Here is a 72,089-nt window from a genome sequence, read left to right on the forward strand (position 1 = left end):
GTTTGCCTGCACTTCTGAAAAGTAGATGCCGAACAGGAGTGGGCCCAGGACTGAGCCCTGTGGCATACCTCTTGTGACAGGCTTGGAGTCTGACATGGCGCCAGCAACTCTAACCCTGTGGGTTCTGTCACTTAGCCAGTTTGCAACCCATCTTGTGACGTATGGGTTTACGTTTAAGCTGGTGAGTTTTTCAATGATACCCGAGTGGGGTATTGTGTCGAAAGCCTTTGCCAGGTCAAGGTAGGCTGTGTGGACTGCCTTGCCCTCGTCATTAGCCTTGGTGACTGTTTCGAAAAAGTCAACCAAGTTTAAAAGGCATGATCTGCCCTTGACAAAGCCAAACTGGGTTGGATCCAACGTCTGCAAGTCCCCTATGTCTTTATTTATGAGTTCCATTATGATCCTCTCCATAGTTTTGCAGACCAGGCTTGTCAAGCTGATGGGACGGTAGTTTCCGGGGTCGGTGGAGGCACCTCCTTTGTGAAGTGAGACCACCGTTGCCATACGCCACTCCTTGGGTACGTATCCTGAGGTGAGACTAAGATTAAACAGTTGCCCTAACTGCGGGTTTAATTCCTCATTGAGTTCGTGGAGCACACAACCAGGGACACCATCTGGTCCCATGGATGCTGTGTTTTTCGCCTTGGAGAGAGCAGTTCTCACCTGAGCATTTGAGATGTTTGTGGGACTACAGTCCTCTGGTATAGATATCTCTCCTTTTGGGGGGGGGGGAATTTGCACTGAACCTGTCAGCCAGTATGTTGGCAATGTCTGTAGGTTCCGTGATTTTCACATCATTTTGCACTAATTCTGAGCATATCTGGGAGTTTCGTCCCAGGTTTCTAACATAGCTAAAAAAGGCCTTATGATTGTCTTTTGAGTCCTTAGTGATTTTTCTCTCAAAATTTGCCTTGGATGCTTTTATGAGAGATCTCAGTTTTTTACTTATAATGATCAAGGGTGTCTTCCCTTTTACGGATTTTGCTCTATCTTGTAGTAGCTTTTTCCTTTTGTTGTAAAGCTTGTTTATGGCTGGGGTCCACCAGACTGGACGTTTGCCTTTGGTACAAAGAGTCTTTGTTTTGTTTGGGATTGCCTGATCCATGCAGTCCTGGAGGTGCTGGTAGAAGGCATTTGTAAGTGATTCAGCGGTTTGAGTAATGGTTTCCGCTGGCTCGGGGGCCTTGAAAGAGACCACACCAGTCTTTAGGAGTGTGAAGTCGGCTTTTGAGAAGTTCTTCACTGTGGTCTTTTTTTATCTGGGGTGGGGGCGGGATGTGGACTTCCAGTGAGATTAGTTTATGATCTGATCTCACCAATGATGGATATACCTCTGGTGTTGAACACTGTGACCCCATGTTTGTGATGATGAGATCCAGTATGTTTTCTCCTCTTGTGGGGATGGTGACCAGTTGTTCCATGGCATTTGAGTTTATGAACTCTAGGAACCTTTGGGCTAGAGTGTTGGGGCTTGAGTAGTGATCCCAGTCTACATTTGGATAGTTGAAATCACCCAGTATGATGGTGTTTGGAGATATATTTATCCCCTCCAGTGTTTTCAGGAAAGCTGTGTGAGGTTCCTGAGTTTGAGAGGGTGGCCTGTAACAGGCTACAAACTGCAGAGCAGTCTTGCCTTGTCCCATCTAACTTCCTCCCTTCCACCAGAACTTGCTTCAGTATTTCAAGCATACATTTCTAACTCACATTATAAATAGGTTTTTGAATATTAAATAAAACTGCTATTACTACCTGACTTCTTCCTTCTTCCTGTGCCCAACCCATAAAATGCAAAAGCACTCTCCAATGGTCACTAAACAACCTTCCTTTGGTAAAACGACCTGTTCATCTCTACAATTCTCAGTAATGCCCTCTTCAACTAAGAAGTAAAAATTCTGTTAAATAACCTGTTAACAGAAATAGAAAGTGATACTGGTATGTAATTTACAGGATCTTCCATGTCCCCAACCTCTTAGCTGAAACCATTGCCATAACTTTCTACATGGATTTTGACAACTGTCCATTTTGTTATCTCATAAAAGAGCTTAGCCAGGCATTCTCGAACTGTAGCCCCACTGTCTTATAAAAATCTAGATGATAGATGCCCACACCTTCAGCCTTTGCCCCCTGCAGGTGTCTGAGTGCTTGTACCATCTCACCTATGACTATCACGTTATTATACCATTTCCTATTCTCCACTCCTAAGACTGGTTGTTGTTTGTATTTGATAATTCTTCTCTACTCCACCTAGCAATGTGTAGACATTTGTTAGTATAGAATGAAATGATTTTTTAATGTGTTGCATTTTATGTTATTTGTTTTGGTCTTTCATGCATAATACCGGAACCATATCTAGGTCATTTGGTCCCATTAGTAGATACCCTTACTGGTGCCCAACAACCCAAAGTTGAGGACAAAAAAAAATGAGTGCTTACCAGATTTGCATTACTCTTGAAAACCTAACTATTGCAATATTTGCTCCCTGCTTGTATGGCTGATATATGTTTTAAATGGTTTACTATCAAAACAGCAACATTAACAACGTAAACTGTTTGCGTTACTGACTCACAATACTGACATGTTGCATAATAATTAAGTGAAAATAATGAAACCAAATGTCTGACGCTATTGAATTCGGTAATTTTGATATCATTGTTACTTATACCTGCTGCCACATACACCTGCCTGCTGTCCAACAGTAGGAATACCTGACAGACACATTTTTGCAGGGGGGCAAGCCCCCCTGTACCTTCCACACCCCCCGCAACTTATATGTTCCAACTCTGAGATTGCACTACAGCAAGGAAGAGGGTAAATTTCTCGATGTGCACTGTACTGCGATCTTTAATCTTAACAGTGACCACATATGAGCAAATCCACAGTGGAATTTGCTGCATAGTACACTCATAGAATTGTAGTTCAGCAATACAGGAGTCAACCGACACACGTTCGGCATTCCTGTCCTGAATTCGCTGAACCTCAATTTTACGTTTTGATGGTAAGTCATTTTAAACACATGTATAACTATATTACTGATCTTACTTGCACTAGTTATTCCTGACGTTGCCATCTTTATGCCAAAGGTACTGATTTTGTGTATGTCAATACAGTTAGGCTGCTTTTCTCCTCTGTAGTACTTCAGCATTTCACTTGTTCAGTGGATCATAGGTGTAAGATTACTGCTACATAGGTATGCACTGACCTGACTATGATTTTGTTATGCATCTGTGCCCATGTCATTATCCTTTACTCTGCTGGGTATCCCTGGCATTGCTTTTTACCTATTCACCAGTGATGATTGTTCTTTGGCTTACCATTAACTGAAAATTTAACTTTGAAAACAGTGAGACAAAAAAAGCTATAAAAATGGAAAAAAAATCTTTTTGTGCTGCAGGAACTCTACCCCATCACAAAAAACACAAGGAACCATGGAGGTTGCACCTTTGCTGGGGGGGGGGGCAGGTTGAACCCCCCCTAATATGAGGATGAGCACAACAGCCCCTGCCATTACATATGCCATCTCCGTACTGACATCACAGTAAACAAAAGGGGAGGGGGACAAAAGCACATTGCTCACTCACACAATACAAAGCACTGTGGTAAATGCACTGTAACATAAAATCTTCTCAAAAAACACGCAAGCAAAAGGATGGAGATGAGTCACTGGACAGCCCTTACATAAAAGTAGGTGTGACAACTCTCAGTCAGTTGTGTACCACTGCACTTGGACTTTTACTTATTGCAGATGCACCATTCCTGCAGTGATTACACATCCATTGTCTGTTACTTTTGTTATTGTTAGGCATGTTCTACGTCATACATTGCCAACCAGTATCACATGTATCAATATTTGCCAGACTGTGCATGACCACTCTACATACATTTGTTTTCCACAGACCTGCACATTTAGTTGTTCAGTTTAGTTATATGCATAGCTAATCCCCATTGAGCTGTGTCATGCAGGTTATCACAACATGATCATGTTACTGCTTTCTTTTTTTTTTTCAAAACAGGTTTATTGTTTTAACATATAAGAGAAATATAACAATTTTATACAAGTAATTAAAAATAGGTATTATTATAATATTCAACAAAACAACTAAAGTATTTACAAAGACATCCACTACAATCAGATCAATTAATTAAACTAAAATACCGTGCTATTGAAATTAGAATTTTTTTAACAAATTTTGTAAATTATCCCATACAATATAATATGATGTTTTTCTAGTTGTTCTCATTCTAATTGTGCTTATTTCCATATGGCACATTATATTCATAACATTTTTAAATTCATTGAACGAAGGAGGTGTATCTGAAATCCAATTTCTAGTTATTATTTTCCTGGCCACTGCTAGGATAGACCATAACAAGGGCAGCTTAATCTTTTTAACACATTGAGGTACAGGTGTGTTGAATAATATAAGAGACTTAGAAATAATGAAATTATCTGTAAAAAGAGCCTGCAAAATTCATTAATTGACTTCCAGTATTCTTTCAACTTCATACAGTCATAAAACATATGAGCCCAGTCAGCATTAATTTCTACATTACATCTCTTACATAGATTATCTTTATTATTTATTTTATTCATCATCAAAGGTGTATAAAAAGATCTATGTAAAAATTTCCATGTATAAAGTCTCCAGACAATGGAAGATGTAGTTCTATAAGCAGATTCCAATATATATTGTTTATCTTGTTGTAATAGAGGTGAAATAATTCCAGTATGAATCTACACTGATGTTACTGCTTTCTGAAATCTCCTGTTTATATAGAAGAAAAATCTGATAAAGCAGAATACATTCACAATTTATTTTATATGTATTATTTTGGATATGTCCTCTTGTGAATCATATAGTCACAGTCACACTTTAGGTTTGCAAAGACAGTCTGTATGGTGGTGCATATTGTGTGTTTTGTTTTTCTTTATAAATATTTTTCTTTATAAATACAATATAGACAGAGGACTCATAATATCATAGTCTGTTGTATTACATCCTGTATTTACTTGTATTATCTGTTGCATGCAAATTTGCATTGATTTTCAGTGATTCTCTTGACTGTACTGTTTCATTTTTGTAAGTATATATATATATATATATATATATATATATATATATATATATATATATATATATATATATATTTATATATACATGGGTCTACTTTGAAACATCTAAAACCCATAACATCTAATTTCATAACATTGAGACCAGAACATCTAAAACCTATAACATCTAACACTACAAATCACACCAAACTACCAAACTTTTTGCTGCGTTTCTGCTGGGGGACAAACCCCCTGCCCCCCCACACTTAAATATACCAACTCCAAGATCACGAAACATAGTAAAAATTGTGTTTGGTAGTTTGGTGTCATTTGTCATTGTTAGATGTTATGAAATTCGATGTTATGGGTTTTAGATCTTTTGGGTTTTAGATGTTCTGGTCTCAATGTTATGAAATTAGATGTTATGGGTTTTAGGTGTTTGAAAGGGGACCTATATATATATATATATATATATATATATATATATATATATATGGCCTCCATTGAAAAAGGGCTCACCTCGGCCCAATGGATTTTCCCAGTTAACAAACTTCAAATAAATAAATAAATCATAGGATCATAGGAAGTTACTAGGCTATTGGCCCTGAGGCCCTTACAAGCCTAGCCAAGAATTTATCCCAAGTTCCAACAAGTCAGTACTTGATGCCACTCTACAGCAGGGATGCAGGTGGAATCCCAGGGATGTATTTTCTGTTCCCCATCCAGTTATCCAGGTTGCGCTTAAAAAGGTTTAATGAGGTACTCTGCTTGACGTGTACAGGGACAAAACCAAACTGTGTGGGATTGAGTGTTTGGAGGCTGCCAATGTCCTTGTTAATGAGGTCCATGATAATCCGCTCCTTGGCCTTGCAGATCAGGCTAGTTAGGGTGATGGGTCTGTAATTTCCTGGATAGGTGGATGCTCCACCTTTGTGCAGATGGATGACAGTGGCTGTCCTCCAATCGACTGGGATGAAGCCAGTACTCAGGCTTTGGTTGATTAGGGTGCCTAATGGTGCTGCAAGTTCCTGCCTGAGTTCATGTAGGATGTAGCCTGGGAGGCTGTATTTTTTGCCTTTGAGAGGGCAGTGATGACTTGCTCCCTAGAGATAAGGGGAGGGGGCAGGTGACTTACCCATATTGTTAACATTGCCATTGCCTCATATTTATCAGCATTTAGCAGAAGCACAGTTAGAGTGAGGGTGATCAATAGGAATCAAAGGGCTTGATTGGTAGCCGCTGACGAGTGGTAGTGGTAAAATACTGGCATTCACTTTCTGGTTGCTGGTATCACATTTCCAGTCAGGGCAAGAGATGGCTTTAGTGCTCCATGTGTGGTATAAAGAATGAATGTAGCAAACCACTTGTTACATTTGTAGCAATAACTTTGCTACAATTATTCAGAAAGTAGAACATTATTTTGCTGCTGAGATACTCACCTTATAGGGGAGAAGTGAGACGCAAATCAGAGAGCTGCACCTGGTGCCTCAACAGAATAGCTATGGTTCTGGCATTCTGCACTTGTGCCTATAAAATATGGGATAAACTTCATCAGTTCACACTATGGCATACAAATTGCTAATAAAAGCTTATTTGATAAAGTGGTGCAAACTGTAAAATATTGTAATAATCTTCAATTAAATAAAGAAATGAAATAAATAAAGATAAAGAACATTATCTTAACTGAATTATCTGTGCATTAAATCAGTTATCTTGAAAACTAATGTATGTTCTTATATTTTAAGTTTATTATTTTAGTATTACTGAGAGTTCTGTTGCAGTGTCATAATGTTAGCAGGCTTTTTGTTTTGCACCCTCTCCTTCTGTGACAGTTATGCACACTGTTTCCTATTATTCAGAATTTCATAGTTAATATATTCATTACATAAGGCGTATTATAGCAAGATCTAACTGATATTCTTCGCAGCAGAATCAGTCAACAGTAATCTGTCAACAACACTACTAGTCATTGCTTGTTGAAACATATCTGTTGGCTGGCCCATACATGCAGGAAATCAGTTTCTCATTAAAGGAAATGATTCATTAGCAGTAAGCTGGCTCAGAAAAATACTTGCTTTCAGCTGGTACCTCTGGATGGCAAAACAGACATTTCAGACAGCTTTTTCATCTTTAAATTGGGCAAATAATTTTAAGTGAGAATGAATTAAATATTTTACTGATACTGTTTGTCATATAAGCTGTCAGCCTCTACTAATTAGCAACTGTATAAATAACATATCTAAAAATATATGACCTTCCCATGGCACTGCAAGAAACAGCCCCAATAGTACAGTAATTAAAAGTATGATGTTTTTAGAAAGGTTATGCCCTGAACCCAGAATCTGAATGCACACTGTTGGTTAAGTGCTAAACATATTATTAACATTAATGTATTAAGCAACTTTATACTTTTTTTAACCAAGTATATCAAGAGGGAGAAAAGACATATAAGAGGCCTCAGAATTTGTGTGCCCTATTCACGAACATTCTGAGAAGTGCTTGGTAACTGTAAGCAGTAACCAACGTGTTCGTAGGTTCTGCATGTTTCACAAACAGAGCCAGTGTAACTGAATTATCATTGTGACATATCCCCATCTAGTATGTAACAGGACTACAGAAATGAAGTTACATGTGATGTGTATCAAGTAACATGAGTCATAAAATGTGTCAGTGATGTACAGGGGCACGTTGTATAATTGTATGAATATTTACTGACATTGTTTCATGAAAGATGAATGGAGACAGGAAGAAAAATGGAGTCAACACTATTTATTATGACAAACATTAGAACTGCAAATACAGCCACAGAAACAGAGCAGCAGCAGACCCCCATCCTGACACATAAACGTTAAGCAGAATTTGGTGCCACTCTATGAGATGCCTCATAGACTCATAGACGTATGCAGAATACTCACAAGCTGTTGCATGCTGCACACTGTCACCCTTATGTAGCTCAACCTACAAACAGAAAGTCTGGACAATGGTACTTGAAAGTATGTACATCTGGCCATAAACTGGGACATTTAATTAGCATACAATTTGCATGCCAAAAAGAATTATTCCTTCCGCTTTCAGGAGGATTTTAGGACATCTTATCACTTCTGAACACAAGTTTAAAAACTCTAAATAACAAAATGAACAGCAAGAACAGTGACAATTCATCCATCACAGCAAATGATTCACTCTTAGTATATAAAATGTGCTCTCCAGAGTGTATCAAACACTTGTAGCTTGAAAGAAGCAAAATCAAAAACAACTAATAAAAGCAACCAAATCCTCTTACAGTACTAAAAAGAGTATCCTGGATGTTTTCGTCCATAGTAAAGGAAATTTCTATTTAACATGGCCCAAACTGTAGACACTGTAACTTCTCTCAGTCTTAAAGCCCACTGACTAGTTTGTACACCCCCCAACAGCAGCTTTCTGCCATATATCTAGCAAAGCCAACTTTCTCATTCCAGTAGTTCTCTCTCTTAAAAGTGGGTGGGTAGGCAAGTGTTTTGTGGGCTATTACTACTAAACTCTAACAGCAAAAGCCTGATCTCTTATAGAAACAGTGGGATCAGACTTGCTTACATTGAGAATTGCTAAGAGGCTGGTAGTGTATTATGAGTTATTCTGATTTTCTTCTTGCCTTTTTTGTGACCTTGCTTGTCCCTGACATATTCCAACTGGTTGGTTGTTGAAATCTTGCTGCAAATGCTCATCTCAGTGTTTGCTGCTTAATGGTGTTTGTTTGTCTTTCTTCTGATATTAATAAAAAAAAAAAAAGTTGAAATCCCAAATGCTTAAATCATATGAAACAAACCGCAAATGCTCAAATCTCATAAGACTGAAGTGGCAAAAAGAAACAGAACATTTCTTTTTCTTTTTGCCTGGACCTGGAATGTGCAGGATCGCAACACAGAGTGAATTAGGGTAATGATCCTTTCCCCACTGTGGGCTTGCCACCCATCAAAAGCAGGTGCTAGGCATGTTTTAATCGTTCAAGATTTGAGCATTTGAGACGTCAATATTTCAAGTAAAACCATATATGTATGGGTTACATTCAACCCATCAACAAGTCTGCTTGCCAAACTAAACAAAAGCCTGTACAGCTGATTAAAAATCTGCTGATCAGATGTACTGGATTTTTCAGTGCAAGATTATGGTACAGTGATGATCCTGGAATTTACCCTTTCATTATATTGTGATGACGAAGTTGGTATATAAAATTAGTATGGAGTGTGGGGTTGTAGGTTTTAGATGTGCTTCAAATCTTTGGCATTTGAATTATTATGTATTTCAGTCTTTGTCATTTTAATTGTTGTGGTGTATGGCTTAGCATTTAAGCATTTGATAGCTTGAACATCAGCTCTCATGTATATATATATATATATATATATATATATATATATATATGTATATATATATATATATATATATATATATATATATATATATATATATATATATATATATATATATATATATGGATCTAGGACGTTTGCTCGAGTGAACAAACGACCGAATCCATAATAACCGAACACACTTTAACAAAGCACTTTTATTGAAAAAGCACTTTAATTAAAGTGTGTTACAAAAAAAAAAAAAAAAACACTACATTTACATTTTAGCAGAGGGCTTCACCTCCCATGTGGGAGGCTGTGCCCCCCACACCCCCTACTTTAATATTCTCCCCCCGAGACCGCACTACAGTGGAGAAAAGGGAAATTTCCCTTACTCGCACCGTAGTATAGCCTCGGCAACAGACATACTTAGCGAAAGTGCTTCTTTGGTGAAAAGCACTTTCGTGTATGTATGCCCGGCTATTTGGGTTTTGGTCTTTTGCTCACTCGAGCAAACATCCTAGATCTATATATATATATATATATATATATATATATATATATATATATATATATATATATGTGTGTGTGTGTGTGTGTGTGTGTGTGTGTGTGTGTGGTAATACTTAATTTTCTTGAAAGTCTTTAAAGTCAGTATCTGTTTTGTTGACAAACCAGATGGTCGACAGATGTGTCAGACTGACAATTCTTGTGGTTGTGGAATATGCTTTTTCATCAGTATAGTGCAATCTCACAGTTAGTGTGCATAATTAGTGGAGCAGAGGTGTAGGAGACTTGCCTCCCCCAAGAAAAAGTTACTTACAAGTATTGATACACCCAGATGTCAACTTTTTTTTAATTGTATTTAGGTGTTTTAAAGTTTTTAAGTGCACCTATATATTTATATCATATAGATTTTTTTTTTTATCTTTTTATTGACTGGGTTAGTCCCACTAGGTTAGTAAACACTTTTCAGGGGAGACCCAAGGTGATATTCATCCTATTATGAGATATTTGGCCAGGGCATTGAGGAAGTTCTCCTACTGTATTTGTTAGGTGCAGTGGGATCTTTTACATCTGTCTGAGCTACCACCAAGTAAGACTGATGGGGTTTTGGTTTAACGTCTCTTCTGAAGGATGGAGATATATCTATTTAACTAGATAGATAGATAGATAGATACATAGATAGATAGATAGATGGATATTGGTGGCAGATTTGCAGAAGGGGGGGCAGTGTCTGGTGGGAGTTGGCAATTAGAACACTGGGAGTGGAGGGACTATGGAAAGATCACCTTAAGATGCAGCCCTCTGATTCTAGCTTTAATCTCCTTATTCAGACTACCCGTGCTGGTGGTGCTGCGGTAGCGATGTCACCTCACAGTAAGACGCTGTCCGGTTCGATTCTCAGCTAGAGCGTCTTCTGCGTGGAGACATGCGTGAATGGGCATACCTTTGTTGAAGGTTGTGCATCTGGGCTGGTAACTCGGCACGTAAAAATCAACTACCAATTATTAGCGGACCGGAGTTCTGCTGTGGCGACCCCTAACCGGGAAAAGCCGAAAGACACAACAACACAACATTCAGACTTCCCTGCTCCACAACCAACCCTCCTACATATGAAGCTGTCACCCTGTACCACTATTTCCCTTCTATCTCAGTTTTCAGCAATGTAAATTCAGATGCACATCATTGTGGTGGGGCTGTAGCAGCACATTTACAGACAGTATTAGTTGTTTTAATGCATTGTGGATGAGATATTTCATTATCATCTCAAGTCACAGTCCCTTTCTATGGTGTAGCTCATATATGCATTAAGATTTAAGATGGCCTAGCAAATAAACATAAGTAAGTTTTGTAATTAAATACCGATTACAGTGAAAACCGTGAAGTTTAATTAATTAAAAAACAACAGAGCAAGTAAATCCCGAAAAGCCAGTACTCAGTTCAGTTATATGAAATATGATGTCTGTCACATATATAATCGTATCTATTCTTCAATATCTGAGTGGGGCTACAGTTTACTTCTATTGCCTTTGTTTTCATTGTATTCAACTTGCAAGTTGAGAACATAACAAACTGATCCAAAAACTTAAATAAACGACCTGAATTTATCAGATAAATTGTCGGCAAACAAAGAAATATTTATTTTTTAATACCACACCATACCATACCATACCATACCATGCCATACCACACCTTACCACCCCATACCATACCATACCATACCATACTATACCATAACATACCACACCATACCATAATACCACCACCAACATAATCCCACTTTTCCCTGTTTTCCACATGAGGTTGGAGCATTGTGTCAATTGTCACCATATCTCTCAGTGCAATGCCGCTCTTCTATCTCCTTCAACCATCATACTTGACTGTCACTGGTCTTCTGTCACACAGTCCTTCCATCTGTATGGTAGATGCCATTGTCTTCTCTTGCTTTCTTCTTGACAGTCACAAACCTTCTTTAACAGAATGTCTACTGCTTTCCTGCATATTTGCCTGAATCACCATAATCTGTTAACTTTGGTCTTTTCTGCAAAAGGAGCTACTTTGGTTTCTGTGCTGATGTCCCCATTTCATTGTCTGCCCTGCAGTATGCACTTGTTTCAGGCACTTTGTATCCATTACCTCTGGCTTTCTCATCTGTTCTGTCTTCTCTTCCCAGGTTTCTGTACTATAACTAGTATTGGTCACATCACTGTTATGCACATCTTACTCCTCAGCTTCTTTGGCATGTTTCTGTTGCACACTATTCCTGATGACTTGTACCATTTGGCCAAAGCCTCCCCGATTCTAGTTTTAATATCCTGATTTAGACTTTCCTTCTTCTCAACCACATCTCTTGGATACTTGAAGCTGTTAGTCTGCTACACTAATATAACTCTTCTCTGAATTTTCAGTTTCCTCTGATTTCCCCAATTCACCACCATTACAACTATCTTATCTGTACCCAGTTCCATCCAGTGTGCCTTCAGTTTTTCATTCCATTCCCCTATCAGTTGGTGAAGGTCTTGCTCAGAGTCAACCCTTTAGCACTAGATCACCTTAACTGTCATTAAATGCACTTCCATCCCCTTTTTTAAATCAGCCAGAATTCTTTGCAGTCTCTATTGCCACTGCCTAATGATTATGGATAATAATGTGAATTATACAAGTATCAGTCTCACAATGATCTCTGCACAAAACTCATATTTTTGTTTAGTAATTTCTCACTTTCTTGTTCTACCTTCAATACCCCCTACTGCACTGACAAATCACCATTATGGAGGTTTTATGTAACCCTACCAACTGATTTGTCTTCTTTCTCAAACCTTCTTGACCTCTCCTCATGGGTATATTCCTGTAGCCTTCAACTCTAGTCTCAGATTCTTCTTAAAGAGATACTATTCAGCCATCTATATCTTCTATCATCTATGCCATTCGGCTTGCTGTCTAGTTATTTTTTGCACCTATCAATAAGCACATATTTCCTTAAGCAATTAAGTAGAAAAATGCCAATATATTTCCAAACAAGTGGGCACTACTGTATGTGATATAGTCTCCAAAGGTGCATGCTCTGAGTCCACAGATGGATGAGTCTTTATCACTTTAATTTAGTAAAAATGCTCAGTAATAGTGTACACTTAGTCAGTTGTAATCTTGTTCTATTCCTGTCTGAATAAAAAACTGTACTACTGTGGTCTTGGACTGGATGTCAAAAACAGAAGTCAGACCCACCATCTTTACATAAGTACCCTCATATCATGCTATACACACTACATGACATGCCCAAAGTCCATGTCAAATCTAGGATACATTCATAGCAACAGTCCAGTCTCTCATACACACTGCTGTGCTTTCAAGAAAAGCAATTATTTTCTTCATTATTTTTCTGAATTTCAGTTTGGATCAAGGGAGTGGGTAAATTAGCACTTTGATTATATATACTGTATTATAAATTGCAGTGATATAGCCATTCATTCCTGCATAACACCCCTGTACATCCACTGCAATATATTCTAATGCCATAGAGCACTGATTAGAAATTGATAACAGCAATCCCCCTGTATCTTGCACCATGAAAAGTAAAAGCTGCTCCTGAGGATCAATAGCTCCTTAACACTGCAACATGTTCTTGTTCCCTGAAATAGGTGCATAGGTTGTTACTAGGCTTTTTACCTGAAGGTCTTTATGAGCCTAGCTGTGTGTACCCAGTATAAAACCAGAGAAAACCAATATAAGGATCATGTCTAAACTTGAGATCCTAGTTAACAAAAACTGCCCATATCTAGGAGGGTAATAGATGAAATCCCCAGAAAGAATTTCCCATCCAGTCATCCAGGCTATCCTTAAACGGGGTCATAGAGGGGCTATGTTTGATGTGAATTGATAGCCTATTCCAGAGAAGTGTCAACCTCTGAGAGACAAATCTGTCTCTCCACCAAGTCCTATTTATGTCGCAATCCAGGTTAAAGTCCCTTTAATGGGTGACCCTTGTCCCATTTGACTTGCGGATGTGCAGCATTTCCATTAGGTTTGTGTTCAAGATTGGTATGAAGGCCAAACGCAAGGTTCCTCTATGTAGTCTGTATGCTACTGAGTACAGTGTCAGTGTCTTCAGTCTGTCAATTATGACATGCTGGTGACCCTGAATTTTCTTGGTTAGAAATCTTTGAAGTTGCTGCAGGTGCCTGGTAAGGCACATACCAAAGAGAACATTGTACTCAATTACTGGCCTGATGAAGGTCGAGAACAGGGGAGTTAAGACCTCTTTCACTCTTGAGGCAATGCCTTTGCTAATGAGGTGTGTAACGTAGAATGCCTTCCTTGCCACAGTAGACACATGGTGGACAAAGTTTAGGCTACAGACAAGTTGCATTCCCAAGTCTCTCACTACTGAGTTGTTACTTAGAGTAATATTATTTATATGACAGTCTGTAGGGATATTGTTTTTATTCAAGGGGATGATAATGCATTTTTTTAGCAATGAGTTTGATTCCATGGCTTTGGCACCAGTCATTGATTTGTGTAAGTTCCACTTGAAGTATATTGACATTGTTTGAGGATTCAATGATTGTTCCTAATTTGGAGTCATCAGCAGACTTAGCCATAACCCCTCTGTTTTGGCCTGAGCCTCTGATAAGTATATTCAAAACAAGAGGGGGCCCCAGCAGTGACCCCTGTGGAACCTCACTGCTGACAGGTCTGCTGGTTTAGGTAAAGTCCCCAAGTTTGGGTGTGATCTGTTGGTGAGCCAGTTAGCAACCCACCTAACAACAAGAGGGTTGATACTCAGCTGAGATAGTTTATCAATGATGCCTGATGTGGGATTGTGTTGAATTCCTTGTCTAAGGCAATGTAGGCTGTATGCACAGATTTGCCTTCATCTATTGCTCTGGTGACATTTTTGAAGATGTCCATCAAGTTTAACAGGCATGACCTGCTTTGACAAAACCAAGCTATGTCAGATCAAGGGTTTGAGGATTACTTATATCCTTATTTATAAGGTCCATGATGATTTGTTCCATGGCCTTACAGATAAGGCTGGTTAAGCTTATGGGTCTGTAGTTTTTATGTTCTGTTTCTGTACCTCCATTATGAAGGGGGATGACGGTTGCTATTTTCCATTCAGCAGGAACAAAACCAGTACTCAGACTTTGGTTGAAGAGGGTACCTAACTGAGTTGCTAACTCATGTTTTAGACCATTTAAAATGTAACCTGGGATGCCATCATATCCCATAGAGGCTGTGTTTTTGGCCTTAGAGAGAGCATTAATGACTTGCTCTTTGGAGATGCAAGGTGGGGGAGATGAAGAGGGGAATGCTTTGTGGAATGTTTGGAGGGATGGGGGTTGAAATTTTCACTAAACGTGTCAGCTAATAGGTTAGCTATTTGCACAGGATCACTGTGTGTAATGCCATCCACAGCTAGTTCAGCACACTTCTAGGTCCTAAATTTTAGGTTACGTATATACCTGAAGAATGCCTTATAATTATCCTTAGCTATAGTTGCTAAATATTTTTCAAAGTTGCCCTTAGAGAATTTTACAAGTTCTCTTATTTGTTTGTTCAAGCAGAGGCGGTTGTTCATCCAGTGTTGGGACCTCTCTGTTTTATTCTTAGAAAGCAACTTCCTCCTCTTGTTGTATAAATTATTAATGTTAGATGCCCACCAGTAAGACTTGTTTTTTCTTGAGGCTCTTGTTTTCATCCTATCAAGTACAACTTGTCAGTACATTTGTATAAGTATTTGTACAGGGCGCTTGTGTAGACCTCTCATCTGTCCAGATTTTCACAGAATGCCCAGATTTTCGCCGTATATATTTGGTCTGTCCTCATAACAATTGTGGTTTTCTGGGAAATCAATGAGGGTTAATGTCACAAAATAATGACATATATTTGAGATTCATACTCCATAACCTTTAGAAAATGCATATTTTCTAGCAATTTTATAAGTTTGTAAAAGAAATATTTAAAACAATGTCCCTGTTTGTGAGCCTTTGTCCTCCATTATTTTAGGCATTGTCCAGATTTATTGCACTAAGAGGTTGAGAGGTATGGTTGCAGACATATAACAAAAGGCTCATATGTCCTTAAGTAACCCAATAATGTATGCCATTTAATTCAGTTATCAGTCCATTTACTTTAAAATACAAACCTCATCTCCTGTTTGTACAAAAAAATCTTCATCAGCCTCCCAAGCCCGGCGTAAATTCAGATTTATTCACATAACTGCACAGGAGCTTAACAGAAGACATTGAGGAACTAGAGTCCAATGGCTCCCCTACAACATGCAATTGGATTTGGAAAGGAAGTAAATCTTATCTGCAGAGGGTGTTTTAGAAACAGAAACTTCTAGACAGAAGGTGACAATTAATTGGAAAATGTACCGCCAAAGGTGGTAAATAGCTGAGAGTGTACCTTGTGTGGCCATATGTTTTCCTCCAGAAGAGGAAACTTTCTAATGTTAGGTGTTAGATTGAATCACATTATACTTCTGCAACTCTGAATCTCTGCAGTGACTACAACTTCATGTAACTTTCAGTGGACAGAAGCATGCTGTGGCAATATTTGAAGCTTTCTTACTAGGTCTAAAAGAATCCCTTATCTCATGGTGTTAATGTTGGTTGGGATCAACAGATTGGTTGTAACAGAGGCTGAGTGAGACTACATTATGTACTTCAAAACAAAAATCCCTTTTAATTTAACTTTTTTTTTTAAATCCTTCCTCAAGTCTGAGAGATTTTTGTTATCATGGTCTCCTCATTAGGCATCTTTTCAGTCACAATGGGAAATACAGTTAGAGAAACCATTCAGGAATTTCAGATCACTAGACTGGCACCACTAATTTTGTCTCTAATTGTGACTTATATGTCACTGAATGTAAAGAAATAAAAATAAATAAAATAAATCGTATAAGCTTCTGCATAGTGAAATGTAAAATGTAGCAGTAAGCAAGGGATGCTCTCAATTGTATACTATATACTGCTTTGGCAGTACATTTTTAGACTTCCAATTTCAACCAAAATTGCAAAAGCTTTTTCTATGTATTTTTTTCTGACACCAGTTTGTGTGAGTTAACAAAAAGGGGAAGGCACATGTTCCTCTGCCAAGGCCTAAATCTGCCTCTATATACAGTGGTGGACTTATGCATTGGTGCATCCTTGAGACCAAGCCTAAATCTGCCAGTGTATATAGACAGACAGACAGACAGACAGACAGAGATAGATACACACTGTAAAGTTCTATGACTCCCACAGTAGGTAGCTGGTGCTAATAATATAATCCCAGCTTGCACACAGACACAACATGCGTGCAAATGCACTGTAACAGCTATGGTGTTTGCGAAGGTCAGCAGGTCGATGGTGCATCTACCATTGGCCAAATTACAAAAAATCATAATCTATAGGAGGCACTCAATATTTTGTGGCACACTGTTATTTAAGTTAAAGAATGGCATTTTCAGCAAAATATCAGACACTTGAAAGGTATGAGTCAATCATCATCAGCATGATCCAGCTGAGGAAGAAAAGGATGACAAACAGCCTCCAACACCATATCAATGAGCACAACAAGCAAGAAACACAAGGGCACAGCAGATGTGGGATGTCTTGTTCACCTAGGTCTTCAAACAGGGTGAGGCCATTCATCAAAGAATGAAACAAACATCTCTTACCTCCTAGGAAAGGATTTCTGATTAATATATGAATACGGTGTTGCAATTTGTAAATGAAAAAGTGGTTGCAATACTTGGATTGCCTATGTTATTTCCCAAGCTTAAAACACACAGAGCAATCATCACTAGAATATACAGTGTAACATATATCAGGATTTCACATTTTTTGCTTGGGCATGTCCATTACTGATTCTCCTTCCCTGGCCTCTGCTAGAGGTACTGAAGTATAGCTGACCTCAGACATGCATATCCGCTAGGTGTACCTACCCGTCTGTGCCTGTGATCTATTTATACCCCACCCCCTCAGATGCCTAAGACTGCAACGGATGTGGCAATACATCTAGACATGTTGATCTCCAATGTTCATATGGTGATGGTGTTGTTAGATAAGAGAGCGTTTCTCCCCGAGCCTCCGCTGAAAACAGGATCTTTGGAACCTAGTCGGACTTTCCCGGTCAACAAATGTTAAATAAATAAATAAATAAATAAATAAATAATGCTGATACACCAGATACCTGTTATTATCTTGATGTACTTCTCCTATGAGATGGTGAACATATGCTTCATTTCACAGAATTTACAGATGAATGCATGCATGTAGTTTTTATCAAAGGCTGTTCATACCTTCTCCACTCCTGCAGGACAGTTGTATATTTGCTGAGATCACCATGTGCATGCAATGACTGCATATGCCCACCTGGAATGTGCTAACTGTGTTTGCCTCCTGTATTTGTATACTGGAAAGCAACAGGGCAGCAAGCTATGCAAGGGCACCATCTTCTGCAGCAAACCAGTGACAACATATGTATTCCTTTGACAATGGTACAACTATGATGATACTACAGCAGATCTCAGCCCAGGCTGAGATAGTACTTTATTGTTATCTTTCTGAGTATCATTAATGGCAGAGACTGAAGCACCTCTGCTGTGAAGTATACTTTCTGGTAAGATGCCCTCACTCTGACATATGAATAAAGTGCCTCCACAGATGTGTATTAATTGCCCACAGGTGATGGCAACACATGCTTTGGATGTCCAGACTATGATATTCCATCTGCATGTGGTGTATCTACCTAGTCCGCAAGCATCATCAATACCACCAAAGGAAATGGGCATACATTTACCAGTGTTTACTCTCTGCTTCTAAGGGTCAGTGCATTTACTAGACTGGCATCATCTACCCTTTATTCTGGAAAATGCAATCCTGATGTTATTGCATGTCTACTCCATATTAACTGACTTGGATATTGTGACAGAAGTATCAGTTACAGAAATGTAGAACATTATAGGACTCAAATAGTGTACTAGCCCCACATCAAACAAACAAACAAACAAACAAACAAACAAACAAACAAACAAACACACAAACAATCAAGCAAAATCCCAATTATACATAAAAAATATTAAATATATCTGGCATACGTGGGATTATGCAATAATCCCACGTATGCCAAATATATTTAATAATAAAAGAGGCAATAAATTCTGCTTTGTGATATACTGACTTGCATTTCCTATTAAAATCTTGAAAGGTATGGTTTCTTGCTCTGATTTCATTGGATAAATCTATAATTCTCATAAATGTGAATGAGGGTGCATCCCAACTTGTGGGAAGCGAAACTAGGTCCAAAGGATGGTTTCTCTATTTATTTTGTGTCCTACTATTTGGTTAAATTATCTAAAATTGCTCATATTTTGTTAATGAGGACCTTGGGTCTATTACATAGAATAATACATCATGTGTGAAGAAACTGTTTATATGTTCCCTAATTGCAATACTGACCATTTTAAATTGCTTTTCTCAGCATATAACTATTGTCACAAACTCTGCAGCTAATAAGACAAGGAGAGGAGACATGGAAAATCTCTGCCTTGTCTCCCACTCTAGTCTTACCATTCTTAATATATGTTGTCCAAACTTAACCACATTGTGGCACCCATATATATTTTGTGAAGTATGTACAGCCATTTTTTTCTAGAATTCCAAACTTCTCTATCACTGCATACAAATAATCTAATATTATTTCTCAAAGACCTGCTCCACATCTAGAGTGGGGAATAACGAGGAACCCCCTTTTGCTTTTATATGCATAGTCACTAAAGTCACTGTCCTAGCAACATCCCACATCATTTTCTACTTTATTAATACACATTGGTCCTTGTGAATTAAAACTCTCATTACTTATTGTAGGTAATCTGCCCAAATTCATATAAACAGTTGGTCACTTTGACTAATGTTTGCAAACATGGGCATGACAATTTGCCAGTGAGGACTTGCTCTACTTCAATGTATGTCAGGAGCACATGCTAGTGGTGAGAGGGTAATATGTGCCCCTATTGGCCAATGTGTACACACCATAAAACCCAGTAATAAGCTACTGTCCGTTTGCCAGTTTAGTTTACCTGGGAAAGCTGTGTTGAGCGAAAGCGGCTACTGTCCATTTGCCAGTTTAGTTTACCTGGGAAAGCTGTGTTGAGCGAAAGCTGGACATAAAATTAATCAACCTGCCAAACAGGAAATAAGGATTGCTGCTCTCAATATAGGTTGACTAACATGACACCACTTCTAAGTAGATGTCATGATTGTAGTAAGGATCTGGGCATCCTCTGTGTCCAGGAGACAAGATGGAAAGGTAGTGCATCACAGCACCTTGTCTTGACATCCAGACTAGAAATGGTGTGGGAATTGTGGTGAGAGAGAGGCTTCACAAGACAGTGAAGGATGTCATTAGAATTAGTAACCGACTTACTGCAATCAGACTCTGATGTAAGGATAGGGTAGGATTCATAATCTTCGCCTATGCCCTATAGCAGGGTTGCAATAGCTAGGGAGAAAGAACAAGAGTTCAAGGAAATATTCAGGTCTTTAGCACCTCTGGAAATACAGAAAATTAGTGGTGCTGAAGAAGAATGGCCATGCCTCAGAAGAGTATATGTGAGGACTACAGAACAGATATACTGTCGAGCTAGGTATGAGAATAAGGTACATAAGGAAAGCTGGTGGTGGATCGCAGTAATCCAAGAAGACATCAAAAGAAAGAGTGCAGGAAAATGTGAGAGATAGAAAAGATGAACCAGGCTAAGAAATAATACTGCTTGGCTAACAAAGAGGCTAAGAGAGCACTTGCAACAGCAAAGAACAAGGCATCAGAGACACTCTACCAGCTTCTGGAAACTGACTGAGCAGATGGCGCAAAGAAATTGTACATTTGCAAAGCAAAGACTGAAAGATAAAGAAGGCAGTCATCAAACACTCTTCAAAAAGTTTTCCAGGAGCAACCTGGTCAACAGTCCAAATGAAATTAGATGGAAAGAGTACTTCAGCAGCTTGTGAATGAAGAAAACCATGCAGAAGATCTACTTCCCCAGATATAGCATATGATGAAAGAATAACACAACACCATTCTAGAAGAAGTAGGAACAGCACTAAGGAAAATGAAGTCAGGCAAAGCAGCAGGCTTAGATGATTTTGTGGCAGATAAGATCAAAATGTTGATTGAGTTGGGGAGAAATGGCTCCTGAGGGTACTCATAGCAGTATGAAGAGAAGGTGTAACCCAGATAACTGTAGAATAAGCATTCTAGTGCAAATGTACATAAATAAAGGAGAAATGTCTGTGGGCAGTATTGAGGTATGAAACTCTAGTCACACTGCATGAAAGTTCTGGAGATGGTGATTGATAAATGAATACAGAGAGTTGTAGGATGCAAGATGGGAGATTAGCAATTCAGATTCAGATCAAGATGCAACACAACCAAACAGTGTTTGCAATGGGACAGATAGTTGAGAAGAAGCTGTAGATGAAGAAAAAGTCCATTCCCAGACTTGGAGAAAACGTCCCTAGATAGCTAATTTGTGCAGTCTAGAGATGGCTGAAAGTCCCAAAACATTGTTAGAATTGGTGTAGGCTATATACAGGTACCCAAAGATATGAGTACTACAGTGTTTGGACTCACAGAAAGTTCCCAGTGGTAGTGGATATACATCATGGTTCAGCTCTGAGTTTCCTGATGCTTAAACTGGTGATGGACTACATTAGCAAACAGATCATAGCGGATAGATCAACAAAGCTGCTGTATGCATATAATGTGGCATTACAGGCAAACTGAACAAGAACCTTGTCAAATGACAGGAGAATAGAATGCAAAACTGAAGGCATGTGGGACAAACTGATTACAGATAAGACAGTTCTAATGACAGCAAATAGAGAAATCAGAAGAAGCTGAAAATTGCAATAGAAGGGAAATAGTGGAACAGTTTAACAGCTTTAAGTGTCTGGGAGGGGTGGTTGAGGAGAAGGGAAATTTGAATGAATAGGTCAAAGCTGGAATCAGAGGGACTGCAGACAACTGACACAGAGTGTCAGAGGTAATATTCATAGGTTCAGAGTTTCATAGAAAATACTAGGCTAGTTACCCTTGTGGCCTATTTTTAAGCCTAGCCAATTTATTTTTCAAAGGTGAGAATCAACCTCTGTACCTTATGTCTGTGAGATAAACACCTTAACCATTGTACCAAATCCCAACACTTATTTAATGTATAGGTTTGTAGCTAAGTACTAGGCTAACTGCCTTTGTGGATCATTTTATGCCTTGCCAGTTTCCCTTGGTAAGAATCAACCCTTGTACCTCTTGTCGCTGAGGTAAATACATTAACCATTATGTCAACCCCCCACCCAGAAGACAGAAGAATTCCAAAGAAGCTGAATAGTAAGGTGTGCAGAACCTTAGTACAACCAGTAATACTGTATGGTACAGAAACATGGCAGTGAATGAAGGCAATTTGTAGAAGCTAGAGGTGATGGACATGAAGTACCTGAGAAAGGTGGTAGGATGCACACTCTGGTGATAGATGAAGAAATGAACATATCAAAGAGAAGAAACCCAAGAAGCTCCAATTACTGAGAATGTCAAAGAGAAAAGATTATTGTGGTTTGGGATCATGTACAGGAAAGGAGAAAATAATCTAGTGAAGAAGATTTCAGCCAGAAGGGAATAAGGCAAGAGGAAATGAGTGCATCCAGCAAATAGATGGATGGATTTAGGTTCACAGGTTCATAGGTGTGTACTAGGCTAATGCCCTGGAGCCTTTATAAGCCTAGCCTATAGGATTATCCTGGCATTGTGCCACCCAACATTAGTTCCTAGTTCCTCTGTGGAATAGAGCCACTGGAGTGATCTACGGGGTGAATTTTCTATTTCCCATCCACATATCAAGATTTCTATTGAAGAGGGCCAGTGAGGTGCTCTGTTTGACATGAAGTCTGTTCCATACCATCAGCAGTCTCTGGGTTATGAACCTGTCCCTCCAGCATGTTCTGTTGATTTTGGTAATGAGGTTGAGGTCTCTGGAGCATGTGGTTTGGAGGGATTGGGATTTCTTTAGATGTAGCATTTGTAAAAGAGCTGGGTCAGACATGGCTTTGTAAGTGAAGCAGAGATTGTCTCTAAGTAGGCGATATGAGACAGAGAATAGTTGGATTTTTTTGATTCTGTCCATATAGGACATTTGTTTAAGGCCTAGGATTATCTTTGTGAGGTACCTTTGTGGCCTCTCCAGTTGTTGCAGGTGTCTGGTGAGGTACATGTTGAATGGGGCATTGTACTCGATGATTGGCCTAATGAGAGAAGCGTAGAGGGAGACAATGACCTCTTTCTTCCTGGATTCAAAACCCTTAGTAAAGAGATGTGCCACATAGATGGACTTTCTGACCACAGTGGCAATGTGGTGGTCCAAAGAGAGGTTGCAGTCAAGCTCTGTTCCCAGATCACTTATAACTCCTTCTGTGTTCAGTGGACTACCATCGATGTGGTAATTCATGAGAACTGAGTTTTTCCCAAATGGGCTGATGACACATTTTTTGGCATTGAGCTTAAGGCCATGGTTAGGACACAAGTTGTTGGTCTCAGTGAGGTCTTTCTGCAGGACGTCAACATCACTTTGGGAGTTAATAATAGCTCCCAACTTACAATCGTCTGCAAATTTTGTCAGCCAGAGTCCCTTCGTGTTGGCCTGGAATTCAGAGAAGTAGCTACCAAACAGGAAAAGACCCAAGACCAAACCCTGTGAGAATCCACTTGTGACTGTTCAGCAGTTTGACTTGGAGTCAGCTAATTTCATATTGTGGGTTCTATCTGTGAACCAGTTTGCAACCCACCTAGTGATATAGGGATTGTAGGGGTTGATGCCTAGATTAGTGAGTTTTTCTGTGATTCCTGACTGGAGAATGGTATCAAAGGCCTTGGTCAGATCAAGGTAGGCTGTATAAACCACCTTGCCTTCATCCACAGCTCTGGTGACTGACTCAAAGAAGTCAACCAGGTTGAGCAGGCATGATGTACCCTTCACAAAACCAAACTGTGTGTGATCCAGAGTTTGGAGATTCCCTTTATCCTTGTTTATTAGGTTCATGATGATGCGTTCCATAGCTTTGCATATCAGACTCGTCAGGCTAATGGGGCGATAGTTCCCAGGGTCTGTAGTCACTCCTCCTTTGTGGAGAGGGATGACTGTAGCAGTGCGCCATTTGGTAGGGACAAAGCCTGAAGTGAGGCTGTGACTGAATAGGGCATACAGATGTGGTACCAGTTCACTCTGTAGTTCATGTAGAATACTGCCAGGGATATTGCCAGGTCACATAGAAGCTGTTTTCTTGTCCTTGGACAGTTCTGTTTTAACATGTACAGCAGTAATACTGGGTGCCTGGCCTAGTATTGTGATTGGTCCTTTGGGGGGTGGGGTGAGAGGGGTAAAGTTGGCACTGAATCCATTGGCCAATATATTGGCAATAACTGTTGGCTTGGTATAGGAGGTACCATTGTGCAGTAATTCAGACCAAATCTGGGTATTGCCATGGAGATTCTTTACATAACTATAGAAGGCCTTGTGGTTGTCTTTACTATCTGTTGCAATTCTGTTATCATAGCTAGCTTTAGAGGATTTAATGAGGGATCTCAACTTTTTGTTGAGGGGGATAAGGGAGTTTTTACAGTCTTGGGACTTCACCTTATTCCGCATCAGTTTCTTCCTTCTGTTGTTGTAGAGTTTGTTTATGGCAGGGGACCACTAGATTGGCTTCCTTGTTTTGGCAGAGAGCATCTTGGTTCTATTGGATATGGTGAGATCCATGCATTTGTGTATGTGTTTGTACAGTGCATTGGCGTATCATCTGGCGGTCATGCAACTATTCTCCATTTGCATGGGTGCTGTGAAGTTAGCCACCTCTGTTTTTAGGAGCCCAAAGTTAGCTTTGGAGAAGTTTTTAATGGTGGTTACCTTTGTGGGGGGGGGGGTGTGTGGTTTTACAAGGTGATTCATTTGTGGTGGGATCTAACCAGAGAGGAGTTGACTATTGGTATAGAGCAACGGTCACCCATGTTAGCAATGACCAGGTCAAGGATATTGCTACCTCTAGTGGGGGTAAGAATGAGCTGGTCCAAGGCATTGGAATTAATGTATTCTAGGAAACATTGGGCAATTGTACTGGTACATGAGTAGTTTTTCCAGTTAGTGGAGTGGTAGTTGAAGTCACCCAGTATGAGAGTGCTAGGTTGGACCCTAATATTCTCCAGGATGCTTAGGAAGATGGAGTGTGAGTCTTGGGACAGGGTTGGGGACCCATAGTAGGCTACAACCTGAATTGCTATCTTACCCAATGTTAGCTACACCTGAAGTATCTCTGATGCATTATGTTGGGCTACCAGTCTGGAGGTGTGCACATCCTTTACGAATATGGAAATACCACCACCTTTGAAGCTTCGGACCAAGTTCTAGGGCCAAAAAGTGTGGAGTGAGTTATAGCCTGGTAGTGCAGGAGTGCTTTCTGCTGCTTTGAGCCAGGTCTCTGTTACAGCACAAATGTTGATGTTCTCCATTTTAAGGAGTGCTTCAAGTGAGTGCATTTTGAGATTTAGACTTTTAGCGCTGAGCAGCATGACCCTCAGATTGCATTTGTTTGTGGCTGTTACGATGGTTATTTGGTCTTTGAAACACAGCCTAAAAAAGCCACATATAGGGGTGGCAAGAGCCTTGGCCAGTATCCAGAAGTCCAGGGTTGACAGATACAGGCCATCTCTGACAAAATATTGAGATCTGTCAAGCATGTCATCCCAGTTAGACAGATACTGGATCTTCACTTGCTTTTGCTGTTGGTGGTTCCTTTGTTGGTTTAGAGGTTTGGTGTATATATTTTTTCAGATACTGGATCCCCTTGGAATGACACCAGAAACTTAGCCAATTGTTGAAATCAATCATGTTCTGCTTATACTGTGGCATTATTCTGGGTGATGGTAGGATGCTGCTCAGGGTTAAGGTCATGCCCACCTTGGCTATATAATCCAAGAGCTCCTGCATGTCTCTTTTCATGTAGTCCAGGGAGGTATGTCTCGGATCATTCGCACGCACATGTAGAATGATAGAGTCATATTTGTGCCTATTGTTGAGCAACCTGAGTGCATGTGTTATGTGGCGGATCCTGGCACCTGACATGCAGCTGACTGCTACTTTCTCCTTATTCAACCTAGTGAGTGGGACATTAGTGTGCCTCACTTTCAAGTCACCTATGACTAGTATATTGGGCATGTTGTTTTGATTAGGGGCTTTCTTTGAGTGGCACACTGTTTAGAAGAGTTATGTATCTCATGATTAGTGTTGTGTTGCAGTGGTCGATTGCGATTCTGCCTTGAGGGCCTCTGCTGTTTGGGTATATTTTTATTGAGAGCCTCCACAAAGGTTGGTGTGTGGTTTGTGTTTTTATGTGAATGCAGTGCTGGTGTGTGTTCTTGAGGGCTATGTGTTCCATGTGTTGTGGGGCAAGTGTGACCTTCTCCTCTTGACCTGGTATTCCGGTCTTGGCTGAAGAGTGCATGGCTTCCAATTTGGATATATAAGTGCATCTCTCACAAGTCTGAGTGTTGGCAGGTAAGAGGAGAGGGTTGTCAGTGTACATGAGGCAGTTGCTACATTGCCTCAGGATGCCCAAGTTCACCAGGTTAATAGGAGAAATCACAGAGAACTTACCTTTAGACATGCCTGGAGGGGTGGGCATTAATAATAAGTACTGGAGCTGACTCCTTGTAGAACATTTAGTGCTGGTAACACTTTTGTGTGCTACAATAATTGCTACAAGAAGTCTGGTAAAGTGCTAGATTAATAAGCTAGTAAAAGTGCAGGAGAGGAGAGAACTAGCAGATCTAAGGGAATAATTGAAGAGAAGACTTTTTGGCACTGATCAGAAACTTACAAACAGTCCTCGATACAGCAAATATGTATTTGGACTACACTAGTTACAAGAAAGGCAGAAAACAAGTGCAAACGCTGGCTTTTAAACCAGAAAGTGGAAAGAAATGGAAAAACTGCCCAAATAGCCAATAAACTATAATTTCTGGGCCAGAAACCACACGTCTTGTGGTATATAGGCCACCTAGTGCTTACCACTCTCACTAATAAGCTAGAAGGCTTCCCTCCAACACAGAAAGTCTGGGGGGGCTCAGAAGCTTTCAAACAGTCCTGGATGCAGCAAATCTGTATCTGGACTAGACTAGTTACAGGAAAGGAAGGAAACAAGCTTAGAACTTTTTTTTATTTTTTTTTTATTTTTTATTTATCTGTTTATTTTTTTTACAGAAAAGCAGCTAAAACAGCACTAAAAATTCAAATGGAATGCAAGTTAGAACACTTGATTTGTAGCAATATTAAAGCAAATACAGTTTAAATAAATGCAATTTATTCAAATGATATTCTGAACAGAATTCAATTATTGTCTTATTCAACTCTGAGCAGTTAAAAAGTGCCAACAAAATTACTTATCAGCTCTATATTTCCAGACTGTTTGAGAAGCACACTCAGTCAGAACACAAAGAGATTCTAGCAATAGCAGATTCTAGCAAAGTGTTTTTTTTTTTTAAAGTAAAGTGGAAGGGGAGAAAGGAGGAACAGAGGATAATTCAAGGTTAAGAAACTAAGTGGGTTGGCCTTCTTAAATGTTCTCGCTGTATTAGGTAGAATGAGCTAATGACCCTAGACTGGGAGGAATGTCTCAGATCAAATTTAGAGAAGGGGCGGGCAACTGCAAAGCCAATAAGCATAAGAACACGATACCAATAGGGAGGAAGGGTGGGAACTATTTTAGGCAAAAAACACTACAGAAATGTTTATCACAGCAGCCACTAAATGAAAGTTTTAAACAGATAAAGGAGCAAGGAGGCTCTAGAGAATTCTTTTAACTGCAAATAAATCAGTTATATGATACTCTCCTTGGCAGGAAATCAGAACAAACAAACAAAAAGATGTTTAAGAAATGGAGAAAATTTCCAGTTAATACCTTACACACAGTGAAACTAGCTGGAAAAGATTTACAAACAGTGTGACAGTAAAAAACTTGTTTATCATGCCCTGTGAGGCAGATGACTTTAGTACAACTGTGCAGCTTAGTTTATAGCTATAAAATGGTTTTGGCAAATATAAAGGAATTGTCTCTGACAATGGACAAAATGGACAATAAACTGGATAATTTTTTAAAGAAAGCTGCACTAAGCAAATGGAACAGATTCAAGAGTCTCTTAATCAGCAAAAATTGCAGATTTCGGGAAATAGAAGAGGCTTTAAATGATTTGTAAAAAGGACTAGCAGAAGAAGAAAACAACACTCATTTTCTATTAAAGCAAAATTCCTTATTATTGAGTAAAATAGATGATTTGGAGAACAGATCTCGTAGAAACAATATCCGTATTTTTTGGCTTACCTGAGAAAATAGTAGGCACCAATATGACACACTTTTTAATATCTTGGCTTCCCAATATCCCTGAAGTGCCTGAAACAATGTCCTATGGCATCAAGAGAGCCCATAGATCTATGTCAGCTATTCCTTCTGAAAATAATTCAACACCAAGATCTAAAATTGTGAAGTATTTCTCATCACAGGACAAGGATTTGATACTTAAGACTGCTTGGTCAAAATCTCCCATCAAGCTAGAAGGGAAATTAATAAGGTTTGACAATGATTACTCCTCTATAGTAATATCTGAAAGAAAACGTTTCTTACCAATTAGTCAAGGATCTCAAGAAAAATCAAATAAAAGTACATTTACTTTTTCCAGCTAGACTAAAAATATTTCTACCAGATGGGACAAGAATATTTGAAGATCTGGATTCTGCTTTGTCTTTTTTGAAATCAAAAAAATATAATAAATAGAAAACATGGACTGGAATACCAGTTCCCTGAATAGAGTGGCAGAAAGAAATGGATGGAAAACTAATGATCAGAAAAAGAAAGTGAAAGAAAAATGACGATTAAAAGTTTCAATAATATTGTTTTTGTTAGGATGTTAAATACATACTTCAGTGTAAGAAGTATTGCTTATAATTTATTTCACTTCATTCTAAACCCTTTATAGCTTCAAAAAAGAAACTTGGATTTAAGCAACACAAAGGTAACTGTCTTTACTTTTTAATGTTATTTATGTACACATACCAAATCTAACTCTGACATATCAATAGATTTTATGTTTGCCTAAATCTTTTTAATGAATAACAATAAGTTTGTCGGATGCAGCTTGCCTCAGTACATAAATGTTTTGTTAAATAAACTCAATTGTAAATGATAGTTAATTGACATGAGAATAGAGCATATAATAAGCAGTAATATTGACATTGTTTGCCTCTTTTTGAAGGGGGAAAAAATGATTAGTTTGGTCTGTTACATGATCTAGTATTCCCTGACAGTTACATGGGGGGTTATACTTTTGCTGTTGACATGCTTTGGTAGTGCATGTTGTGGTTGGGTTGAGAGTTTTTTCTGCTGTCATGAGTGAAATTTATTTGGGGAAGTTTTGGAGGCTGGCATCTTCACGGTAGTGCTTACGTGGGTTTTGGAAATTTGGTAGATTAGTGCACCTCATAGATCTGTTTTTCCTTTTCTTTATTTTTTTATAGCTATGGTGGAGATGTTAGTTGATTTGTGGTATAGTTTGTTGCGGCTTGGGTTATTCATTCTTATGAGTGCAAAATTACTAGAGGTAGATCTTATTCTCTTTTTAACTGTTTAACAAAAGATGATGCTTTAAACAATAAATACCTGGAAAAGTAAGCAATTCGTGATATGATTTGTACTAGCACTCACGTGAGGCAGTATGTCAGTTGAAGCTTTTTGTCCTTGTCTTGCTCTGGAAGCTGGACTAGTTCCTGCCATGAATCTGAAGTTTGCTGTTCTGTGGTTAGCTCTCACACTTTCATGTTAAGAGCAGTTGTCCCCTTGATGAACAGAAATGAATATTGAGTTGTATTGCATTGGATCTTTTCAGCTGGCTTTTATTCAGTTATAATGTGAGCTGCTGAGATGATTGGTAGTGTATAGCTGTATTGCAGGAATACAGCCGCAGGTCACATGTAAATCATATTTTTCCCTTCCAGATTTTCTGATGATGTGGCTCAGCAAATGGATATTCATGTATGTTCTGATGTGAATGTTCATGTTGCTAACTTGCAATGTATGAATGGGTCTCAGGGGTGACCGGAATGGATCTTATAAGTAGCTAGGTATTGCTCTAAGTTGAATTTCCTTCTTTTTTAATTGAAAATCAATTGGTGCACTGTGATGTTGTGGAAGGAGCAAACCTTAATTATCATTATTTACATGACAGAGTGTTGAGATATTGAAGAGTAGGGGATATGGGTTGCATGCCTTTCTTCCTAGTAGATGGATGGGGCCTATATCACCATATCGAATGGTGATAATGCCAAACGTTGATAATATTGAAAGTTCACGAGAACAAACTTGCTATTGTGGGGGACTGCACCTCCCCACACCCCTTGCTAAATATATATTCCAACTCCAAGGTCTCACTACAGTGAGGAAAGGGCAAATATCCCAATCCTCACTGTACCGCGACCCCAAAAACACAAATTTGTTCTGGTGAACTTTTGATATTTTCGGCGTTCGGCATTATCACCATTCGATATGGTGATATAGACCCAATGGATGTTAGATTGAGTAGTGTTGAAGCTGTTTTTTTGGTTTGCAATCATATCTGATGATCTCTTACAGTGGAAGTAGTGGAGGGGGGCAAGGATATTGCCCTGTTCCAGTGAGCTTGCTGATGTGGTTGTGTTAAAGCTGAACAGGATGACTGGTCTGATTCTGGGTGGATGTTTAACATGGCTCTATTTGTTTGAATTGACAAATAGTTTGGGACATTAGATGAGCAGTCTGGAAAATGTGTAAGGATGACTAATACTACCTGTAAGCTGCAGTTATGCTTTGGACAGGATTCTTTGAGTTTACTTAGTGAAATCAGAATGCAATCAATGTGGAATTCTGCAGCCAAGATAGCATTTTCTTGGTGAAGGCTGTGTCTTTCATTTTTACTGACTCAAGAGTTTTGTTTTGTCGGGTGGCTGGTGTTGAAGGGGAATTGTAGATCAGATTTGGCCTCTCATGGGACACTGCTGTTGTCCAAGAACCAGGTGTGTTCCAACAGGCTTCCTAGCATCTGGTGTAGAGTTTTGCTTTGCACGCTTTTAGCCACTGGCTGCTGATTTGTGACAAGGACTGAGGACTGGTCAAGAGTGGAAGAGAAATTTTTGAGCATATTCTGTAGTTCAATAGCAGTGAATGTTGTTACGTATATATGTATATATGTGTGTGTGCATATTTGTGTGTGTGTGTATATGTATATATATATATATATATATATATATATATATATATATATATATATATATATATATATATATCTAGATCACCTTCATTTGCCTGACAATTAGAAAAAGGCAAGTAAAAGGTATTTGTCATTTTCCCCACTGTAGTGCAATACTGGAGTTAGAATATATAGTTGGGGGGGGGGTTAGGTTGGTTTTATATTGTGCAGTTTCTTTTTTTTTATTGTTCATTAAAACCAACGTAAATCGGGGGCTTTGCCCCCTACATCCCCAGTGTGGGGTGCTGTGCCCCTCACCCCCAACTATATATTCTAACTCCAGGATCGCACTACAGTGGGGAAAAGGGCAAATACCTTTTACTTGCCTTTTTCTAATTGTTGGGCAAATGATCTGTCAGGCAAATTAACTGTCGGGCAAGGGAACTGTCAGGTAATTGGGCTGCCTGAAATTTCTGTCAGGCAAATGAGCTTTAGGTGAAATGAAGGTGACCCATATATATATATATATATATATATATATATATATATATATATATGTATATATATATATATATATATATATATATATATATATATATATAAACATGTCTATATCTGTGTGTGTGCAAGTTTGCACACGCGTGTCTGTGTATATATGTATGTATGTGTATACAGATTAGTTTGTCTTAATAGTAACAATTTTCCCAGCTGCCTATAAAACAAATTGCTGAGAATTGCAGATCTGTGGTGGGCATGTGCTGACGGATATTTTGTTAATGCAAACATATCTTTACTTGAAGAATTAATTCCATGGCCTAATAGAGACTTTTAGAATTCTTATACAAAGATACCTTGTGTAGAAAATACTTTTATAGAAGAAGGAAAAAAAAAGTCATTGGCTAGCCATCATCACTGAAGGCAATAACATCTGAGACAGAGATAATTTGCAAGATTAAAAAAATGGACTTTGTTCCAAGACATGCTTGCATTATTTCTGAGGAAGCATGTCACATGACTGTTTGCATTTCTGCAGTGGGTATTATGGTTCAAAACTCATTTCATGTTTTCATTTTATTCTGCCATATTGGTTCTAACACATGTAACATACAGGTTATGGTAATTTTCATAAATCTGGGGCTTGAATCACAATTTACTTTTGCATGTCACAAAAATGCTTAATAATAGTTGCCTTTCTTTTTAATAAAGACCATATAAGCAACAAAAAACTTAGGCTGAAACTGACTTCTGTCAGGCAGTATGTATGAATTCATGCTTGTAACTATCTTCAATATAATTTATTAATTTCTGTAGCGGGAGTCAGCTATGTCATTAGTCACAACAGTATTTTAAGTACTTTGTGACATCTGAGATATAGATACAAAGAGAATGGCTTGTAAAACTAACATTACTGAAACAGTATATATTTGACAGTTCTGTTAAAGTAATGAGTCTTGCAAAAACACAAAAGCTAATAAAGCGTAATCTGTAGTACAAATGCATAAACAAAATTGTAATATATAATCTACAGAACCTTTCCAGAGTTCTGATTTTGTTTTTCAACATGATGCAGATGATATTTTAAGAGCAACAATTGTTCTAAACTTTCCTAAAGCTAAAATCCACCTGCACAAAAAATGTTTTTGTTAACAGTTTGCTAAGTGAAACTTAGCTAGTTGTTATGAAAGAGCAGACCTAATCTGGGCTACTCAGACAAATCAATCAACTGTATATAAAATAGATCTGTAAATTGTAAGTGGACAATTTTGACTTTCAGTTTCATGAATAAGATATAGATGTAATTTAGTTATGAGCTGCTACATATCAGATATTGCTCGGCAGCACATAAAAGTTATCTTCACTCTATATGTTTTAGGGTTATGGAATGTTTTCACTATAAATATCATGGGTAAATGCAAATATTTGTTTGTGTCATATTTTAGAGGTGTATCAAAAAAGATATAACATAACCTTAATTCTTTGTAGCAAATCAAAATTTGTACATTCAGATGATATCTATTGCCATTGTCAATATAGAAATTCCAGTTCGGTTAGGCATTAATGAATATATTACTGTTGAATAATAAAGTAAAAGAAACTTATTTATTTACAGGCTATAATATAACAATATGAACGCCACATAGAATAGACAACTAAACTTCTTAATTCCTCTGATTTTTAAAAAATACACACACACACACACACACACACACACACACACACACACACACACACACACACACACACACACACACACAGACACACACACACACACACATACATATATATATATATATATATATATATATATATATATATATATATATATATTGAGAGTTATTCTAAAATAAGTGGCATCTTTTATCTTCTTGAATTTATTTCTAACATTGTCTGTATCCATATTCCCATATGGAATGGTAAGAGGATTAGTTATGCTTCTATAGTAGGATAGTATGGCTTGGATAGAGTCACTATCTAAGTCAGGAGTGTTATACTCCATGTGTGGAATGAAAGTTAAAACAGTTCTATGTTTAACACATTATGTAATACTTTACTATTGTTTGGTGTATACAAGTAAGAATATCATATCTGTATATATTAATGATACATTTAATAGACTTTTACATATTAACATATGATATCCAAGTGGTGTTTATAAATTGCTAATCTCTGATAATATGTATTGCATTTTCAAAATGTTTTTTAAACTGTAAGATGGCAAATTTAAAATGTATTTCTATTAACATTACTGGACTTAATAATGGTTGCAAAAGGGGCAGCTTTAACAAATATCTAAATCTACTTTCTTCTCAGATCATATTTATTCAAGAAACACATTTGTTAATAAATTACATAGCTAGACTTAATAACAAACACTATACAGTAATAGCTAATTCACATTATGAACAAAAGAGAAGAGGTGTAGCCTTTTTATGGAAAAATGCTATACCAGTACCAAATATATTAAATACTTATACAGATGATAGAGGAATGTTTTGTTTACTTGCATTAGAAATTAATGAGAAGATATAGTAATTAATGGGAAGATATATACTCTAATACCTATTGGATACTTAGTATAGGAATTAAAACAGTTCAACAACATCTTGATCAGGTTACTCACCATTCAAAAGGCAGCATAATTTTGGCAGGAGATTTTAATTGTATACTAAATGAAAAATATACTAACACTAAAGGGAAAAGAAGAATATCAGCTACAGCTAAAGCTTTAATAAACTTCTTTGAGTTATTTAATATCAAAGATATTAATGAATATGCAGAATCAGATCCCTTATTTTAATGCATTTTTCAGCCAGAACACAATCAATAATTGACTCTATTTTCAATGATTTAATTACTAGTTTTAAAAAAGTTAAAGTAATTATGTGTCCATTTTCTGATCACAATGCCATAATGCTTGAAATTTTACTGAAACATAATAAAAATGTTCACATTAATAGCATACCAGCATATATAACCAAATTAAAAGAGTTCAAAGATTTTTTTCATAATGAGGTACAAACATACATTGAATTTAATAACACTAAAGAAGTATCAGAAATGTATTTTTGGGATGCTTTAAAATCTTATTTATATGGTAAAATAATAAATTGTTACGGATTAAAGAAAAACAATGGGATAAGGAACTATTGGAAACACAAAAAAATTGATAAACTAAAACTAGAGAGCCAAGATAATGATAATAACTAAATGAAAAAAAAATCAATAATTTCAAAACAAATACTAAGAAATCCTAAACCATAAAGTCAATATAAATGTAGAAAAGATAAACTTAACAAACTACACTATAAATCCCAAGTCAATGAGTAAACTAGCATCCAGAACCAAGATGATAGTTAAAACAAATAACATCAAGGAATTACACTCAGTTGATAAAAAGAAAAAAAGTCACTGCAATAGAAGATATAGCAATATAATTTAGGATCTATTTTAATACAATTAATAAAAACAACCCAGTACTGGATTCACAATAAACAATTAAAGCCTTTATTAGGAAATATACTAAAACAGATTGACAAATGAACAATTAAAATTAATAGATAGAACTATAGTAATGTTAGAGCTTAAAAATCAAATAATTAAACTAAAATCTAATAAAGCTCCAGTTAATGAATGTATCATATCAGAGCTTTATAAGCTCATGCCTAAGGAAGTGTTGCATATCTTTCTCCATGTCTATCAATTAGTCAAGAACTCATCAATAGTACCACTTTCATGGAAATGCACACTCATATCTCCAATTCTAAAAGCAGATAAAAACCCAGTAGAAAGCTCTTCTTATAGACCAATATCATTATTAAATGTTGATTACAAAATATTTATGTCTATATTTGCAGCTAGAATTCAACACTTTTCAATATTTAATCAGTAATGATCAAAATGGATTTGTAAAAAATAAAAACACTTATGATATTGTCAAAAGAATATTAACAATAATTGTCTATGCTAATAATATAGAAGAAGATTTAACCCTAAGTGTAGATATCAACAGTGATTTTGACACAGTCAGTTGGAATTACTTATTATTGGTCTTAGAAGAATACAACCTTTCAAATGATTTTCTACAGCTCATAAGTATCCTTTATGAAAATTCCTTAGCATATGTTAAAACTGGATCATATATATCAGAATCCATTACAATTACCAAAGGAACAAAACAAGGATGCCCATTGTCACCTTTAGTTTTTACTCAGATAATGGAGCCATTTGCGAATTATATAAGATAGAAAACAGAAATTAAAGGAATACAAATAAATAATTTGATTTCTAAAATCCTTCTATTTGCTGATGACGTACTTCTAACATTAAAAGATTACAAAAACTCACTCAGTTCTTTATTTGAAGCTATGAAGATATTTCAGACTAAGTCTGGTCCTACATTCAGTGAAAATAGAACAAGAATTTTATGCATAAATTCTAACATAGATGAAATGGAAGAAAGATTCAGTATATATATATATATATATATATATATATATATATATATATATATATATATATAGTACAGGATGATAAAATAAAATATTTAGGGATATTTCCAGCTATTAAGGATACAATAAATAGAAATTATACGAATAGTTTACAAAATATCAAAAATCTTATACATAAATGGAATAAATTTGTATTTACCATGAAAGAGAGATTGTCAATTATAAAAATGATAATATTACCAAATGTATTATGTATAATACAGTCATTAGCAACCCCCAACCCTAAGCAGTTTATTAGGGAATTTAATACATTAATGCTTAGATTTCTTTGGTACCCTAACAAACCTAGATTGGCTCTTAACCATCACTTAAGAAGTTGGATTTATGGGGAAATAGGTTTTCCTGATGTAAAATTATATTCATTATCCACTATTATAAAGACAATCACATTATGGATGAATAATAATTACATAGCCGAATAGAAAGAAATGCAAGAGAACATTTGTCTAAAATATAATCATTTAATATATACATATAATAAAATAATTGACAATAACTTTCTATGGTTATTAAAGACTATATATTGGAAAATCAAAATCAATTAATAAATTTATTTTATATCTCCATGACATTGATTTTAGAAAATATGTATACTTAAATTTCAAATGCATTTTAAAGTGGATCAGGTAACCTACACATAGCCACTCCCAGATAAGTGTGGTATCAGTATAATGATTTGCATTACAGTACTTAAACAAAATGTTTCTACTCCTCTATAGAGTTCTGATGAAGTTTGTAATGTTACAATAATAAAAAAGCAAACAAAAGTGCTCAAATCTAACACTGGCTCCAATGTGTTTCTTCTACATTGATCACCCAGGTTTTTGTCATAATATATATATATATATATATATATATATATATATATATATATATATATATATATAAGGTTCCGTCAATTTGTTCGAAGTTTCACTACTTCAAACTCCACTTCATCAAGTCCACTTGTTCGTAGTGAAACTTAAAAACATTGACTCTGGCAGGCACACTATAGCAGTAGTGCGATCTTGGAGTTGGTATATTTAAGTAGGGGGGTGTGGAGGGTAGGGGGGCTTGCCTCCCTGCAAAAACATGTTTTAGTGTTTTTTTTTTTTTTTTTTTTTTTTTGGGTAATAGACTTCAGCGAAAGTGCACTTTTGTTTAAGTGGACTTTTGCTGAAGTGTAGGGTCTACTGCTTAGTTCTGGAGAAGTGTATTTTCGATGTTAAGCAGTAGACCCATATATATATATATATATATATATATATATATATATATATATATATATATATAAATCCCGAATATAAAGCTTGGTTATTCCTATTATTCCCTACAGCCTACACACAAAATACCACAAGTACCTTTAATATAATTACAATGACTGCTTTTAAAAAAAGAAGTTTATTATTCTGGCATCCGTTAATGGACAAAGAAAAATTACATTCTTTAGATATCATTACAGATAAATTTTCTCTGGACAATAAAATGTGATTAGATATTCACAATTAGAGATATTCAATAGAACAAGAGTAAATCAAATGCAATCATCAATAAAAAAAAGAAGTTCCAAAACTCTTTGAACTTTTTATCATATTAATACATCAGGATATTACTGACAATTGGCATTTATCTAAAATACATAAGACAGAAAATTCAGAATGTTGTAAAGAATAGTATTGGGACTACTTCAAATCAATTAATAACTATTAGTGCTGCGGTAGCGTTGTCACCTCACAGTTAGACGTTGCCCATTCGATTCTCAGTTAGAGCGTCTTCTGTGTGGCTACATGTGTGAATGGGCGTTCCTTCATTGAAGGTTGTGCATTAGGCCCGGCAAGCCAGCATGTAAAACTCTACTGCCAATCATTAGCGGACCGGAGTTCCACTGTGGGGAACCCTAACCGGGAAAAGCCGAAAGACACAAATTTATTTATTTATTTATTTATTTATCTATTTCAGTTTGATTAATGGGGAAGTCCACTGGGCCAGAATGTGCCCATTTTCAGTGGAAACAAAGATGAAAAAAATTACATTTTCATCCTTCAAACTAACCACTTCATCCTTAAGATGGAAACTATTCTCTTGGAAATTTATTCATAAAGCATTCACTATGCCACACAAAACTGAAGTAATGTCCAAAAAGAATGTCGGATGTTGGAGATGAAGGTTGAGCACTAAAGTAGAATGGCAGCATATGATTTATGACAGTATTGTAATAAAACAATTTTGGAAAAATATTAACTCTTTTACAGGGTCTATTCACTGACAATTTTGTAATGAGTAAATCAGTAATTCTCTTTAATACTCCAATCCCCTCATGTGTTAAAAAAATAAATCATACTCTTCTATAGAGTCTTCTATCAATTGCAAGAAAAGTCATCACTAGAATTTGGAAAAGTGAATCGACACCATCAAAAAAATAAATTTTCAACATTGCAAATGAAGTTTGTCAACTAGAACTACTATCAATTAAGGAAAGAACTTCAAGAATCACCACTTCTTATACTTCATGGATGAAACTTGACTGCTGAGCAAACAGACATTCAACAAACCAAAGGAAAGATAATTTTCTACACTATTAATACTTTCAAACTTTTTTATTTATGTAGACACCAAATAAATAGTTGTATCTTTTTTATTGTGTTATTTGTTTGCCTGTTTATCCTTTCATTTGTGATAAATATTATAATGTTATATTTAGTTATTTTGTTATAAAACTTAATAAAAAAATTTAGAGAAAAATATATGGCTCTGCTGCTTTCTTACTTTATATATACTACATCTTCCACTACAGATGATATATTTGATATATTAAATAGGTCTCCAAAATCCATTTATACTCCTGCTATGTCAAACATGGAAAGTCAAGTTCCTCCAAAAATTCTGCTATTCTGTCCACTGCTAACTCTGCTGGTCCTTTGTACAGACCCTGAAGATATTTCTGGAACTGTTGTTGATTGGCCTTTTATCTCTCAGTACTTGCCCTTAAGCATCCCTCATGTCTGAAATTACATGCTTGATTAAGTTTGAGCTAGGGTGGAAAGCTACATTTTTTTCTGCTCAAAGTGATAACATATAGTTCTGTCATCTTAGCCTCTGTAGATAAATTCAGTCCTCTTGTGAGGTATTTCTGGTACCTCTTTATGTAAACTGACATCTTCCTCCTTTGATTCTAACAGTCCTCTATGACTATCACCTTCCTTTCTTTCTAACTCTTCTTGTTTTTCTTCTAGTTATTTCTTTTCCAAATAAAAAACAGACTGGGATGCATCTGCCACCAAATTAAGACCTCTTATCTCCTTCCATAATTTTGGTATTGATTCTTTTGGATTTAAGTACTGTATGAACACCTCAGTCACCCTCAGTAAAATCTGTAAGATGACTCTTCAGCTACTATTTCAAAAGTTAATACTCTGTGGTCTCCCAGTTCTCTAGCTTCTCCACTAGTTGACTTGATGAGGATCACCAGTCTATGTTTGTGTATGTCTTATATCTGGGTTATAATGTGTCCAAATATATGATGTCTCACACCTTTTCTCTTTACCCCATCTTCCTGCCCTGCCTGCATTAAATGTCTTTTCAGGTACCTTGCCAAACATGATATTTTGTGCTTTTTCCTTGGAGATGTATCATTAGTACTAGATATAAAAATTAAAGTTTTTTACAATAAGTATTTCCACTATAGCCCATTCTATCTTTTAAAGAAATATTGGCCATATTGGTTTTATATACAAAACCTGTGATCAAACAGACTAATGCAGTCTTGAATCCAATATCTTCTAATCATGCCATTACTGCTGTCCCTCTCTCTTGATGCTCGAACTATATGTCTGACATTTCCACTCTAATCACTGTTATTTATACAGGAAGATAACTCACCCTTGGGACTACCTGTTGCATATGCATTACTAGCTGCTATACTGTAAACATCTTCAACAGTCTTTCATGTTTCTTGTTGAATAGATGTGTTTTGTGGATGAGTATCATGTTGGTTTTCTGCTTCCTAAAACACTAGAGCACCTTTTCTTCTTTTTATAGGGTTATGCATCCCAGTAACTTTAAAGGGTAAAGCTTTCATCTCCATTCTTATAGATTGTTAGCTTCCTGGCTGAGGGTTTTGTTTCATTACATTCCTTTACTTTTGTCTGCAAAATTTTTGTAGTGTAAATATCCAATTTCCCACTGGAAGGTAAACCTCTCTTCCCACAAGTAATGAAAGAGAAAAGCATTAATCAGCAATGTATACATAAAAATTAACAGCAGGCTGTTTACACACTTTATCATGACCTCCTGGTTAGGAAGCATTAATCCATCCCTGCTGCTCAACTTTTATTTGGGATGTTCCCATCTTCACAGAGACATGCAGCTCAGGCTCCTTTATGGGTGCTCCAGTATTTTAGACTTTAGTTTACACATCCCTAAACATCACTAGTACTCTCCAGACTGTATATGCAGCTGGTGAAAAAGATTAATATAATACTATCCTAATCCATTGTTAGTATAACGTTCACTTGGATGTATGTTTTTTTTTAATTCTTGCACTGTCATGTTCAACTTTTTTTATTATAATTATATCTTTCAGTGACAATGCTTGTTACCTGTATGTACTTTAGTTTAAATAGTTCATTGATTTTACTTTGTAAAAATCTGAGTAACTGCTCTGACAACTTATTTGTTATTCAACCTTGTGTTGACTCAAGCATTATCATTCTTCATATCTATCTCCTTTTTTGGTGCATGGAACTGATTTGACACTGACTTGTTTGTTTCCCCCCATTATCCCCATATAACCTCCTGCACATAATACATACATGCTTCACCAAACCATACAAAGTATCTGTTCATCATTTCTAACCTGGAGCCTCAAGTTCAAAAGGTATCTCAATCTTACAATGATTCTTTTGTTGTGCAGATTATTTTGCTGAAGTAGCAAGCGTTCTTACTGCCCTTGCAATACCCCTGCCCAAGCATCTCCTACAATGGCTTCTTTCTGTTTGTAGGATAAAAATATCACCGTCGTGGAGTATTGCTTGGCATTTTGCACAACAAGCTTCAGCTTGTGTACCCTGTGTGCTCCTTCTTAGTATCAAGTCTGAATCTTTTTTAATGATACTTAGTGTGCCAGTTTTGTACAAACCAAATCAAATCCTTTCCTATCAAGTTTTCAGGAAGTCACAAACTGTACGAAATCAGGCAGAAACAAACCAAATAAAACGGAGCCGGAAAGCAAGCAGTCCACCAGGCACTTAGAATCCCAAGTAAAATAGAAGACACTTCTTGGAAAATCCTTGAACGCAACTTTATTTTTAAAAACAAATAAAAGCGTTTTCGCTGCTATTCAATAAAAGATTTCTACTGAAATTGAATGTAAGCTAGCGGGTGGTTTTTACAAACCACTCCTCATACAATGTATTGAACAAATACCTGATTCACCAACTTTGGGTCCCAATCCTATTTGTGAAGACCACACTCATGCACTGGCTAGAGTCAGGGCGAGTTTCTCACTTAGATCTAGTTTCACCACCAGTTTTATTACAACATTCAACAACGACACTAGGAATATCTGTCGTATTCTGAACAAAAACTGGGAATTTATTAGGAATGATGTACTCTTATTTGAAAAGCTGGGACCTTTTCCCAGAGTTGTGTTTCGAAAAGGAAAGAATTTAAAAGAACTATTACAGTCTAAGCCTGAATTGAACTTTAACAAATGTAAGGGCACCGTGACTTGTGGTGCTTGTAATTGGTGCCACTTAGTTAGAGTAGGGCTCTCTTTTATAGTTAATGATGTTAAATATTACATTAAACATACTATTAGCTGTAACACAAAATCAGTTATATATGGAGCATTTTGCAATACATGCCCTGCATTCTACATAGGCAAGACGGACCGAAAACTGCGGCAACGTATTTACGAGCACGTCTATGCCATGAGGAATGAAAAACAGGAAAATGCTCTTGCGAGACATGTAGCAAACTTTCCAGACCATAAGTTTGTTTTCATGGGGATTGATCACATCCCAATGAGTATTAGGGGGGGGGCCTTGTCTCTTCTTTTAGAACTCCGTGAATTAGAATGGCAGATAAAACTAAATGCCTTTCATAATCCTGGCCTTAACGATAACTGTAATATATCAGTCGTGCTAAAGATGAGAAGTTATATTAAGTAAGTAGATTAACAATCTATTACAGTGTTAAGTCTCTCTTACCATTTATTTATTGATGTTGAGCTCATTAATATAATTTAATACAATAATATAATAATGTATACGCTTTTCTTTCTTGTTATATGAATTTTGAGAGGTATGTTGCTTAGTAAGCCATTTTTTATTGTCATTAATTTTAATGTTTTCAAATTTTGAACTACCTTTTGAAGGGAAATATCATACCAAGCATAGAAAAATATTTTTATATATGTTTTGTTTGTTAGCTTGCTTTACTATATACTGCCCTACTGGTTTAAAATGCAGCGCTAATTGTTCACCTGTGCAGGAGTGATGTCATGATGTACACGCCTTTAAATTAGCACTAACTGCCGGGTGCTTTATGTTGCATTGATTTAATGTTTTCTGAAGAAGCTGCTTTTATTGAATAGCAGCGAAAACGCTTTTATTTGTTTTTAAAAATAAAGTTGCGTTCAAGGATTTTCCAAGAAGCGTCTTCTATTTTACTTGGGATTCTAAGTGCCTGGTGGACTGCTTGCTTTCCGGCTCCGTTTTATTAAGTTTTCAGGAAGTCAGCAGATTGTCACTTTGACATGCACTCACTATTTTTAAAATCATAATTTTTCCATACAGTATTTACACCTGTTTCTGTGTCAGTTAGAGCTGAAATTCTAGGTCCTGAATTCAAATGTCTTATGCATGTGTTGATCCATCCATTGCCCCAATTCTTCCTCATGCTGCCTCATGTGTTACAGCAGCTCAGCAGCCTACTAAGTTGTGATGTTGCTGAATTTCAGGATGACCCTTGAACTCTCATTGTTTCTTGGCTTTGGCATTGAACCATTATATCTTGTGACCTGCTAATCAGCTACATCTGCCACCCCATGTCTTCACCTGCCATCTTGTTGCTGCAGGAGGTTATTGGTGAAACTAAATGCGAGCTACTATTTGCATTTGCCAAGAAGATTCACTTCACTAGTTTAGTACAATTTCTCAGTTGTCTTGCCATGGAGGTATATGTCAGTGAAAGGGGACTGTGGGCAACTACTACCAATGAGGTCACTGCTGTATTGGATATACCAAGATTTTGAATATTCTTATATGCATATGATCTGATAGTTAAAATATATACCTTTTTTTTTCTGTGTATTCCACCAGCCATTAACCCTCATCCCTGTTGGCTTATTTTCCCACTTGTTCCACCTTAGTTGCCAAGATGAGGGTTGGCTATTGAGGGAGGAACTATCATGTTGGGAACAGATGGAGTTTCCTGTTTTAAGGCCTTAACCTCCTATGTGCTAATCACAGGCTTATTCTGAGTGGGCTTACATGGGACTGTAAGGCAAAACTCCCCACCTCCATGGTGGTATGGCTATCACAAGTTCCAACTTCCTGGGGTATGCAATGGAATATTAGCAGACCATGCCTCACCATTGATGTGGCAAATAATCTCTTTGCAATCATGTCACAGTAGCAATTCCTATCTACTTTTGAACAAAAAAGTAGAGATGATGGAAGGCTGAGAAAAAGGTAATTATGCAGAAGTAGAAAAAATGAATAGAAATTGAGATTCATCTTGTATGAAATTGAAATGGAGGATGGAACCACTGAGAATAACTGGATCATGGAGATTTTCTGATAGACAAATTCTATTTCTTGGTAGTTTACGGAATATTATATCAAATGACAGGAACCACTGTTGATTCAGATAATCAGACTCAAAATAAAGCTGTCTGCAGTAAAATGTAACTGTAGTCTTCTGGGATCACACATTACTGAATCATTCTCAAATGCACCTTGGTCAATGCAGAAATGGAGGATGGAGAACATATAAACAAGGTGATACAGAGTCTATACTCAGTGTCAGACGAAAAATAATACAAGTTAAAATCTGAAATCCACCTGCAGAGTGAAGAGGGAGGAGGTATTTTATAAGCTGTTATAATATTCAAAAGTAAATTACACCTCCATTTAATTTGGGAAAAGGAGGTTGATGGGCGAATTATACTGTAGCATAAAGACAAGGCAATAATAGCTTTTGCTGAAAACTAACAAAAGTTAAAGCTTAACTCAACTCTGTTTGTGGAGGAGGGTGAAATGTCTCCCCCAAACAGGTATAACACCGAAAGGCTAGCTAATATTGCATTAATACAAGGTTATATGCTTAGATGAGAATTCACATAAGCTAGTATGCTCTATTTGCAGAGTAGGTATCAGACTAAAAAAAAGGCAAGTGTACAAATGTCTAACAATGCACAATTTAGGAATTAGGCTAGTTCCATACTACTATGCTATTTATAAAACAAAGTTTGAATGTAATGGAACCAGTTTAAATTCTGGCTCTGTGGCAGATGGGGTAAGGTACTGTCTGCACCCTAGGTAACCTGAGTTTGACTAAAAGCTTGGATACTGGAAGAGTCAGGTAGGGGAGGGTATGAATGAGATGCAGATGCTAGTTGTCCCATCATGAGTGGAGGAAATAGTGGCTCCTGGCAGCCATTCACTGCAAACAAGTGGAGGCTTACAGGCAGCAAATGTAACCATTGACTGGAGGCTGTAACTTTATTCATCTAAGCCAGTGATGTCAGCCACTTGCATGAATGTTAGAGTATGCAGACACTGGAGAAAAGGCATATCAGGCCTTCTGTTGTGAAGCAGGTGCTACACAAGCCATGAGGGGGGTGGAATTAGGACTCTAAGACAAAAATGCTCCTTTCCTGCTTCAGGATAATACAGCCAATGATTGGAGGAATCCCTACCTTCTCAGATGATTACATTGGTCTTTTCTGAGACCTGGCCTTGAAAAATAAATCAGGCTCAACTGGCTGGAAAGACAGACCACTCGTGGCTGTGTGGTTAAAACATGAAATAGGTCTCTTTTGGATACCTGGTCCAGGGAGAAAGCTGGATTCATCTGAATATGGTGGGAGTTATCTCACTTCTTGTAGAACATCCTGTAAAAAATATATTACCTTTACTAACATACAAGATGTTATGGTTAAATGACTAATTCTATTTTGACTTTGGTCCAGAAGGTTAAAAAAGTGGAGTGGTGCAATAATATCCTGAACTTAGACCTTAGGCAGGATGGGTATGTTGAGACTTAAGTGTAACAAACTTTAAAAGTTCCTCCTAAAACTGACAGTAATGTAATGAAGTGGTACCCAATGAAAATATATTGGCATCAAAAAGTTCACCCCCAAAAAGAGGACTGCAATCAGTGTTTATGAAGTGTTGAAGACAAGGATGCTGACATATTTTAGTTTGACCTTGATAATACTTCAATCAAGTTGAGATAGAGAGCTTAGCTTGACATTATAACGCAATGGTATCGGTGCCAAAGTGCTCAAATCCTAACACTGAAAATTGAGGTTGATGTCAACAATGGCCTCAAAATCTTAGTGGTGTAGTAAATCTTTGTGATGTAGTAAATCTTAGTGGTGTAGTAAATCTTAGTGGTGTAGTAAAGTTGAAGACTAAAAGAATGATCCAGGTCAATAGTGATCTCAATCTGACATACACTTAGGGGTCAGGGGGGTTGCCCCTACTAATCTAATGTTTAGTATTTGACCATGAATCAGGGTTGAAGTTGGCATGGATAGTGACACTGATAATATTGGTTCCCTATTAAAATCACTAAGGTCCACTTACCCAAATACAGAAACGTCGACACGTATACATCAAACCGCGAAAACACTGATCATCCTGAAGTGTGAAATCTGAAATGTCGAATCGTCATAGTTGGCCTTTCTGCGGTATAGCTCAGTAAGGTAAGTGTGCGATAGTTACTGAACTTAGGGTTAGGGTGCAGGTTAAGGTAAATGCATAGATAGTAATGTATGTAAGGTTTAGTGTAGGGTTAGAAGTAGGGTTTTGTTAAGTGTATGTGTGTGGGTTATTTATTTTGTTTGGGTATAGCTCCGTAAGGTAAGTGTGCAATAGTTACGGACCTTAGGGTTAGGGTGCAGGTTAAGGTAAGTGCATAGACAGTAATGTATGTAAGGTTTAGTGTAGGGTTAGAAGTAGGGTTTTGGTTAGTGTATGTATGTGGTTTATTTATTTTGTTTGGGTAGGTAGTATGTAGCGCTCGGTGGGGTTGGACAACTATGATGGTTCGAGATTTTGAATTTCATGGTTTAGGGCGTTCGGTGTATTTGCGGTTCGCGTAATAGGTGTCAATGATTACGTATTCGCTGTGTAGGTCTTTCGTGGTTCTAATATAGACCCATAATACCAACCTTAAAAAGCAGTTTGATGATAGCGATTAGGAACATGTCCTCAAACCTGACAAATATGTGGCCACATCTAACAATGAAGTAACAACAGGAAAGGTGAATAGGCCAAACTCATAAAAAATATTCCAGCATTTAGAAACATATTTGTGTAAAAAAAAACACAGATACTGCAAAGCCAGAGAATATAAATGGTCCAAGTAAAATATCCAAACAAAAAAAAATAGCCTGATATGTTTCATGTTTTCATGAGAAAATAAGTATTAGTAACAAATCTCCAACAGTGATATCCCAGTAGAATGCTTTAATTGTACTAGATAAATAATACTGAACAAACACACAGGATACTGCACAGCAAGTGTTTGAACCAAAAACGTAGCAAGCGAGGGGGGAGCATCAATCAAATACATTTGCAAAAACTGGCACTGAAAAAGTTGACTGTGAAGTTGAACAAAACTGAGATAATAAACTAGTTAAAATCAATATCATCCTGATGAAGAAACCTAAAAATGAATAATAAATATTAAGAATAAAGGTGATAGCCTTAGGCCATTTACAGAACTGACTGTATCTTATGACTGGCAAGACATCTGAAGATGGGTCCTTGATTGCTCATTAAAGGTAAAAGGGGATGAGGCAAGGTAGCCCGGGAGAGTTTTAGATTCTAGGCTGTTTAAGCCCTGCTGGTCTTAGACCTGACTGGGATGAAGGAGGAACTGCAATCTCATAGCTACTTTCATGACAGGAAAAGGCATTATGACACAAGGATTCAGAAAAGCCCAAGCCAGCCCCCACCTTCCCTATCTTGCTCTAGAATGTGGCATCCCTGTTTGCAAAAGAGAGCTCTATCATGCACCTCAGAATACTTTTGTGACCTTGCCATTTGTGCATTAATATTGGTTCAAGGACAGCAGGATTTCACAGGTCTTCAGAAGTGACAACATCTCACCCACAATGACAAGACCACAAATCTAGGAAGAGGGATTCACTTGTGTGCTCTGTACTATGGACTTGAATTACACCACAATAGATTCAGTTATATCTGCTGTCAACAATATGATTTTGTGACTTTTGTACATGCTGTTTGTAAAGTGCTGTCTACATCTGTGCCCTTCCACTTCCCAGATAGGCATGGATGCCAATTCAGGCCTCCTTTGAATTTCTTCATTACCACATTTCATTTTTTGGTAAATTATTTACATAATTTAGTAATAAAGCATCCTATGTTTTTCATTGACTTGCCTATGCTGACCTAAGTACTTCAGTCGGCTGTAGCCACATTTTCAAACTTCAGATAGCCAAAACATTCCTGGGTGGGCTACTCACATTAGATGTATTCTTTGCTGGCATATTCTTTATTTGGAGTGCATTCTGTAGACTAAATGGTTGACAAAGAGCTGTCAGTGCATAGCTCCTGATCCAATATAATACTACTGTTTTGGGGGTATTTAACTTTTACAATATTTTCAGCCTTATGCCTGAAACATTAACACCATACCATTAGTCAGAAACATACACTGCAAGCAAACTAACACTTTAAAAAATAAAAATAACAAAAGTCTAACACTAAATGTACAATGTGCATCCAATGGAATGACCATATTTCTTAGACGTACACAAATTTATTCCCTAGAATAATAAGAATTCATTCCAAAAGCATCATCAACAAAAATGATATAAGGCAAGGCCATTACATGCATGGACCTTCTTGGCAAAGCCTTTTGCATTGAGCAATATACAGCACCAGTCTTTCTTTTAAATGTAAAAAATGCACATAGGTCATCTCTCTCAATTTAATCAAGCCTATATACTCATGAATAATTAAATAGTCATTTAAAATCAATCACTTAAGTAATTTTTATATCTCAAAGCACGAGTTTACACTGGTGTGGAGATTTTGTTTTTTTACAGTTAATGAAAGTGAATATAGATTGCTGAAAAAAAGCTTTTATACTACTGCAGCTACTTTCTGAACTGGCAATATACTTTGTTTACTTGTTTTGGAACTTAGTCTGTTAGGTTCTTTTAAATCTCTTTTTGTGATTTGTCTCAACCCTAGGTCATGCCTGTACAGTTTGTCAGATCAGAAAAGGAGTGGTGGTCTGTGTTCGGAGAGAGAGTGAATTTAGGAAAGTAAAACAGAGAGCTATAAGTAACTAAAAGCACAACAGAGTATGTGTTCAGTTCTTATAGGCTTTGTTTGACTTCTCAATGCAGCTTACATTGATTCCCGGATAGTACTGAAACTCATACAAGTCTTTTGATTTGATTCAACTTTATTCAAAAGTGAGTGTTTCACACACTAGGTAAGTCTGTTTCCATTTGATTTGTTTCCATATTTTAAATACTAAGATATGCTACACTTGTGCAAAAGTATATATCAGAAAAAGAATGTGTGAACAAATCAGAATTGCTGACTTATGTTATACAAAAGAAGACTGAGAACAGGATGACATTAATTACTGCTTTGGAGTTAGACAAGAACGCTGGCCTTTTCCATCAACAAATCAGTCAATGTTTAAAAGTACACAATCTGCAAAATTTCTGCTTGTGCTTTGACAATCTTGATTGAGAAATTGAAATGATCAGTAGGCATAAGTATATGAAGGACTTGACAAACTGGAGCTGCTGTTTATATTTACTAGAACAAATTCAGGGACAAGACCAGGGCACCTAGGCCAGTTGGTAGTAATCTACTTCATTTTAAATCACATTTAGGGTTCCGACACTCTATTTTTTCCAAGATTTTGGGTGTCTAATACAATGATTGGAATGGACCCCTTTCATAAGTCAGGGTATAATTAAAATTCATGAAATTAGTAGTGTTTCAGTCTTTAATGGTAGACAAAAGTACTCTTTCATTACTGGCAATGTGCCTAGAATTGAATCCTTCTTTGATTCATATGGAGTTGCACGTATTGGCAGGACATCTAAGTATGACCGTAAACTATTTTTATTAGATCCATTGTTCCTACTACTATTAGAACGCTCTGTGTATCTTTTTCCATATTGCTCTTGTTTCTGCCTGCAAATCTTGATATTTTATGACTCTGTTTCTCTTTGTATATAAGACATTGTAATCACTAGGTGCAGTAATTTTAATGATCAATGCTCCTTTTGTCATTTTTTTCATGGAACTACTATATCTGCTTGCTTCACATCTACTTTTTTGAACTGTTGGTAATGCATGATCCCATGTGATGCACACTTCATCATTCTCTATAATGCTTTGTGGTTTATCTTTCCAATGCTTCTCAGCTGTGTCTATATTGTTGTGTTTGCACAATCCCCAACACAACAGTCTTGCCACACATTATTGTGCCTTTCATTATATGGGACCCCTGCCATGAGTGTATCACAGCCAGCAAGAAGATTTGCAACTGTTTCTAATTCTTTTTTAGAGAGCCTATATTTGTTTGTTTCTCCCACATGTTCAATGGACTCTGTATACCAGAGTTTATGTAGTCCACTATCGTGGGTTGCCATTATAAACCTTTCATCTTTTGGTTTCAGCTTACCTCTCCTTAACCATTCATGTGTCAAATCCTAATCAACATGTTTTTTTTTTCCCCCAGGAGATCACTACACTTACCACTATATTTATGAAATGGACACATTCCTTCCCTTCTGAACTGATAATTCTCCTTATATTCTTTCTTTTCTTTTCTGGCACATTCAGTTGCTGTCTGATTTTTGTCTACTTCTAGTTTGATTTCCATTCCCGCTTGACACTGGAATGCTTCTGATAAACTAATCTAAGAGATCATCTTAGACTTCCTTTCCTCATGTTTTAGAACCTTCACTATGTTTGCATCAGTTGATGTCAGCAGATATGTGTGTAGTCCTACGACTGCAGATCTAGACATATAATCAGTTTTGTGGAGTCCCATACCTTCTTCAGAGTGAGGTATATATAGTAATCTTGGTATACACTGATTTTTATATATCATTTGATAAGCATGAAACATTTTTCTTGTTTTCTAGTCAAAATAATCTAGCACCTTTTGGGGGCCACTCAACTACCCCAAAATTGTAAGTCAGAACAAGAAGAGTAAATTGGTTTATAGCTTGTACTTTATTCCTAGATGCCAAAGCTGTTTTCAATGAGTTTTAGTCTTCTGAAGTATTCCTTGCTGAGTTTTATTTGCATTTGTTCATGGTTTACTGCTGATCCTTCATCATTTTCCAAATATTTATACACTACCTCCTGCTTGAGTTCCTTTATATCAAATTTCTGTCCTAGAGTTGTTGGTGCTGCCACTTTCCTGTTTTAAATGTCACTTTTGCACATTTGTCAAGACAAAATGACATTCTTACATTATCTCATAAAGTTTTAACCCCTTGCAGTTGTGCTTTCATCTCCTTATCTGATGAACTATACAGTTTTAAGTTAGCGACAAAAAGCTGATGAAAAGTCCTTAAGCAAGGTTGTTTTCTGGAAGACAAATTCTAATCATGACCTAATCTGTTAAGTAAACAAATTAATGGGTTAAGGGCAAGACAAAACAATAGCAGTGACAAAGAATCACTCTGGAATATCCCATTTGAATTTTTATCCCTGGGATAATAATTTGTCATTTGTCATGGCTTAGCTGCAAAGTGGTTTGCTCTATTTCATGGTCAGTATAATGTAACTGACCAATGTAGTATGCATCATATACATCTATAAGCACTCCCTTGTCCATGAATGTGGAATGCTGTCAAATGCTTTTTTGTAATCTATCCATGCCATACTTTTCTTCACCTTTTTACAGTAATTATGGTTTTATTTGCCAACAAATGATCATTTGTTCCATATAACTTTATTTTGTCACCCTATTGTTCTATTGCCATGATTGTTTTTTTTTCTAAATGTCTATAAACCCTGCTTGCATAAATTGCAGTATATAGTTTGTACATCAACAAAAAAGAAAGTTATTTGTCTATAGCTTTTAAGTTTACTCTTAAAGAGGAATATTGTTTTTTTTTTTTTGTTAACCAGTTTGGTGTCTGTTCAGAATTTGTATATATGCAATTTTTACTCAAGGCTAAATCTTTGTGTAAAAAATGTTAATACCTATAGCCAGAAGTTAGGTACTGCATATGGTCCTGGGGTTTTCCATTTAGGAGTTTTCCTTAATTTTGTTTAAATTTCTTTGGCTGTTACTGCATCTCTTTTCATATATTGTACATTTGAACGCCTTACCGTTTCTTTAAATTTTCTGTCCATTCAACATTTTGTTATGTTTCACACAGACTTTATAAATATTCTCCAAAATGTGTCTTTCTGCTTTTCTTGGTGTATCTAGCCTGTATGCTTTTTTGGGGTGTCAACAATTAATTGCTTATCTTGCAGCTTTTCTTTATCTTTATCTGCATATTTTCTAAGCTTTTTTGCCTGTGCTGGTATCTCTAATTTATTATTTGGAATAGTGTATGATAGATTCTGGTTAGTTCTGATACTGCGCATTACTTTTACCATGTCTATCTCTCTACCTATTTTTGATAATCTGTTCCCTATTCTATAGTTTTCTAACTGTAGTACTTCTTGTCTTAATTGCTTTATAGTTTTCTCTATTCAGTGCTTCCACAATGACATTTTATTTATTCCTTTCCCTTATCGCCCTATGTTTTTCATGGTAAGACTGTATCTGGTATTAATTTAGCTGCACAGTAATAAACCCTATGTATTTTTGTTATATCACATGAATTTCTGTCAATAGTCTTGATTACTGTGTTCATCTGTTTTATCAGACTTTAACATTTTGTGTCTTATTTACTTTCTGTAATCTGTTTCTTTCATTGATCTTAATATGTCTAATTATCTATATTATATCAAACAACTCTTCCCTAAGAACATTTTCTTCTAAACTGAGAGCACATTCTTTGTCCTCTATTTCCTGTAGGCATTGTACAAAAAGATCCAGAACATCTTCCTGTGACATATCCTCCTTAGTTGCATCCTGCATTATCTGCTGATCTGCTTCTTCTTCATTTGGGAACTCATTGGCTCATCACTCCACAGTAGTGTCTGTATCACAGTTCACACTGTTTCCTGTTCCTTCCCTTGCTGTGCAACTTCAACTAAACTTTTGTACCTGCTTCCTTGTGAAGGCTCCAGAGCATCATCATGTGATGAGTCATCAGATACCACCCGTTCCACCCGTTTTTTCTTTAGTCTGCGGACTCATTGTTTCATCATGCTGTGATGGATTTTCTGCACTAAGACTTTCACTTCCATAACTTCAGTTTCTATTTCTTTAACTCCTCCTTTACTTTTCATCTATTTTATTTTTCCCTTTGTTTTCTTATTTTTTGTATGATTAATTTTTCCATATCTGGTTGTCTTTTCTATATTTCTCTTAAAATATATTTGGCACTTCTTCTTTGTATTGATTAGTTTTGCTTACTCCTTCATATAAATATTGTACCATATCAAATCACTTTTAATTTCCCATGTCCATATTTCTTTTTCATATGTTTCTCACTCCACCTGTTTCTTTTTAATTTGAGGACACATTGTTCCATCATGGTGTGAAATTACTTGGGTTGGATTTTCTACACTAAATCCTTCACTTCACATGTATTCCATAACTACATTTTCCATTTGTTTAACTTTTTTCTCACTTAATCCTCTGTTCTACATCCCCCTTTATTTTCTTGTTTTGTGCTGTGAATTTTTCCATATTTGGGTGCCTTTGCCTGTATTTCTCTTCAAATATCCTTTGTGTTGTTTCTTTCCATTGATTAGTTTGGATTTCTCCTTTCCATAAATATTGTACAGTATCATATACTTTTCTTTGTCGTGTCCACGTTTCTTTTTTATACTTTTCAAAAATCTCTGTGTTTTGTTCTTTCTATTTTCACACCCCTTTTGTCTCTTCTTTTTCCAGGTGCCCAACATTTCTTCAATTATGTAATCTTTTTATGGATCTCTTGTATTAATAAATGCTAACTTGCATTTGAAGGCTTTGACAGTTTTTCTTCCACAAGTATTTTCTTTCCTCTAATTTCTCTGTTGATCTTTCTGAATATCTAAAAATTCTGTGCTTCTTGCATAATACTAGCAATACATAATTTCTTATTTATCCTCAGTAGTCCACTTTATCGTTGTTATGGCTCTTTTTTGGCCTGTCAGTTTTTGTGTTTACTGTGGACGACTACTTCCTTCTACAACAGGGATCCATCCTCCCCCTGACCTTGGCCTATTCCTTTTTTAATTTCTCCAAATCTTTTGGGTTTCTTATACAATGACGGGAATGGACCCCATTCCTAAGTCAAACTATGATTAAAGTTTATGAAATTAGTATTGTTTCACTCTGATGTCAGCCAAAAGTGATCTTCGCAGCACCAGCAATGTGCCCAGTAATGACTTCTTCGGCAATTTGTATGGAGTTACATGTACTGGTAGCATATCTGAATATGATTGTAGACTATTTTTATAAGACCTGTTGCTCCTATTACTATTGGAACTATCTGGCTATCTTTCTTCCACATTGCTCTCATTTCTGCTTGCAAATCCTGATATTTTATGACTTTGTGTCTCTCTGTATGCAGGATACTGTAGTCACTGGGAGTGGCAACTTCAATGATCAATGCCACTTTTGTCTTCTTTTCTTGGACCACTATATCCAATTTTCTAGCATATATCTTTTGAACTGTTGGTAATGGATGGTCCCATGTGATGTAGACTTCATAATTTTCCAAGATGCTTTGTGGCTCATTTTTCCAGTCTTTTTCACTTCAAGCCACTTCAGTACCACAGTGTTTGCAGAATACCCAGTGAAACAGTTTTGTCACATTATTATGCCTTTCAGTACACAGTCCTTCTGCCATTAGTATCTTGCAACCAACAATGAGGTGTGCAACTGTATCCAATTCTGTTTTACAAAAACCTACATTTGTCTGTTTCTCCCACATGTTCAATGGACTTTGTAAACCAATGTCTACGTAGCCCATTATCTTGTGCTGTCAATATTAACCTTTCATCTCTTGGTTTGAATTTTCCTGTCCTTAAACATTCCTGCATTCGTTCATGATCAACATGAGATTTTTCCAGAAGTTTTCTATACTTGCAACTATATTTATGTATTTTCCACATTTCTTGCCTTCTCATCTGGTCCTTCACCTTATATTTTTTCTTTTGTTTTTTAGCACATTTAGTTGCTGCCTGGTTTTTATCCACTTGTGGTTTGATTTCTATTCCTGCTTGATGCCAATATGCTTCTGCTAGCCTAAGCAGGGAAGTCATCTTAGATTTATTCTTCTCATGTTTCAAAACTTTCACTACATTTGGGTCTTGTGAGGTCAGCAGATATGTGTGGAGTCCCAGTATTGCAGATCTGTACATGTAGCTTTTTAGTTTTTGCACTCATCTGTTTCTTTGAGCTCAGCACTTGTTCAGAACTCATTGTAAGCACTAAATAAGTTACAAATTACAACAGCACACAACTTTCCTCACTTGTCTAGAGGAAAACAGTTTTTAGTACTTAATAAATAAGCACTTATTCAGGCATGTCTAAAGGTCAGCTCCCGGTGTTTTCTCCTGTCTACCTGATGAATCTGGGCATCTTGGGACAATGCAGCAATTGCCTCATGTACACAGACAACCCTCTCCTCCTACTACCCAACACTACGACCTGTGAGAGATGCACTTATATAGCCAAACTAGAAGCAAAGCACTCTTCACCAAAGACTGACCTAGATAGTCAAGAGGAGAAGGTAAACACTTGCACCGCACCACACTCATCACATAGTCCCTCAAAACCTACACCACCAAAACACACACACAGAAGCACAAAACACACACCTACATTCGCGGAGGCTCTCAGTACAAATCTGCCCAAACAACAGAGACCTCCAAAGCAGAAATGCAAGCAACCTCCACCCCCCAACACAACCCAAATGAAACATAGCCCACATACTCAGTATGCCACTCAACTACAGCCCATAAGGCATAACGTACCCAACACTCTAGTCATAGGTGACTCTATAGTCAGGCACACTGATGTTCCACTCACCAGGCTAAACAAGGAAAAAATTACTGTCAGCTGCCTGTCAGGTGCCAGGATCCGCCACATAACGCATGCACTTAGGTCACTCCACAACAAGTACAAATATGACTCTGTCATTGTTCATGTTGGTGTGAATGACCTGAGACGTACCTCGCTGGACTACATGAAAAGAAACATGGAGGAGCTTTCCGATCTTATAGCCCAGGCAGGTATGACCCTAGCCCTGAGTAGCATCCTGCCATCACCCAGAATGATACCACAGTACAAGGACAAAATGATTGACTTTGACAATTGGCTAAGCTTCTGGTGTCATTCTAAGGGAATCCAGTATCTGTCTGCCTGGGATGACATGATCGACAGACCACGCTGCTTTGCCAGAGATTGCCTGCACCTGTTGCCCTTGGGATTCCGGATACTGGCAAAGGCTCTTGCCACCCCTATAGTGCCTTTTTAGGCAGGGTTCAAATGACAAATTCACCACCATAACAGGTACAAGCAAGCAAAATCTGAGGGTAATGCTACTCAATGCTAGAAGTCTAAACCTCAAAATGCACTCACTCGAGGCACTCCTTAAAATGGAGATTGACATCTGTGCAGTGATAGAGACCTGGTTCAAAGCTCCAAAGAGCACCCCTGCATTACCAGGCTATAATTCATACCACACCTTTTGGCCACCAAACCCAGACCGAAACACTAAAGGTGGTGGTGTGTCCATATTCATTAAGGATATCCACACTTCCAAGCTAGTTGCTCAACATAATGCATCCGAGATTATCCAAGTTCAACTAACTCTGGGCAAAACCGCAATCCAGATTGTAGCTTGCTACAGACCCCCCCACCATGCCCCAGGATTCCCACTCCTCTTTTCTTGATACACTGGAAAATATTAAGGTACAACCCAACACTCTAATAATGGGTGATTTCAACTACCCTACCATTAACTGGGAAAACTACTCCTGTACCAAATCCTTTGCTCAACGTTTTCTGGAAATCATCAATTCCAATGCCTTGGATCAACTTATCCACACCTCCACCAGGTGCAGCAATATCCTAGACCTGATCATCACCAACATGGGTGACCGGTGTTCCACACCAGAGGTCAGCTCCTCATTGGTCAGATCCGACCACAAGCTAATCACCCTAGACATCCACATCCCGCTCCCACCCCCCATTAGGAAAACAACCGTAAAATATTTTTCCAAAGCCAACTTCACGCTTCTTAAGACAGAAGTGCAAACTTCACGACACCCATGCAGATGGACAATAGAGGTACGACTGTTGAATCCTACACAAATACACTTTATAAGCACTTACACGAGTGCATGGATCATGCTATCCATAACAGAACCAAGATGCTATCCTCCAAAGAAAGGAAGCCAATCAGGTGGTCTTCTGCCATAAACAAACTCTACAACAGAAGAAAGAAACTGTTGCAAAAAAGAGTAAAATCCCACGATCGGAGAACTCCCTGGTCACCCTTAGTAAGAAGCTGAGATCCCTCATAAAATCCTCCAAAGCTAGTTATGAAAACAAAATTGCCAATGATTCTAAAGACAACCACAAAGCATTCTATAGCTATGTCAAGAATCTCAATGGTGGCACTCAGATGTGCTCTGAGTTACAACACAATGACACTAAATATACAGAACCAACTGATATTGCCAACATCCTGGCAGATAGGTTCAGTGCTAACTTTACCCCCTCTCACCCCCTAAAGGGCCCATCTTTATACTGGAAGAATGCAAAGTTCCTGTAATCATGGCTGCACAGGTAAAAACCTCACTCTCCAAAGCCAAGAACACAGCATCCATGGGACCTGACGACATCCCAGGCTGCCTTCGACATTAACTACAGAATGAACTGGCACCCCACCTAAGTACCATGTTCAATCATAGCCTCACCTCAGGCTTTGTGCTCATTGAATGGCGCATCGCGACAGTTATCCCACTCCACAAAAGGGGGGCCACAACAGATCCCGGGAACTACCACCCCATTAGCCTGACGAGCCTCGTCTGCAAGGCCACGGAACGTATCATCATGGAACTCATAAACAAAGACATTGGAGATCTCCAAACTCTGAACCCCACACAGTTTGGGTTTGTAAACGGCAGATCATGTCTCCTAAACCTGATAGAGTTCTTTGAAGTAGTCACCAAACCCATAGATGAGGGTAAGGTGGTTCACACAGCCTATCTAGATCTCGCCAAGGCATTTGACACCATCCCCCACTCTGGAATTATAGATAAACTCACTAAACTAGGTATAAATCCCTATGTCACAAGATGGGTTGCCAACTGGCTTACTGACAGAACCCACACTGTGAAAGTAGCAAACTCCAAATCAGACTTCAGACCAGTGACAAGTGGAGTACCACAGGGTTCAGTCCTGGGTCCTCTCCTGTTTGGTATCTACTTCTCTGAAGTACAGACTAACACAGAAGGTCTTTGGCTAACTAAATTTGCAGATGACTACAAACTAGGAGCCATAATTGAAACTCCTAATGATGTGGACATCCTACAAAAGGGCCTCACTGAGACAGATGCCTGGTGTCAAAGACATGGTCTCAAGCTCAATGCCAAAAAGTGTATTGTCATCCCCTTTGGTAAAAACTCTGTACCCATGAACTACCACATAGGTGGTAGCCTACTTAACACTGAAAGTGTGATAAGAGACCTTGGGACACAGGTGGACAGTAGTCTCTACTTTGATAATGACATCGCCACAGTGGTCAGGAAATCCTTCTACGTGGCACACCTCATAACAAAAGGTTTCTCATCCAGATAAAAAGAGGTCATTGTTCCCCTCTACTCATCACTCATTAGACCTATTATAGAGTACAACGCCCCTTTTGGTATGTACCTCACAAGACATCTACAACAACGGGAAAGGCCGCAAAAATACCTCACAAAGAGCATTACTGGCCTCAAACAGATGCCTTACGCAGACCGTCTCAAAAAACTCTAGCTTTACTCCATCTCATATCGCCTACTCAGAGGCGATCTCTGCTTAACATACAAAGCTATGTCAAACCCAGAGCTGTTGGACATGCTCCACTTAAAGAAATCCAAATCCCTCTGAGCTACACGCTCTAGGGACCTAAACCTTGTCACCACAATAAACAGAATATGCTGGAGGGATAGATTCCTGTCCCAGAGACTTCCCATACTCTGGAACAGACTACCTATCTATGTCAAACAGAGCTCCTCATTAGCACTCTTCAAGAAAAATCTTGATGATTGGATGGGTAATAGGAAATTCACCCCAGGGATCACTTCTGTGGTTCTGCTTGACAGGGGCACAGGAAAATAATTTTCGTGGGTGGCGAAAGCCAGGATACCTTTTTGGCTAGGCTTGTATAGGCCCTAGGGCCAATAGCTTAGTACCTACCTATGAACCTATGAACCTATGTAATCAGTTTCAAGGAGGCCCATCCCTCCTTTGGAATGGGGAATATATAATCTGGATATGCACTGATTTTTAAGTTTTTTGTAGACTACTACTTCCTTGTACAACAGGGGTCCATCCTTCCCCTGAACTTGGCTTATCTCCATTGTAGGAATGTTTCTGTGTCCTGAGGATTCTAAACTTCCCTTTTTGTTTTCAGGCCTGGCACCAGTGCACACATAAGTTTTAGGCACTTTTTATCCTGGGACGTGTACTCAGCTGTACTTTTATTTTGTTTTTAACTTAACTCTCTCCATGATATATGCTATATAAAATAAACTTTATATATCAGTATCATCTTGGTGAGATTTTGTGAAAACACGGTCTACCACCTGAAGGTACTTTTGAGGATGAATTCAGTTCCAGCAATACTACTCTCCTTTTCTTGCCGATTTCATTATCTCTCTATTTGGACCTATCCATTCCAATTTTTAGCTCAAAGTAATGCTACCTCAGATTCTCTCCCCAACTGGTTACTCTTCCATCTTCCCTCCCTATTAACTACCCATCCCTCTACCATCAGGCTGCTTATAAACTTCCCCATCCCATTTCCTTATCCAAGCTCAAAACCCTCTTTCTTGACATTACTTCCTCCACTCACAATAGCAAAACCTCATTTTTTTTAGTATCTTCCATCTCCAACACTATGTTGGAATTACTTAATGAACTTAATCTTTTACAACTTCTTCCAGAACTCAGCAAGACAAACCTTATCTCACCTCATCACTCATTTGCAGCTCTAATTATTAAAAGCAATCCAGACATTATTTCAATAGTTCTCTGCACCCTTCCTTCTTAAGTGACCATAGCACTATTATTTTCAACATTTTTCAAACATTATGCAACTCCCTTCTAACCGTATGAACTTCCACAATAAATCGCAATCTAACATTCCCACACTTCAGACCACGGTAGCCTCCTCCAGCTGGCCTACTATCATCTCTTCCAGTGATACCAATTGTTGCAGCATACTTCTTACTGATATTCCACTAACTCAAGAACTCTGTGTTCCCTTAAACCACAAGGCTCTGTAAGCCCAAAACAAACAACCGTCTCACCTATGAAATCAAATCCCTCCTTAGGATTAAGGACAGTGCTTGGACTGCTTGGTAAACAACTTATCTACTACTACCAGGAATGCTATACATTGTTCAGAAGCCTTATAAAACAGGCAGTCCAATGACATGAAAGCCACATTTATTAAAACTCATCAAACTTATCAACTCCCTCCAAAAAAGTGAACCACCTAACTGGCCATAGTACTCATTCTAGCACACATTCCTCTTCCTCTCAATTTGCAGCCACAGATTTCAGCCTCCACTTCAACACATCACCTAACCTTGCATCAAACAACACCCACTCTTCACCCTCTATCCGTTCTTATATTTCTCCTTTCCATTTCAAGGCAGTTAAAGCTAAGGACATTACAACACTCCTTGAAGACCCAAATGTTAACACTTCAGCAGGTCCAGCTAATCTTCTCCACTGGTTTGTATGCTATTGCAGCAACTTAGAGTCAAGTCTGTACTACTACAAACCTAAATTCACTACCTTACCCAAAACATAATATTGTTGAACTCCCCACCCTCCAACACTAACTTTTATTCCATTTCTATCTCTACCACCATTGGACTCACTCAGTACATTTCTCAGTATAATCTTCTATCCAAACAGCATGGCTTTTGGGCTTGTAAGAGCGGCACCACTTCTCTCTGGTCCTTTACTGATAACAGCCTCCTTCTATGGACAAAAGTATCCTCACTGGAGTCATTTTTATTGACAACACCAGATTCTTTTACAAGGTTAACCACAATATATTTTAAGATCACCTAACTAAAATTGGGGTCAGTCTAGATGCAACACCTTGGTTCTGAAATTACCATTACAACTGGCGCTTTTCTGCTCACTTCCACAATACCCTTTCTTCTTCCACCCTTTTTCTTAAAGGAGTAATTCAAAGATCCATTCTTGCCCCCTTTCTATTTTCCCTATTCATTATTACCTCACTATCTTACTGTATGCTGGTGACATGATGATATATGGTGCAAACAGATTCCCCCCTCTCTCTCATACAACTTTAAGATGACTTCTTCTCATTTATCAACTGGCTTAATGAAAAAAAAAACCCTCATTTTAACATTTCCAAAACCAAAACAATTCTTTTTGGTATTCTCCAAAATGCCAAAATAATTCCTAAACGTTTATCATGAGTGACTACCTCAACAGCCCCACTGAACAAGTCAGCATGCTAAAATGTCATGCTTTGAGATTTGACCTCTCTTTGAACTTTGACCTCCATCCAGAACACACTCAAAAAAAGATAAACTGTCTCCTATTTTGGTCCTATAAATTTTCATCTTTTCACTCAACACCATAGTCAAAGGCATCCTACTAGCCCAGCTAGAATATAGCCTTTAACGTTTTGCAGCAGCCTCAAAAAAAAAAAAAAAAAACACCATCCAAATTATAACTAATTCCATTTGTCATTTCTCTAGGTATGGAACACCACTGTATCACACTAGATATAGCTAACCGTTTACCTGTCCAACAAAGTACCAACATGTTATTGGATTCCAGCTCTAGAAGATCCTCAAGGGTAACACCTGCCTTTCCCTGGCATCCCAATTACACCCTAAGAAGTCTTAACCACTCAAGTCCATTTTTTCAATGTCTCAGAACAAAATTCATTGCAGTGACCATCCTAGGGCCCAAACTCTGGGAGATTCTCTTCCTCAATCTCAAGGACCTCTCTACTTACTACTGTTTCCAGGCACAGTTTAAGCAGCATCTCAAGTGTGAAGCAGAATTCACCTGCTTTCCCAGTAGTCGCATCAGCAGATTTCCCATTTCCCCTTGCAACCTTCAACTTCAGGCCCCTCTTCTCTTTGTTATATTATCTTTTCATTTCTAGAGAATAATTTTTGAAGTCTTATATTCTATATAGTTAACCTCTGTGTGCTCCCTCTTCTGTATTTATTGTCTCTAGGATAGTCCTCCAATTTGTGCTCTCTCTTTTCTTTCCTTATTCTCTCTCTGTCTAGCATAGTTAACCTCTGTGTGTTCTCTCTGCTTTCATTAATTTCTCTATCATTGTTAACCGCTGTATGCACTCTCCGTCTCTCCTTTCCTTACTCTCTGTAGCATAGTCACCCCCTGCATGCTGTCTCTTCCTTCCTTACTTTCTCTAGCATAGTTAATCCATTTGTGGTCTCTCTTCTTTCCTTACTCTCTCTAGCATAGTTACTCTCTGTAGCATACACACTATACCTCAGTGTGCTCTCTGCCCGCTCCATTTTAAGACTCTAGCTCCATGTACTTTAATAACTCTAACTATCATCCGTCAGTGGCTTAATATAGGTTGAACTATTGTATTGTCATTGCTGTTTGCTCAGTGTTATCATAAACATGTAATATTACTTGTCTATGTAATATTTCTGGTTAATCTACTTGTCTAATATTATTTTCTTTTTGTCCAGGCTGAGCCTGAAATAGGACTAGTTAAATCAGTACTCTACTCTGGTTACCAAAATGAACAAACAAACCAACAACAAACCAAATAGGCACAAGTATCTGCCTGGAAGTTTCTAATTTAGTGAAAGAAAGTTTCCCAAATTAAAGCATTTTCTTTCTGATCTGAACGTGTCCTCTCTTTCCTTGCTCTGGATCATAGGCTTGCTAAGATTCTTTTAAATTTATTTTTTTTCTGAAAAGTGCCAAACTGAAGTCACTGTTTCAGAATAGTACTGACAGCTTAAGCTGAGAGTGAAAGTAGGTAAATGCACTGGACTGGGAGGCAGGGCAGGAGAATGCAAATCTGTTGCTGAGAGCTCAGTGAAGGGTTGGAGATTGTTAAAGTGCCTCTCTGACTTCTTAATACAACCTACATGCATTCATGGGGATTCATAGCATTATGTATGATTTTTGTCGGCTTACACTTGATTCCTGTCAAAAGCAGTTACATTGTCCCTTGTTGTGGTTCTTTGAGATGTGATTTGCTTTAATGTGTTTAAATACTGAAACACTGCAAACGTGTACTAAAGCCCATATCAGAAAATGAATAAACAATAATATTAGAATTGCTGCATTAAAAATCACTGAACATTAACAAAGGCAGAACTGCAACCTTAGACAACTCACATTAATAGCAAGGACATGATGACAGATAATGCTTTTGTGGAGATTGCCAAATATCTCATTTTATTCACTAATTGGGCCAAGGATACAACAGTACATACTCTGTAATATTTCTGTCAGTAGTTTACCAGTTCAGATTCTAAAAATGTAATGAACAAGGTGCATGCAAGAAAATTATAAACAAATAAATTGAGACTTCTGTCTAATCCAAAACAGAATTTCTACAAATGAGTTAGTAGCAGTAGCAGCTATGTTGAAATGGCAGGCTGAATCAGCTTGTCAGATTTACTGCTATTCTTTATCATGGTCACTAACAGTGCCACTTGACTGTGCTTATTACTGTACTGGAATATTAAACATGCCATGGTAATTGATGGCTGTTTTTTTTAAACTCCACTTCAAAGAGTTTGTAGCCAGAGACATCTAAGTGACAAATTATACAGTTGTTTTGTACAATTTGCATAAGACCTACTTCTGCTGTTGAAACAATGTGCTGCTTTGGACATACATGTAGCCAAAACAAAAACAGCGCCTCACTTTACATAAAACCAAAGTGGGCAAGATGGTGACAAATACTGCATTTCTTGTCACTTGCTTGTTTTTGTTCTATCCATCAACATTTTCTGACCTCTCTATGCCTCCCATTCCTCTTCTGGTCAACGGACTTGTAGAGTGAGGCGTGTATACTACTAATGCCAATATACTGAGCATATTGCTATATGACAAAGGCAATTAATTTGCTCTTCACTTGTGGCTCTACCTGCAGATACATTCTTGCCCCCCCTAAAAAAAAATTAGTAGTCTGTAGTAATTACTTCAATGTACCCATGCTGCTTAAGGTGTGCACCCTGATCTTCCTAAGTCACATCATGATAGTCATTAGAATACATACCCAGCGTAACACAGGTCACACATTTATTCTTAGAACCTCTTGAATACATATTACATTGTTTTTGTGGCTCAATTATTCCACTTGTGCTTTTGTTTGAATTATTACCACTTGGGCAGTTAGTAATTGTTCCTTCCTAAAAGATATTTCTTGCCATGGAGGAAATTATTTTCTGTAGACTGCATCTATGCACCAAGATGTTAGATGACAGCATGCAATTAAGTTCTAAAGTTCTTGTAAAAAGTATGCTATATTTCTCTAGAGCAGTTTTGCAACCTGGTAATTCTTTCTTGAATTCCAGTTCATTCTCTACCACATCACTTAGAATTACCTCATTATGCTAGATTATTCTAAAAAAATGTAGCTGACAGGTTATCATACTGGTGGATGAAGCCTGAACTTTTGCACTTTGCCTGAGCATCAACTTGCTGATGATCGGAGTTCCACCATAGGGACTCATTGTTGTTAAGTTGTACTGGAAGTGATTCCCTTTTTTGGGGAAATTTCTCCCTTTTTTAGGTAGGTATGACCACTGAGTTGGTATATAAAAGTTCAGGGTGTGTGTGGGGAAGCCCTCCAAATCAGGGGGTACAGAGGCATGCTTTTCTGCAAATGCAGCTTGAGGATTCCAATCCTCAGTGCATTTGCTTTCATCCACTCGTGGTGAAAGCTTATTAACAATTTATTTTCTCCATATGCGATCTTTTTGTACTAAAAGGCTTGAGTTCTTGCTCAACCTCTGTATAGTCTGTTAAAAAGTACTCTGCTAGTATATTTTAATTACCTGAATAATAGCATTTCAAAAACTCTATCTTACTGCCATTGTAGCTATTTCTCTCTGTTGTTGCAAAGAGATGAAGTGAACTATTCTGAATCTAATCTGCTGCTAGCTTCTTTGGAAAATCTGAAAGAATGGTATTGCCTATCACAGTTTTGATTTTGAATGATGTGTATTGGACCACATGTTAAATGTATACCCTGGAAACCTAATAAAGCTGTTAGCAGGCTCTTCTTCTACAGGGATTGTGTTTTTGACTACATAATGAGAAGGTAAATACTTGTAATGTGGGATTTTCCGGATACAGTTAATGTCTCCATTGACATTGATCCTTTGAGTTTTTTAACACCTTGCCCCAGTGGTTGTACAAGAAGAGTAAAAAGCAGTGTGAATAGAGGACACTTTATATATTAATTCTACTGAGCTTCAAGAAAGGTTCTGTGACTAGTCTGCTTATTTTACAATCTACTCTTTGACTGCATAACGCACATGAAACATAGCCAACAAATCATTGGGAAACCCACTTTACTCCTAACTATTCATAGGAAGTCCCAATCAACTATATCAGATGCTTGTCTATTACCAAGAAGGCTGTAAATGCAGTGTTTTACTACCTATCTTTCTGTTCTCCTAAACCTTTCCATTAGCAGAATAACTCTGCAGGATGCATTTGGTTCTTGCTTAGCAAATGTATAATCTACTTGGAACTATATGGGGCTATAAAATCTGCAGGTACAGGTAGTAGAAAATGTAAAATGGAAATTTAAAATGATCTGCCATTAAATTTGCAAAGAAACCCATACTTCATGCTGAATGAGGCCCTTACTATACTTGTACACAGGAACCATTAAGACATAACCCAGAAAGCAGAACTAATTGCTCCATTGGAGAATGGTATACATTTGTTTATGTTCCGTAAGCTCTGTATAAATTGCTTCTAAATGTCTGGAATAAATCATTTGTATGTTTTGGTTTGGTGACTCTGCCCTCTTTGTAACCTCTCCAATTTAAGATAGGAGATTATCTCCTTATATTCCTTAGAAAGCTATGGCAATTGGCAAATTTCAGTAAATAATCCTATTCCTGCATATCAAGATTCTTAAGCCTTTGACAATTTTTGGAAAAGTGGATCTTTTATTTCACCAGTAATTGATATGGAATCTGATCTTGCATACTAGTAAAGGATTTGCCAGAGCCAACAATTAAATATGTACATGTGAGCTTCTGACCCACCTTGAATATACTTCTAGCTACTATAGCGGTGGGCAATTAATTTTCCCAAGGGGCCACATGAGAAACTCAAGCTGTTCTGGAGGGCTGGACCAATAGGCTGAAGTCAGTTCTGCTCCACATTAATTTTATCACTTTATAAAAAGCAGCAAATTGTATGGTTTTGATTAGTTGCTACTGGTAGATGTCACAATCAGGCTATGAAAATGTGAAACAGGCATAGTAAAAACACTAGCATTACATCACTATTTAATCAACAGTTAGCCTAGTACTATACTAATCTAAGAACCTACTGTATTTGGATTTAATTTAAAACTTAAAATACCACTTGTAGAAGACACACTATAACAACCCACTCTACATAAAAGGCCATGTTACTAAGTAAACAAACTGATTTATTAAAAAAAATAAAACATTGAAAAACCTCTTAACACCTCGGCTTCACAAAGCCTTTACAGATTAATGCATACAATAAGAATCCACATATTTTATGCATCACATAATAATAAAATAATCAGCCAATTAAACAATTAAATACTGGAATATAGCCTATTGCAACCCCCCCCCCATTACAATAAACTCTTCCAATTACATTCTCTGTTAAGTCCCATAGGGAAAAAGAATGTTAAACTTTAACATTTAAACAGTTTCCTTTCTATGTAATTTGTTTTTAATATCTTGGGGGGGTCATATGTTCTTTACAAACTTGATTTAAAATAGTAGCCTGGAGCCCTGCTCGGTCACTATCCTGACACTGCTGAAAATGTATAGCAACTGGATTGTATTCACTACCCTTTCTAATATCTCTAATATGTTCTTTACGCCTAGCTGAAAAACTTATTTTTGTTTCTCCTATATAAAATTTTTGACATGAGCATTTAAGCCCATATACAAACCCTTCAGTCTCAGAGCTATATAATCCCTGCTCCTGAAATTTAACTCCATTGATATAATCAAAACTTCTCACCACAAATTTACACCCTGTACATCTCCCACACAGGTATGTGCCCTTTTCCTCCACTGTACTATTTCTTGCAATCATGGGCATGTGAAACTTTCCATGTACCAGAAAATTGTTGATATTTCTACCCATTCTATAGGAAATACCAACTTTTTAGAATATAAAAAATCCAGACTATTATCTCTTTTAAGAATGTCCCAAAAATACTTAACCATATTTAGGAATTTTTCAGAAAACAATGTATATTTAGTAACAAAATAGGTCAATTATTTTGTTTCATTACCTCTTACAACATCAACCTTTTCTTTTACTTTTTTCTCAGCGGTATATTAATACTTCTATTTTGTGTGGTAACTCTCCTCACTCCTTCCCAAATAGCCTCACTCTCATATACTCTATTTTGAAACATTTTAATAGTTCTTTCCATTTCCCTTTGACATTCTTCTCTGTCATTACAGAGACTGGATACTCTCAAAAATTCCCCATAGGGTATTGATTAAATAGTATGGGGGGGGGGTGGAAACTTTCCTCATGAAGTATATCATCTTGATTTTGGAAATTTCTATGAATTTTCATTGTATTGCACCATTATACATACCTTCCAAGGTTACATCTAAGTAGTTAATTTTGTTACCCTTCTGTATACCATCAAACCTGATCCCAAATCTCTTGTCATTCATTTCTGCAATAAAACTGGCACATTTACAAAACGTCCTTCAGATATAATAATGAAATCTTCAATAAATCTAAAATATTTAACTGCATATGCTTTAAAGAAATCATATATATATATATATATATATATATATATATATATATATATATATACATATATATATATATATATATATATATATATATATATATATATATATATATATATATATATATATATATATATATATATATATATATATATATATATATATATATATATATATATACATACATATATATATATATATATATATATATATTTAAAAAACATAAATTTGCATACACGGGGGCAAAGGCTGTCCCCATGGCTGTTCCTTGCACTTGTTTATATAATTCCCAATTAAACCCAAATATATTATTAGTCAAACAAAAAATATCAACTCTAAAATATAATGAGTGTCAGGCCTATCCCCTAAGAAATGTAACAAAGCTTCCAATCAAAAATTATGCTGTATATTGGTGTGCAAGCTCACCACATCTATCATCATAAAATACATATCATCCTTTCCCCAATATTTCTTTAATTTTTTTTCAATGAAGTCAAATGCATCCTTAATATAAGAAGGTAGTTTTACTGCCTCCATTAACAAATACTGATGTAAAAAACAGGAGATGTTATGTGTAAAATAGTTGCAAGCAGACAGTATAAGTCATTCTGGTGGGTCACTTAAATTTTCTTGTAATTTCTGCACACAATAAAAATAGGCCATAGAGCAATCATTAGTAGTAAATTTTTGTTCTACATATATATATAATCCAAATATTTCAGTCTTAAACCTTTATTTAAAAGTTCCTTGTTTTACAATAGCCTTGTTATACTCATCCACTTCTATTTTAACATAAATTCTTCTATCATTTAAATGAGTATAACACATCTTTAGATACTGATTGTAGTTCATTATAACTAATTTCCCCCTTTATCTGCTGGCTTAAACACCATTTTTTTTCTACTATTTAAGTTATTTAAAATCAACCATTTTTCTTTACTTAAATTATATGTCATATACCTTTTATTTTTATTAAATAAATGGTATTCCTTTTCTACAATAAAATTTAACATTAATGAAAACTGTCGTATAGTCTCATTTTTAATGGGGGGAATAAAGTTAATTTTATAACTTATATCATCCATACTGAACTTATAATATGCATTAGGTATCACTTCTGAAATATAAGAGTAAAAACTATCCTCACTAGAACACAAATCATCACAATCAGTATACTTATAACCTTCATGACTTTTAAAATACTCTAATAAATGCAATGTACATGTCAATTTAAATTTTTTTATGTGGAGTGGTTCGTTTTAATTTAAAACTTATTTAAATTTTTATAGCACAAACACCAACAGACATTTGCTAAATTAAGGAATGCTGTCTCACAATGAAAACAGACTTAGCATTAAAACTTCTCTATCCTTCAAACTCACTTTCATTGAAACAGTATTGAAACTCACATTCAAGGAAAATGTTTCTAGCCAGTGGCAGATAAAGTTTACCTTTGAGCTGTTTTTCAATCATAGGCCCCTTGCACATTTTTAGGACTCTGCATACATGAATACACTTTCCTGATTGTACTAAATTATATTCCCTGTATAATACAGCACAAAGTTAGACAATGTTTTAATTTTGTAGTTTCAAACATTTTTCTAGTAAGCAATGAAACAAAAGGTATGAAACTAGAATGAAAAACCTGCCCATTTCAGAACATTTTGTCAGTAAAAGTCTCTACTCAAACTTATGTCATTACAATCAACCAATATCGGACAAGTTTGTGTGTGTGTGTGTGTGTGTGTGTGTGTGTGTGTGTGTGTGTATTAACATATGGTTGAGTGTTTCAGTGAGTGTGATAGACTGTAAGGCTTGTTTGTGTTGATTGATTGTGTTGTGTTAAGCACAGATTACCATGTTTGTGAGAATGTCTTCTAGGAGTGTGTCTGTGTGTGTGTGTGTGTGTGTGTGTGTGTGTGTGTGTGTGTGTGTGTGTGTGTGTGTATGTGTGTGCGTGCATGTGTGTGTGTGTGCGTGCGTGCATGGTAGTGGGATGCTTGACTCAGAGAAATGGTAATGAGCCAATAATTAAGTCTTTCCCATTGTGTCATATTTGTCTCAGAATCGCATTGGGTAGTTAGTGTACTCATTGAACATTTTTTGTATCCTAGGGTGGTGGCAACTCATTATATCTGGAACTATTACATTGTCAGCTAAAATAAAATGAAGCTGTTTTACAGTTACTGAAATAGCAGATGACCTTACCTAGCATACTTGATTTTTACTATGAGTTTATTTTAAGTTTCTCTAGCTGAGTTATTTTTTATTTTCACTTTCTTTTTTTATTTTAGACTGCTGTGCTTCAAGTTTAAAATGTGTTGTCCTACAAGCAGTTTTTTTTGTCATTTGTTTATACAGCACTCAGTGTAAGCACCTGTTTTTTGTATTTCATTACTGAAGTATAATTTAAATGTTATACCTAGATGCAGGCAGATACAGTATACATATTTTTATTTTTAATTGTTCTAGCTTTATTTCCCTTTAACCACTGTCATGCTACAAGCAAACTGTGTATTATTAACTATTCAAGCAATCAATTAATCTTTATTGCAAGACAATGTGGTTAGGTAAGTTACAATATTAAAATGAGGGAAAATAAAATATACTTTGCATGAAATAATATGTCAATAAAAGGTTACAGCTTGAATTCAGCTCTGAAGGTGAACACCATTCACTTCTGATTACAGCATATTTTTCCATATACTCTTCAGCTGTCAGCAGACTGTTACTTCAACTCTTTTATCACCTACTCAGACCTCCAACCTCTAAGTCACCTATACCATCCATCCACCTCAATTTCTTTTCCACCCACTAGCATTTTATAGATGTGTTGTTTGTATGTTTACATATGTGTGTGTGTGTAAATATGCAGTATTATATGAAGTGCTGCAGTAATCTGAGTTATACAACCCTTTAAGCATGTTACTGAACTGTATTACATTTCCTGTTTGAAGTTATTTAATTACCATTGTCTTTACTTGATTGTTAGATCTTGCATACTTTTGTTTTGATGCTTCCTATTCTTCCAGGCTGAGGCTGAAATTGGTCATTTGAGTTCAGAGCTCGGCCCAAAAAAACTAATAAAAAAAATAGAAACATAAATAAATAAATGAATGAATTAATGAATGCATAAACATTAAACGTGTCCCAAAAGCTCCAAAGAAGAATTAAGTCTTAGTAGACCTCTTACAACTGTACAAAGAATCAGTCTTGAGGCTACTGTAGCAACACATTTCATGAGCTGTTCCACAAGAAGAAAACAATTAGAATCCAAAGGAGCCAAGACAATTCCCAAGGCTCAAAGGCAGCCCTGAAGCAGTTGAGTGGAGCTCAGAGAAATGCATTAAATGTAGATTCTTGTTTACTTATTTACTTATTTATGAAAAATGCACCCCCGTTAATGTCAGACTTTCACATACTTTTATTTATGTATCAGCGTGTATTAAAGATGTAATGTTATTGCAGATTAATTTCAATAGTGTGTCCTGCATTTTTTTGTTTTGTTTTTTCTTTTGTGTATGTCATGATAGAATAGATAGAATGGATGAAAATCAGCACTTCTAAATTTTAATTATGTTACTGTGCCAGTACAAAATAGATTATATTATTATTTCTGCTAAGTTAAATTTTTCTTTATTTCTTTCTTCCTTCCTTTTTTTCTTTTTCTTTTTTTTTCATTGCAAAATTTCATATTTTGATTCTGGAGATATGGCTGCTTAAATATATTCATGTTTCTGATTTGGAAAGTTTTTATTGTCCAATACCTATTCATTGTGATGGCATCCATGGCAGTTTTATTGTATTGTTTATATGTATTGTTGAATGACACCACTACTTATGCCCCTGCATCAATTAATGAAGTGAACATTGGGTACAGTAGTATAGACCACTTTTTAGAGGAATACTTATTGGATGAGAGAATTGTGCCCAGCACTTACAGTTTTTTAAAAGTTAAGGATCTGACTGTGGCAACTATTTTTGGGATCCCAAAAACCCAAAAGGGTATAAAAAAACCTTAATGTTAGACCAATTGTTTCAGGGAGAGGTTTGAAAACATACCCTTTTGGTGTTGTTATTGACAAATGATTGAAGCAAGTTGTGAACAATGCTCAACATTTACTGAAGGATTCTTGGGATTTCCTAGGTAGAATCTCTAGTAATCTATGGGATGACAAGATTATATTTTGACCATAGATGTTGTTGACTTGTTCACCTCTATTCCTAGGGAGTAAGGCATGGAGATGCTCGAAAACAGTATTAGGAGAAATACAATTTTTGACAATGCTAGGATAGAACTAATCCTTGACTTTATGGGAATTGTCCTTGATTA

This window comes from Protopterus annectens, chromosome 4.part0 (genome assembly GCF_019279795.1).
Source record: "Protopterus annectens isolate FY-2018-M chromosome 4.part0, PAN1.0, whole genome shotgun sequence".
Lineage (NCBI taxonomy): Eukaryota > Metazoa > Chordata > Ceratodontiformes > Protopteridae > Protopterus > Protopterus annectens.